The sequence below is a fragment of the Pan troglodytes genome, chromosome 22, assembly GCF_028858775.2.
Source record: "Pan troglodytes isolate AG18354 chromosome 22, NHGRI_mPanTro3-v2.0_pri, whole genome shotgun sequence".
NCBI classification, from domain to species: Eukaryota; Metazoa; Chordata; class Mammalia; order Primates; family Hominidae; genus Pan; species Pan troglodytes.
In genome coordinates, this window is record NC_072420.2 from 42,032,193 (window position 1) to 42,093,710 (window position 61,518).

The 61,518-nt window shown below is 48.4% G+C and overlaps 1 protein-coding gene across 15 annotated transcripts; it reads left to right on the forward strand.

Moving 5' to 3' along the window:
- The first annotated feature begins 4,028 nt into the window (after positions 1 to 4,028).
- Positions 4,029 to 51,250, forward strand: MX2 (MX dynamin like GTPase 2). Of its 15 annotated transcripts, none has more exons than XM_063803438.1 (15): positions 4,128 to 4,228; positions 5,427 to 5,547; positions 18,975 to 19,294; positions 19,928 to 20,120; positions 22,254 to 22,388; positions 24,634 to 24,788; positions 32,791 to 32,929; positions 37,829 to 38,027; positions 39,857 to 39,935; positions 41,140 to 41,262; positions 41,439 to 41,580; positions 44,263 to 44,421; positions 45,568 to 45,644; positions 49,055 to 49,309; positions 50,302 to 51,250. In XM_063803438.1, exons 3-15 carry the CDS (start codon positions 19,046 to 19,048, stop codon positions 50,542 to 50,544), a joined length of 2,148 nt encoding a protein of 715 aa, XP_063659508.1. In that variant the 5' UTR covers positions 4,128 to 4,228; positions 5,427 to 5,547; positions 18,975 to 19,045; the 3' UTR covers positions 50,545 to 51,250. The 15 variants fall into 15 exon arrangements, with proteins under 15 accessions (XP_001171751.4, XP_063659501.1, XP_063659508.1 ...); XM_063803433.1 differs by having other exon boundaries at positions 4,177 to 4,228; positions 19,880 to 20,120; XM_063803439.1 differs by lacking the exons at positions 4,128 to 4,228; positions 5,427 to 5,547 and adding exons at positions 15,082 to 15,151; positions 16,112 to 16,280.
- The last annotated feature ends 10,268 nt before the right edge of the window (positions 51,251 to 61,518 follow it).

The following is a 61,518-nucleotide window of genomic DNA, read 5'->3' on the forward strand; positions in this document are numbered from 1 at the left end:
CAGGAGGGCAACTGAACACCTCACTCTCTAGAAGATGCAGCAGTAGATCCAAGAGTCCAGGATGTTGCATACGTGCTGGAACGGTGGGTCAGATGACACATGTGATTCGGGGCTAAGAAAATAGAGTCACTGGGGCCAGCAGTCACTGCCAAGTGTCCATTCTCACCTCTTTCCCGGGCCTGGACTCAGAAGAGCTAGGAGACTTTGGTGCCGGGTTAATATTCCTTCTCTGAGCCTCTATATCTCATCTGTAAGATAAAAGAGTTGGGATAGATGAATGGTTGCCAGGCATTTTTGTTGGCAGGACTCTTTTTAAAACATTGTGCTACATGGCACCACAAATTCCAGCATTCTCACAGTAACACACTGCCCCAATTCTCAGTGGCTTACAACAGCATTGATTTCTTGTTTGTGTTAATGTGGCCACAGGCCAGCCACGGCTGAGCCCTAGGTGTGAAAAGCCAGGCTGAAGGGGTGTCCCCTGTCAGGCATGAAAGCCAGAGAGGGAACAGAAATCCAGCCTCCAAGCCCCACCAAGCTCCTGGCCTGATGTGTCAGCCCCAGCTGCTCACATCCCATGGCTCCAAACATGGGAGGCACCAGGTCAGCGAGGCCAGAGGATGTCAACCCCTCCCTCAGGGGCCCCAGCAAACCATGGACTGCATGGCTGTGGGCTGCATGAAAGCCCTTGTCCAAAGAAGGGGGTGACCACTGTGAGTGGAGATACAATGACCTGATGACTGCTGAGAGCCAAGCAGTGCTCTGGCCCAGGGAGGAGCATCACCCAGCCTGCAAGCCCTGCCCTGGGCAGAGGCCCCTCAGGGAGCCTGGTTGTCTGCAAGGAAGGCTGCAAACCACTGGATGGGGTCATGGCTCAGATCCCAGTAGGGGCTGAACTGTATCCCCCAAAATTCATCTGCTGAAGTCCTAACCCCCAGAATGCAACCTTATTTGAAAACAGGTTAACTGCAGATGCGGTCAGTAAGGATCAAGAGGTCCTAGAGTAGGGTGGGCCCCCACCCATCAGGACTGGTGTCCCTATAAAAAGGAGAAATTTGGAAACACCCACCCAGAGACTGGGATGATGCATCTGTGTGCCAAGCAACACCCCAAATCACCAGCAAACCATGGGAAGCTGGAGAGAGGCCTGGAACAGGGTCTGCCCTAGAGACTTCCGAGGGAGCACAGCCCTCCTGACACCTCGATGTGGTACTTCTGGCCTCCAGAGCTGTGAGACCAGAGACCACTGCTGTTTAAGCTACTCAGGTGTGGTTCTTTGTGATGGCAACCCCACAAAACTAATATAGGCCCTTGCAAGTGCTAAGTTCTTAGGTAGGCATAGACGTTTTTGTGTATCAAAAAAGGAGGGCAGTACATTTTTATTCTGGCTGAAATTGCTATATTTTTGTAGCTTCGTTGATCTTAGTTCACTGTCATGGAATAGGCCGCAGGGGAGCTTCTGGCCAGGCATCGCCCGGGGATCCGGCTTTGGGCTGTGAAGTTCTTGTGATGACGGCCCCTCCTACCCAGTGATGGCCCCTTGGCCCTCTGCTGCCCCTGCAGCTCACTGCTGCGTCCGCACCCGGGGCACAGGACTGTGAATTGCCATTCATTTCCACATCCTGTTGATGTTTCCCTACAATGTGGTCTTCAGTGTGGAGATTGTCATTCCATCTCTGAAGGCATTGGGCACTGCCAGCCCCCAGCCCAGTCCCCCACCGGTGGGCACCATGCAAGGGGGCTTGCCACATCAGAGTCACATTTCCTGCCCAATGTGGACCCTGCTGGTTACCCCTCACACCCGCCCCGTGACAGGGTCATGATGATTTAACCTAGTGGGGTTGGTGAGGCACAGAGAGGCTAAGGACCAAACAGCCAGTCTGGGTGCAGTGGCTCACAACCAAATTCCCAGCACTTTGGGAAGCCAAGGTGGGCAGATCACTTGAGGTCAGGAGTTCATGACCATCCTGGCCAACATGGTAAAACCCCATCCCTACTAAAAATACAAAACAAATTAGCTGGGCATGGTGGCACATGCCTATAATCCCAGCTACTTGGGAGGCTAAGGTGGGAGGATTGCTTGAACCCAGGAGGCCGAGGTTGCAGTAAGCAGAAATCTCACCACTGTACTCCAGCCTGGGCAACAGAGCGAGACTCCATCTCAAGCAAACAAAAAGGAAACAAAGAGCCAGGTCACACGGACAATGACAGGGTGGAGTTCCACTCCAAGGTGCACCCGCTGCTCCTGTGCTCTGCTGGGAGGGACACACCCCAGGTAAGAACCCTGCTTGTCTACAGCACTTCACCATTGCCTTTGTCCTGTTAATTCAGGAAAGCATTTGCTTGATCTTTCCTTCTGTGACTGGAGAGGCCATGGGAGAGTGGATGCACGCTGGCTCTGGATGGCTCCAGGTGCTGCAGGTGCTTCCAGGTGGCCAGGAACTTCATCAGCACACAGAGGCGCTGGCGCTTTCCATAGAGTCAGTGTGCCAGGGCAGGAGGCGGGCACTGGGGCTTCTGGACTTCGCCTCTTTACCAAGCTGCACACTGATGTGGAGCTGAGAGAAGAGCTCCGCCCGGCGGCTGTGACCGAGGCCTGAACAGCAGCATCTTTTCTGGCCCCGGCCCCCGTGCTTGGATGCTGCGTGGGACATTCATTCCCCCTCAGGGCTTAGTGCTCAGAATGCAAGAACCCTGTCCTTGAAGTTTGCATGCGCAGGCACCTCTGGTCCTTCCGAGGGCTGCTGGTGAGGGGCGTGCAGGAGGGGGATGCTGCCTTGACAGAGGGTGGAGGGTCCCCTGAGCTGGCCCGAGCTGCTCGTGTCCCTCTGTCCGGCTTCTCTGAGGCCTTTCTTTGTGCCTTCCTTGAAGCAGTAGGCCGGCCCAGGCCCTGTTGCGAAAGACATTCCTAGTGAAACCAAATGTCATATCACGCTGCCAAGTCTGAGATTCACATTCCTCCCCTCACTCCTCAGCCTCTGTCCCCCCGGGCTCTCGGGAAGAGAAGTGGTTCAGGGATAGGTGATCCTGACGATGATCTCCTGGTGTTAACATTTCTAATGCCAAGGTTTTGAAAAACATGTTAAGTTTCTAAATATCTTCCGTAAAGTTAAGCCTGCACTCAAGGGAAGTCACTACAATGACTTAGCAAAGAGGAGCTCAGGATTTTTTTTAAACATATTGTGTTGATGTTTGTTTGGGAGAGGATCACGGGTGGATAGGAGAGCTGAGAGCCTGCTTCCTCCCTCCCAGCCGTCACTGCCAGTCCTTGAGAGGCTTGGTCCCCTCCCCGGTATCTGGAGGGCTCCTCCTGGAGGTTCCCAGACCTCTTGACTCTGGTGGTGGGAATGCCTGGCCCTCCTTGACTTTGGTCACAGAGCAGGAAGCCTTAAGGAGCATGCGGTTGTGCACCTTCACTATTGCAGGTGAAAAGTAACTGAGGACCAGAAAGATGACATGCAGCTGGCTCAGGGCTGAGTTCCGGAGCCTGGGGTTTGTCCTGGGGCCTCCTTATCTCCAATGGGAAGAAAACTGTCTTGGTTTTGAGGCGGGGACCTCAGGCACGGGTGCTTGGAGAAAGCTGTTGACCCTCCTTCTTTGGGTTTTCCACACCTAATGAGGGGAGAGGTGACATTTGTCAGGTGCGGCTCAGGCATGAAGCTAAGCAGGACAGCTCAGAGCGTCCAGATCATGTACCTGAGAGCATGTCCTCGGCTGTAACAGCAGTGCATCTGTGAGGCCCGATACACGAACCACACGTGGCTATTCATTCAAATTACATGGAGTTCGAAGTCCAGTTCCTTGGGCGCAGTAGTCACATTTCAGAGCCACGCAGGTGGTACTGGATGGCACTGTCAGGGCAGAACCTTCCAGTGACTGAGCCACTCTGAGCTGCCCCCATGCCAGCCTCCCCTGGAATCTGTTAGCAATGCTGATCCTCAGGCCCAGCCCAGACCTGACAGATCAGACTCTGGCGGGGGTGGGGGGACAGCCGCCCCGTCTCCACAGCTCTCCCGGGATTCGGATGCAGCTGGAGTTTGGGGACCACTCTGTGAGTCATCTGGAGAGCACGCTGATAACTCAGTTTCATTTCTGTGGCCAGATCAAGTAGTTTCATTTCTCTCCCTGTTTGTTGATGACGGAGCAGGGGAGGGAGTGGTTCACATGCCACATAAAAGTGAAGTGGAGGAAAGGGAAGAGATGATTTCTCCGTCCTGAACGTGCAGCGGTAAGAGCGGGGCCGGTGCAGGGAGGGCTGCGTTGTGTCTGATGCACAGCAGATACGTGTTTAAAAAATATTTCCTGAGTGACGTGACATCTGCTTGGTGAATGTGGCTTGTGCTGGGAGGCAGGAGCCATAAAGATAAGATTCTGGTGTGAGGAGCAGAAAGGGCCCATGTTGCCACCAGCCCACAGTAGCCTTGTGCACAGACAAAGAGGCTCTGGAGGGGAAGTGGCTGGCCCTGGGGACAGGGTGGCCTCCATCCTGATCTGGCCAAAAGTCGGGTGGACACAAAGGGGTGGTTTTTAGGACAGCTTTGCTCAGCGTCCTACAAAGTCTGGGGGTTGAGTAAGGAGCTTTGTGCCCCAAAAGCCGTCTCGGAGGGTTTCAAGTGTTCCTTCTTTTGTGGTATTTGTGATGCTCTGACGTAACCTTGGTGACGGTGATATGCTGGGAAATTGGCTCTCATGGGGCGGGGCAGGGCAGAGGGTGGTGCCTGATTTCTAGCTTTTGCCGATTCTCTTCCGTTCTCATGGTGTGAATGCTCCCACCATGGCCAGTTCCCAGCCAGTAGGGGCCAACTCCAGCACTCTGGACCACTGCACCCTGGATCACCTGCACTCTGGGGGCTGAAGTCCATTTTATAATTGATATAGAACGGAAAGGAGACATGGTGGTATTGATGACGCCGTTTTTTTTCTTTTTTTCTTTTCTTTTTTTGAGAGAAGTTCTCGTTCTGTTCCCCAGGCTGGAGTGCAGTGGCGTGATCATGGCTCACTGCAGTCTCAAGCTCAAGGGATCCTCCCACCTCAGCCTCCCAAGTAGCTGGGACTACAGGTGTGCACCACCACACCTGGTTAATTTTATTTCTTTTTGTAGAGACAGGGGCTCTCTATGTTGCCCAGGCTGGTCTCAAACTCACTGGCTCAAGAAGTCCTTACGCCTCAACCTCCCAAAGCACTGGGATTACAGGCGTAAGCCACCCCATTCGGCTTTGATGACACCTTTTGAACACTGTTCTTTCTCATTTTGTGTTTAGAATGTTGTCTCTAGCTGTTTAAAAAGATCAGGATTCCAAGCTATCTTTCCTCGCACCCTCTCCTCCGTTTACTCTGCTCTACTTCCCACCCCCGCCCCAACCCCTGAAGCACTTTTGATTCCCTTCGGATGTACAATTTTTTTTTCTTTTTCTTTTTTGAGACAGGGTCTTCCTGCTCTGTTTCCCAGGCTGGAGTGCAATGGTACCATCATAGCTCACTGCAGCCTTAAACTTCCGGGCTCAAGTGATCCTCCTGCCTCGGCCTCCCAACGCATTGGGATTACAGGTGTGAGTCCCTGCGTCTGGCCAGGATGTATGTGAGCTTTATTTAGGTTTAGCCCCTGCCCTAGAATGCAAGCTCCCCCAGGGATCTTTGTCTGCCTGACTCGATATGTATCTCAAGGACTTAGTGCTCAATATATATCTTTGAGTGGGTGAAAAACAAGCGGTCTTAAAAAGAAAGGAGGTGAGCCCGGGGAGATAAGGTCGCATTCAGTGCCAGTGCTTGGTCAGCCATGACCCTGCACCATGCGAGTGACATTGGGACTGGAGCAAAGGGACACAGCAGAGTGGCCCCCGGTGCCCAGGACCCAGCAGAGCTCTCGGACTGGTTGCAAGCCAGCAATAGTGGCTATGCCCGTGTGGGAGACGCAGCTTGCCTTAGACTTCAGCGGGAACCACCATGTCCGGCACAGCCATTTCCATCCTTCCCAGGGGTGTTTACGTGATCCTGGCAGTCTCAGTCAAACTTCCAAACTCAGCAGGGAATGTGTGTGCTTGTCCTCCAATCTCAACACCCTGGGGTTCAGTTTCAGGTGCAGGTCAGAGACAGCAGTGGAGACCCGATTCCCAGCCCTGGGCTGGGGCCCCCACAAGGCCTCCAGCATCTCCCCATGGCCCAGTTTCCTCATCTGCAGGACAGGCTCTCTTGAGAATTTGGGGGGATCATAGACCCAAAAGCATTCTGGAGCCAGAGGCTTCTGCCTTCGTCGGGGGCATCAGGGAGTGTCAGTCATGAATTCACCACGACTTCTGACCACCTCTGCCTGGATTCCCTCACCTCAGCGCTGCCTAAGCTGGGTAACCACCAGCTTCCTGGGCCTTCACCCCCCAGGGCCTTCCTCTCCAGTGATGCACCTGGAAAGAGGGATTTCTCTTTGCAAAGGTCTCTGGAATTGCCAAGTTATGGCTTTAAGCATATGTAGGGAAACTCCCTCCCCTTTGCACTTTTGGAGTTTTTTTCCAGCCCTCAATAGAAATCAATACAGTGACCAGGCTGCCCTTTTCACCACACTCCCAGGCTCCTGAGGACCCTGGTGGAAGATGGACTAAGCACATCCTGGGCGTTGGGGACAGGCACCGGCTCCTCAAGCGTGGACAGGGACAGGGATGGGGTGGGGCAGCGCTGCAGGAAGTGGGGCCGTGGGCTGATTTTCTTGCTGTACTACTTTCAGTCACTACGTACCTGTTATGGGTTGAACTAGGCCCCCTGTATTAGTCAGAGTTCTCTAGAGGGACAGAACTAATGGAATATAAATAAATAAATATATACATATATATGGAAGTTTACTAAGTATGAATTTACAGGATCACAAGGTCCACAATAAGCAATCTGCAGCCTGAGGAGCAAGGGGAGCCAGTGTGAGTCCCAAAAACTGAAGAACTTGGAGTCCAATGTTCGAGGGCAGGAAGCATCCAGCACAGCAGAAAGATGTAGGCTGGGAGGCTAAACCAGTCTCTCTTTTCACATTTTTCGGCCTGCTTTATATTCTAGCTTTGCTGACAGCTGATTAGATGGTGCCCACCTAGATTGAAGGTGGATCTGCCTTTCCAAGCCACTGACTCAAATGATAATCTCCTTTGGCAACACCTCACAGACACACCCAGGATCAGTACTTTGCATCCTTCAACCCAATCAAGTTGACACTCAGTATTAACCATCACACCCCTCAAATGTATATGTTCAAATCCTAACCTCAGAACCTCTGAATGTGACCTTAGTTGGAAATAGGGTCTTTGCAGATGTAATTAAAGATGAGGTTGTTTTCCAGTAGGGTGGGCCCTAATCCAATATGACTGGTATCCTTATAAAAAAGGAAAATTTGTTTGTTTGTTTGTTTGTTTAACTTCTATTTTAGGTTCAGGGGTCCATGTGCAGGTTTGTTACATGGGTAAATTGTGTCATGGGAGTTTAGTGTACACATTATTTCATCACTCAGGTAATAAGCGTAGTAGCCAATGGAGAGTTTTTTGCTCCTCTCCTTCCTCCCACCCTCTACCCTTGAGTAGGCCCAGGCGTCTCTTGTTCTCTTCTTTGTGACCGTGTGTGTTTAATGTTTAGCTCCCACTAATAATTGAGAACATGTGGTATTTGGTTTTCTGTTACTAGATTAGTTTGCTTAGGATCATGGCCTCCAGTTCCATCCATGTTCCTGCAAAGGACATGATCTCATTCTTTTTGATGGTTGCATAGTATTCCATAGTGTATATGTACCACGTTTTTTTATCCAGTCTACCATTGATGGCCATTTAAGTTGATTCCATGTCTTTGCTATTGTAACGGTGCTGCCATGAACATTCGTCTGCATGTGTCTTTACGGTAGAATGATTTCTATTCCTTTGGGTACATACGCAGTAATGGGATTGCTGGGTCGAATGGTAATTCTGTTTAAGTTCTTTGAGGAGTCACCAGACTGCTTTCCACATGGCTGAACTAATTTACACTCCCACCAGCAGTGCAGAAGTGTTCCCCAAAAGGGGACATTTGGACACAGACACGCAGAAGCCCACTCCTGCCTCCTCACTCAGCCTGGATTTGTCTCAGTCGCCCCCGCTCGCCTCTCACACGTGTGCACCCTCACACTGCTTCAGCATCTGCCGGTCCTCCGGCCTTTGCTCTTAGAGCAGAGATTCTCAACCTTTCTCCATTTGGGCTTCCCTGAGTGGTTCCGTAGTTCATTTATGGTGCCCGCCACCCAAAATAAGTTCCTGGCAGTTCTATTTACTAATTAGGTAGGTCCAAACAACTCAGTAATAGTAGGCTGGGTGGTGTCCAACAGCTGCCTTTGTGTATCACTGGGAAATCTTAAAGATCCCACAGTGGCCTGTGAGTTTGCTGAAATACCCCAGGTGCACAGTTTGGGGAACATAGTCTTATAGATTTGATGAATTCCCTTTTTGCACCTGTATATCACTCACGGGGCTGATCTATGACTGGTGTGCTAGTCCATTTGTGTCACGATAGAGGTAAACCTGAGACTGAGTAACTTACAAAGAAAAGAGGTTTAGCCGGGCACAGTGGCTCACGCCTGTAATCCTAACACTTTGGGAGGCCGAGTCGGGTGGATCACCTGAGGTCAGGAGTTGGAGACCAGCCTGACCAACATGGAGAAACCTCATCTCTACTAAAAATACAAAATTAGCTGGGCGTGGTGGTGCATGCTTGTAATCCCAGCTACTGGGGCAGGCAGAGGTCCTTCTCAGATGCTTTGGGTCCTGCCATTGAAAGGGAAGAAGAGAAGTCCCTTCCCTGGGAGAGCCTCAGTGATCCCTGCACAAGACCAGCCGTCTTCCTCAGCCCCGTATTGTTCAGCCCTGGCACCCTGTGTTGTGCGTGGAGTCCCTTGTTTTTCTCTATCTTATCAGGAACCAGTTCTAGGTTCCTAACCTGGTCTGACCCTGGCACCCTGTCCTGTTACACAAGAAACCCTGATGCTGATATATATATGTCCCAACATTGCCCTTCCAGAGCCTCTCCAGCTGTGACTCACTGTTGACATGGCAACCCCCACCCCCTGGACTCCTCGCTCAACCCACAAAGACTATCTCTTGCGTACCCTGCTCTGAGGTGTTTTCAAAAGCGCCACCATAAAACTGTAACACAAGAATGAAACCCAACAAGAATCAGGGGACAGGAACCAAGGAACACGACATCACGTGAGAACTAAGGGCCGCTCTGATTGACCATAGCATTTGGCTCTCAGCCTCCCACGGCCAAGGCTAAGGGAGGATAGGACATTGTCTCTCTCACTCTTGAACAAGAGGGAGCTCCTGGATTCACCGGGAGAGTGAATTTGACTAGCTTGGACTTCTGCAAGGTAATTTGTTGTGACTGCCTATTAAGGAGACTAATCTTAACATAATTTCTTCATATTAAGGAGATTAAATAAATCCATGGATATGTTCTTGAGTGAATTTTTTTTTTTTTTAAAGCAGAGACCTTTTCCACGGGATCACATTTTCTTTTGACACTCCTGGGAGGCAGGCAGGACCACGTTAAGTGGCTGTTTTTCAGTGAATGATTCTACGGGGAAACCTGAATAAGATGGTAATGTTATAGGAAAGTGTCTGATGCAGAACCCGGCAATGGCTAAAACTGGAAGATGCAAAGCAGCCTGCTAGTGTGGGAGCTGCAATAAACCAAATCCCTTTTTTTTCTCAGTCAGAAGGAGGGACTTTCCAAGCTTGATCCTCTAAGAAAAAAGGATCCCCTCCTATTTTCTTACCGATTTTCAATTTATCCAGAATGCATGCTTCTTAGTCTTCAGACTCCTGGCCTGGTCACCCCTTGAAAATATTTGGCAGCCCCCTGGTTTAACAGCAGCCTCGAAGTTGACAGCAACTCCAAATCCTGCGGCTCAGCAGTACAGAGCCAGCTGGCCTCACCTCTCCTCTGGGTCCACTGCATCTTATCAAGGCCTTGCTGTCCTTCCTTGGATCCGTCACCCCCGACCTGGCCCTCAGTAGCTCCCTCCTGGATTCTGACCTCACCTTGTTCCTCATCTTTGTCTTAACTCTTAACTTGGCTGTCTGCTGCACCCTGACAGCCGCCTCGTCTTCTCTTTTCTCCTCTTCTCTCACCAGCTGTCTTCTTGGTTTTTCAGTTCCTCTCTCTCAAGACTTGCACTTTCTCTTCAAGTCAAGGTCCACGGCTCCCATGCTCTGCATTTATACTGGGCTGCGGAAGCTCCCACGTGGGGACCAAGCCCTGGAGAGGAACCCACAGTACAGTGGCTCCTGAAAGCAGAGGCCTGCACCCCTAAGCCTCTTAAGCCCCCCACTTTCATTCTCTCCTACCTGTGTGCATAGCCCAAGTCCCACCTGTCCATGTGTCACCCGGCTCTTCCGTGTTGTCTCCGTGAGCCTGCAGGGGCACCCAGCCAGCCGACAGGCTCCCGAGACAGTCCACTCACACAGACACACTGTAGCCATTTCTGAAGATTGTGTAGGGGAGACAGATGGTTCACCAGGCACACACCAGACAACCCGAAACCTACATTCCTTACTCAACAGGCCCGTGTCAGAAAATCCTCCCTAAACTGCAATGGGGAGGGGGACTGAGGGACTTCTCATCCCCTACATGTCACCCCACGGCTCACTCCTGCCTCCGACCTTCATACATGTTCACCCCTTTATTTTGCAGAGCAATCTGTGTCCAGCTCCTGTCCTCTCAAACTTAATAATCAGCTCATGATATGGTTAGCAAGACCTGCCCTTCATGAAAATGAGGGTGAGGGTGAGGGTGGCGACAGTTTTAAATATGTTTTAAAAGGAACATGAAATGAAGAATATTGGGCTTCACAAAAGGAACCCTCCTTTCCCTTGTTCTTTCTTCCCATGGAGATGAAGAAGTTGAGGCTGAGTTATCACCTCCCATCAGCACTCGGTTTTGTTCCTGGACCCCTGACTTCGTCACCAAGGGCAGCTGGCTCCAGCTCTCAGCCTTTGAAGAATATTGTGGCTAGGGGTTCAGAGTCCCAGGCTCCCTCCCAGACAGATGGGTGGAGTGAGGCCACCTGAGATCTCACTTGCTAGGGTGGGTGCCACCAGGCCCACCGAGCTGCTGGGTCCTGGCCAAGCCCTCCTGTACCCCCTGAGAAAGTCTCCATAGGGCTAGGAGCTGTTTGTGCCAACTTTAGATGGACTCATCTCTCAGTGATCCCATAAAATTGCTGCCTAGCCCTTCTGGTTTCAAGGATTTCACATCAGAAAACGTTTTACGAACCCAGGGCTAGTTCTGAAAACAGGAAGTGCTTTCAGCCCCCATGGGAGGAGGGGGGTGCAGGAGGCCTGTGGACCTGGACCTCTGGGAGCCAGGCTGGAGAACAGGAGCTGAAGGCTGAGCGGCGGCGGGGCCATTCACACAACCATGGTCTTTCCTCCCAGTGAGTAGGGACCCCAGGTGGGGCTGCTGAGCCCAGGAGCCGCTGGCTCTGCTGGAAGATCCGCCCCTCTGAGGCTGCGCGGGGAGGATGCAAGACTGGGCAAGAGCTCATTAGGACACGCTGAGACAGAGGGTCCGAGTGAAGATTCCACTGCAGAGAGGGCAGTCCAGGTCATCACAGGGTGACATCTGGGGATGAGGCTGGCCGGGGCATGGGGCAGGTTTTTGAGCCCAGCAGTGTAAGCAGTCTCTGTCCCAAGGGAGGAAAGCCGCTGAGAGCTGCTGGGCCAGCAGGTGGGAGTGCTGGGCTGGCCTCAGGGTTTCTGGAAGGGGTATTCCCGAGAAGTGAGGTGCTGCTCTGGGACTCTGGTGCCCCTGGGGCCTTCCTGCAGGGCGCTCTCAGCAGCCACCTTCTGTAGAAGCCAGGGCCACCCTGCATGGGGGATGATGCCGCATCCAGCACAGAGCCTTGCAATCAGTCACTCTCCTCCCTCCACAATAGCAGGGACCTCCCTGCCCGCCGCACCCCTGCCCCCCGCCCCCGCCCCCGCTCCCGCCCCGCCGTGGCTGTGCAGCAAGCAGGGGACAGTCCCATCAGCAAAGTCGGGGAACTTCCAGGAAGCCCGCGTCCCCCTCAGCCTGCCTTTAGCCAGAAAAGATTCCAAGCTCTGCTCTCTAATTTGGAAAGCCAGTGTTTGCATGTGGAGATTGTTTTGCTAGACTCGACGAGGGTAGCAAAGCAACAGGAAGTGTTCCCCAGAGCTCCGCCCACGACTTGCGTGGCCCAGAGCTGGATGGTCGTCCGTCCCACCATGGCGGGTGGATAAAGGTTCTTTTCCTGGGCTGTGTCATTCCACCCAGAGCAAGGGATAAGCCTGTGATAGCCGTAAGTAAGTCAGGAACCACCACCACGGTTAAAGACCTTCAAGTTAATTGTTGGAACCTGCGGCTCTAACACTTCCAGCAAAGCTACTTCTGCGAAAGGGGTGAAGAGCAGAGGAAATGGGACAGGAGAGGAGCTGAATCCTGCGATTGTATCGCTAGGAGCCCCCGAAGTACGATAACGGTCCTCAGGCCAGCATGGGGGTGCATTGGCACCATGTAAGGAAAGGGGCCCTCCCATGGCACCGTTGGAGTGGGGCGGTGTGGGGTTGTTCGGAGAGAAGTGGGGTTGTTCGGAGAGAAAAGTTTCCCACGAGCTCTGTTTCAGCAAACGGCGATGACCACTTCTGTGGCAACTTAACAGTCTTGCCTTCCTGCACGTGGACATTTTTCTTCATGCATATTTCTCTTGCAAATGGTTCTATCGTTTGTATAATTGTATTTCGTGAGTGGAGAAGAGTTGGAAGCAAAAATCTGTTCATGAGAAATGTAAGTATGTGGTAACACTGCCTTTAGTGAAATTGAGAGCAGATCTAAAGGGATGTGAAAAGCATCAGGGTGGCCATATAGGAGGCAGGGTCATTTCCCCCAGACCCCGGCCATGCGGGTTGTGTTTTATGGTAGGAGTGATTATGGCAGCCTATGTGTGTCTGGGCATAAGAATACTTATTCTATGGATCTTAAGGTAATTATGTGTTGGAATTATGTGTTGGAAAATGTATGGCGTGGAATTCAGTAGGGGAATGCTCACGATTTGTGTGGTTCCTGGAGTTGGAAATGGGTGGCAGATCCAGCAAGAGGCAAGATTTCCAAATGGACTGCTGAGTCATTCTTAGGGTGGGTTAGGAGAAAACGTGTTTTGGTCTGAAGGAGGGAGGAAGAAGACAAAAACAAGTAAATTAGAAAACGTGGTTGCAGGATTGAAATCTGATCCTGAAAAAGAGAGAATAGCCATGAGTATAATGTTTAAAAATACACACAAAGAAATCCACTGTGGTGGGGAGTCATAAGAAGTTCAATCATTATCTGGTCTCGTCATCTCGAGTGAAGCTGTCCACTCCCAAAGCCGACTGCTTGGTCCATAGCTCTTAGTTTTTGCATCTGGAGGCTTTTGTGGTTAGTCTTGGTTTGAGGTCATTTGAGCTGATCCATTGGTCTGGGTTTGTTGCCTGTTTCTACTGACTCTTGAGTACTTGGGTCAACACCTTGGATCTTGACTGCCCTGGCATTTGCTAGGAGGACCTGAAATGGCTCCTTCCAAAGAGGTCTGAAAAGTTTTTGCCTTGAGGTCTCTTCCAGCGGACCCACACCAGGCTGGAGGTCCGAAAAGTCTGACCGGCATTTCCTCTGGCTGGCATTTCCTTTGGGCACGAGACTTGGTGTGTGAGGCTAATCCTTGACAATGCTTAACTGCGTACATGAAATGGAGCAGAGCCAGGCCTTGCTGGAGTTACTCCTGGTCATGTACAGCATCCGGTTATGATCTCATGGGGTGCTGGACTAAGTGAGCACTCAGAGACGGTCACGCCAATAGCCTATTATATCCTCGACCTAGGAGTTAAGGAGTAATCTTCGCTTACTCCTTAAGCAGCTCCTTAAGGAGCTGAGGCAGATAAATTGGGTGTGGCAAGGGGGGTGTCTGCCAGGCCCAGGAGCCCCGGCTGTCACCAATGCATGATGTGACTTTGGGTGGGCCACATCTTCTGCTTACAGATAGAGGCCAAGACCGCATGGCCAGTAAAGCTGGTGGCAAAACTCAAAGCCCAGAGAGATGGAGGGTTTTTTATAGTTAGGGAATTGCAGCTTCAGTGTGTGATTGATTTTGTATTTTGCGAACACTGAGGGTGATTCAGACAGTGAAGTGTCTGTGTTAGAAGAAGGACCCTCCAGGACAGTAAGTCTATAATCTTTTGATAGGAAGATAGGTATTGTCCATGCTGAGAATAGAAAGTCTAGCAAGAGGTACACTTGCAATCATGAACCCATGGCTCTGAATCCTGTCTCACCTTTACAGTCTTGCCTGGGTTATATTGGTTGCAGATGAGATATGACTCTACCACTTCCTGGGCCAATTCCAGAAAATTTCCTGACCAATATGCATTGCATGTAAAACTTAATTTACCTTTTCCATGATGCAAACAATTATGGAGTAATTTAGCTAGGAAGGCTCATGGCACTCACGGGCAGGTGTTCTGAGATGACCAGATTCCATCTTTATTAAGAAACTATTTTTGAGATTGCCAATATTACTTGTCAGAAGTTTGCATCGATTATTATGAGTCAATTATAAATGGATCCAATTTTCTTTCTGAAAGTTTGGTGGATAGATGTCAGTTACTATTTTAGAACTCTTAATAGAGTATTTAAAGCTATTTTTTTAACATGAAGTCAGTAAGGACATCGCCCTTGACTTCTGGCATGGCTTCTCAACTAAAAGCTTCTACTTTAGTATCTCATACCTCCTTTGGATATTGGGTAGCTTCTAATAAGTTACTGATCCCTTACTCATTTTTGATGTGGACAATCACAGATATCATAAATCCTCTGTGCTTCCGTAGCATCCCCAAATCATAAGCAGCTCCAAATGCCCATCTTATCTATTCTTGGTATAAATGTTTACTGTTTTATCTCTTAAAATAATGTGACTTGAAGTCAGGACTACAGCTTAGCCACTGGGAAATAGCTCACATGAAGAGATAGAACATTTTGATGGGTGCATGACAGTTTCCTACGCAGGAAATGCTTTCGCCATTTTTATTGTTTTTTCCTCCACAGCCTTTAGTAAGCTCCTACTGTATGCCAGGTACTTTGGGCTGCAGGTACAGATGTGAAAAGAAAAAAACAGGTAAAAATCCCTGCCCCCCTGGGGCCTTATTGCAGCTGGGGAGACAGGAAACAGGCAGAATCCATCAGGAAAGATATCGTGCAGATGGTGGGAATGCAGCTTTTGACTGTTGCCTCCCCCATCAGATCCTTAGCACCAAAAAAGGTGGCAGTGTCTCCCGGCTGGGTGTCCAGAGCCTGGCACACAGCAGGCACTCAATGAATGTTTACAGAGTGGATGAAGACTCACATTGACTCAGGAACTGCGGCTCAGAGAGAGCAAGGAACCCAACCAGGGGAGCCATGGAGCTGAGGCAGATAAATTGGGTGTGGCAAGGGGGGTGTCTGCCAGGCCCAGGAGCCCCGGCTGTCACCAATGCATGATGTGACTTTGGGTGAGCCACACCCTCTCTGTGCCTTGTTGGGAGTAGGCACTGGAGAGCAGGGGTGGGAGTGGTCATTAGGATGAGGTTGTCCTGGAAGCCCAGGCCTGCCAGGGCCCTCCAGGCTCCAGGCAGTCTCCAGCCCGAGGCCCTTTGGAGTTGTGTGGCTCCCCCTCCAGCTGCTCTGGCCACAGATCTTCCTGCTCTCCCCAACTCCCCTCTGCCCTTCAGCCCCACAGCCAGCCATTAGCTGACTTGTTGACCATGACTTCAAAGCATCCAGAATCCAGTCGGCTCTCACCACCCCCTTTGCCATTGTTTCCAAAAGGGTGTTGCCCCTGGGTTTGTCTTTTGGAGCCCCCCAGGAGAAGGGAGGACTTCAAAGACAGAAAGAGAGCTAGGCACCAAACCTCAAGCAGGCCTTGCTTTCCCAGACTCTCAAACTTAAAAAAAAAAAAAAAAAAAAAGCCAGACAGAGACAGGCAGGTGTCCTCCCAGCCGGGCCTCCATGGCTGTACTGCAGCCCCCTCCTAAACAGCAGGCGGGAACCAGCCCTGGGACAGGCTCCACACACTCACTGAGCACCGCCTCCTGCACAGCGCAGTCCCTGCTCTCAGCCTGAGCAGGCGCAGCAGCCCTGCCCTCCCAAGAAAGGGGATGGTGAGAAGCCCAGTGTCCCCTCCACAGAGACCAGCGCCACACATGACAGCCACACGTGACAGTGTTGGTACCAGCACTCGGTCTTTGAGCCACAAGTGCTTATAAGATGTAAGTAATAGTACGGAACCCTCCCACATCCTCAGGAGGAACGGTCAGCCCCATTTTCTAGATGTGAAAACTGACACCCAAAGAGATTTCAGCACATGCTCCGGGTCCCCGGGTCCCATGCACAGCCCTTGTGCTGGACGGCCCCAACCCTACTTTCTAATTCTTTATCCTAAACCCGGATTGTGGGCCTTATCTTAGGGAGATGGTGCTGCCACCTGCCTGTGGAGGACACTCTGCCTTGGTCTAGTCCCGCCCTGCCCCTCGCCGAGTGGAGCCTCCGTAGAGGCTTGTGCATGGCTTTGGGATCCCGGGCGGCAGGAGTAGGGTCTGGGCTAGTGAGCAGGGACGGGGAAGGCCCCGACAGCAGACCCCATGAGGATGACTGGGCTCCATCCTACGTGGACCTTCTAACGAGCCACATGGAAGCATGTCCATCTGAGAGGTGGGAGAAGGAGGAAGTTGTCCCCAGTTGTCCCACCTCAGGATGGGAGGTTGCCCCAGGGGCTAGCTTCCCACTCCTCCAGGCTGCCGTGCTGAAAGCCGGCAGGTGTCGCAGGTAGCAGATGTGGCAGGTTGCTCGAGGGAGAAACTCTGGATGCATGAGAATCAGTTGTACAGAGCCTGTGGCCTGGCCCAACTGTCCCAAAGCCCCAGCACTCTGGCTGTGTGTAAACCTTACCTCTTCTTCATGCCCTTCCTGGTCCATGGCTGTGTCCTTTATTGTACCTGGTCTCCTTATCTTCAAGGGTGCCCATCACACCACTCTCCAGCTCAGAACCCTCCAAAGGCCTCCCTCACACCCACACACAATGCAAGACCTCTGCCCACATCTTGCAAGCCTTTTTCCTCCCTCTTTTACACCAGTCACACTGACCATCTTCCTATTCCCTGAGCTCATTCCGACCTCAGGACCTTTGCACATGCATTTCCTCTGTGGGAGAGGCTGGTCCCCACTTCCTCCAAGCCTTGCTCCTCTGCCCATTCCCAGGCACACCCTCCAGTGGGCACCCAAGTTACCCTCGCCCCAGAATCTCAAGCCCACCACCTGTCTTTCTCCAGACACTCCCTTGTCACCTGGAGCCTGGTTGGTTGGTATATTTGTTTTGGCATTTCCCTGCTAGGATGGTGTGCCAGGAGTGAGGGCTTGGTCTGACTTGATCACCACAATAACCACGTGGTGGAAAGTGCCTGGCACATTCAGAGTCGTACCCTTGTATGAGTCTGCTGAGGCTGCCATGGCAAAAGACCACAGACTGGGTGGCTTAGACAACACACATTGGTTCTCTCACAGCCCTGGAGGCTGGAAGTCCCAGATCAAGGTGTCGGCAGAGCTGGTTCCTTCTGGAGGCCCCAGGGGGAATCTGTGCTCTCGCCCCAGCTCCTGGTGGCTGTGGCAGAGGCCTTGGCATTCCCTGGCCTGGGCTGCAGCACTGCAGTCTCTGCCTCTGTCTTCACAGGCCCTTCTCCCTGTGTGTCTCCATGTCCCAAATCTCCCTCTGCCTGTCTCTGATAAGGACACCTGTGATGAGATTTAGGGCCCATCTAAATCCAGGATGATCTCATCTCAAAATCTTCACCTTAATTATATCTGCAAAGAGTCTTTTTCCAAAAAAAAAAGTCATGTTCCCAGGTTCCAGGTGAACATAAATTTTGGGGGGACTGTGGGGACACCATTCAGCCTCCTAGATCCACCTTACTACTAGAGGAAAGGGGGATACAGTGTGATCCAGAGTGTGGGGGGCTCCTGCCTGGACCACAGGCCCAGCTCTGAGTCCTGGCTTAGGCGTCATTGGCCCTCCCGGATGTCAGTTTCTTGACCCTGAAAATCCAGATAAGGGCCAAATGCATAGGCTTGTTGTGAAGCTTAAATGTATGTCTCAGCATGGTGCTGCCCTCATCTGAGTGCAGGCCACAGCCTGAGAACTGGGGCCCAACACCTGCTTCTCCGACACTCCCCTGGTGCCTGGCCAAGCCCAGGTGTGAGGCCAGGTCTGGCTTCCAGCAGGCCCAGGAGGTGCTGCCTGTCATCTCTGCACACCTAATGGTTCTCCTGCCTGGTGCTGAGCCACAGAGACCTGATACCATAGATGACACAGACCATCAGAAGTGACAAAGGAGACTGGGTGTGGTGGCTCACGACTATATTCCCAGCACTTTGGGATGCTGAGGCGGACGGATTGCTTGAGCTCAGGAGTTTGAGACCAGCCTGAGCAACATGGCAAAAACCCATCTCTATAAAAAATACACACACAAAAAAAACTAGCTGGGCATGGTGGTGCATGCCTCTAGTCCCAACTACTCGGTAAGCTGAGGCAGGGGGACTGCTTGAGTCCAGGGAGGTTGAGGCTGCAGTGAGTCCTGATTGCACCACTACACTCCTCCACTGGGTGACAGAGTAAGACCCTGTCTCAACAACAACAACAACTACAAGTAGCAAAGGAACATTGAGACTCTACTGGGAATGTGGGGTCCACTGCCCCCGTTCCCCAAGCCCCGGCCGGTAGAAATCCACTTGTGCTCTGTGGCTGCCAAGAGCCCCTCCTGCAGACAGGGGCCCTGCACTGGACCCCTGGTCTCTGCATCTGTGTGTAGGGGGTAGGTTGTAGGGTGGGGTGAGGAGGGGTTGGCAAAAGTGCCACCTCAGGGAGGACTTCTGGTGACCTGTGGGCCGCTCTCCCTCTTGTGTCTTTGCAGAGCTTGTCAGAAAGATTGGAGGTGCCAAGTAGCAGAGAAAGCATCCCCCAGCTCTGACAGGGAGACAGCACATGTCTAAGGCCCACAAGCCTTGGCCCTACCGGAGGAGAAGTCAATTTTCTTCTCGAAAATACCTGAAAAAAGAAATGAATTCCTTCCAGCAACAGCCACCGCCATTCGGCACAGTGCCACCACAAATGATGTTTCCTCCAAACTGGCAGGGGGCAGAGAAGGACGCTGCTTTCCTCGCCAAGGACTTCAACTTTCTCACTTTGAACAATCAGCCACCACCAGGAAACAGGAGCCAACCAAGGGCAAAGGTAAGCCCGGTGCAGGGATGTTCAGAAAGGGTGCATTCTGGCTGCCGGTGCAGAGGGCTGTCATGTAAGCCCACCACAATAATAGAACCAGCCAGTCTGCTCCTCCGGCACAGCTGATGTCTCCAGCTCTCCTGGTCACGCCCAACAAGTACCAGGAATGTACACAGACTCTCCTGCAGCAACGGGCTGCTGCGACGTGGGTCTGGGGCTTCTGTGTGCGGGGGTCCCCTTCCTGGAGCTTTTCTTTCAGCCTCCCCTGCAGCCATCACATTGCCAGCCCACCCACTTGCCACCCTCCCCAGCTCTGCAGCCCCCCGACCCAGAGCCTCTCCTCCCTCTGGCTGGAGTCTCTGCCTCTTGGAACTTCTTCCTGGCTCAGTGCTCCCAGCCCCTCCCCGGGAGGCACACCCTGCCCACCTGCAGCCAAATCCTCCCAGCATCTGCCCCTGTGAGGCCTCAATAGGAACAGAACAGAAGGGCCCCTGAAAGCAGCAGCACCCCTCCATCCACCTTCTCAACTCCTGTCTGCAACCCAACCTAACATCATAGCCGCACAAACTCTGCCACACATCTCCATGACACCAGGGACCCTATCAGGGGTCAAGGCAGTGGCATCTGTTCTGCCTTCTCCAGGGGCCCGAGAACAACCTGTACAGCCAGTACGAGCTGAAGGTGCGCCCCTGCATCGACCTCATCGACTCCCTGCGGGCTCTGGGTGTGGAGCAGGACCTGGCCCTGCCAGCCATCGCCGTCATCGGGGACCAGAGCTCGGGCAAGAGCTCTGTGCTGGAGGCACTGTCAGGAGTCGCGCTTCCCAGAGGCAGCGGTAAGTTCAACGGACCACCTTCCCTCCACAGCAAGCAGCGCCACCTGTAAGCCACAAAGCTTCCCCAGGCACCAAGAGGTTTTAGAGACAGGCTGCTGGGTGAGAGAGCTGGGAAAGACAGGACGCTGGGAGGGAGGCCGCTGAGAGAGACAGGCCACTGGGAGAGACAGGCCGCTGGGAGACAGGCCTCTGGGAGACAGGCTGCTGGGAGAGACACGTTGCTGGGAGAGACAGGTCACTGGGAGAGACAGACCATTGGGAGAGACAGGCTGCTGGGAGAGATAGACTGCTGGGAGAGACAGACCACTGGGAGAGAGGCCACTGGGAGACAGACCATTGGGAGAGACAGGCTGCTGGGAGGGACAGGCCGTTGGGAGACAGGCCGCTGGGAGAGACAGATCACTGGGAGAGACAGGAAACTGGGAGAGACAGGCTGCTGGGAGAGACAGGCCGCTGGGAGGGCCCTAGGAGGGCAGCTTCTCAGGCCTGGTGGCAGGGGGCTGGATTCCCTATACATGTTTAAATAGCTTTCACTGCCCGTGTGTCAGTCAGGTGCAGGGACCTTGCCACCTCTTCCTAGTGGTCTTTGTAAGAATGTAGAAGCATTTCTTTGATAAGTTGATAAGTTTTAGGTGACAGGCGAAGCCTTCTTAAAGAATTGTCTCAATGTTTTGAAAACCTCTTATTTAGGATCATGATATGAGACACCTTTTCCTTGAACAAAAACTTTTAAAAGTCTGTTTAGAGTGAAGAAGCTGTTGTACATTTATAATTTAATAAAATAATTATAAAGGAAAATGATAAAGGCGGTACCCTCAGAGTGGGTACTGGAGAGCGTTTAGAAAGGAGTTTTTAGGTAAGCAGGGCATAGGGAAGCCAGCAAGAAGGGGGTGGGACAGGAAGGGGAGCAGCTTCCAGAACCCTAGAAGGAGCAGCATGCAGGGGCCCTGGCAGGTGCAGCGGCAGCAGAGAGCGCCCAGCTCCTTCTCCTCCCTGGCTCCCCTCTCCTGCCACTGCTGCTTACTTCTCAACCCAACCAGAATGCTGGGGTGGCCGGGAGGCATCTGATGGTTTCTCCAAGGTTGCCCAGAGCAAGGTGGGGCTGCTGGAGGGCTGTCCGGACCCTGCACAGCCCCCTGCAGCAACCGCAAAGCCACGGTGAGCCTGGGAGAGTGCCCCTCCCCTGGCCTCCCTGCTGCCACCTGCAGCCTGGTCCTTTACCCAGCGTGTCCCGTAAGATGGCCATCAGCCTGGGCACAAGGCAGGAGAGAGTAAGGGTGTGGGATGGCCAGTCCTTCTCCGTGCTCTGGGTTCAGCATTTGGGGCAGTGAGACTACGGGGTGGAGAGTCTGAATGCCAGAGGGCAGGCACAGGACCCTGGGTGAGTCCCATAGTTGGAAGACGGGACAATACCTCCCTATAGGGCACGGGACAAAGGTCGCGGGTTCATAGGGCTTCACGGCAGGAGCGTGAGGGCCCCCACCCCAAGGAACTCAGCACCGCTCCCACCTTTCCTGGGTTCAGTAGCATCGGAGGATCCTGCCTCAAAGGGCACTATCAGGATTCCCCTTGCTCCTCCTTCGGGATGTCTGGCTTCTCCTCCAGGCTTTCACCACCTTCTTCCCACTCCTTGAGAGGGGTTCCATGGCCCCTGGATGGGTCTCACTGCTCCACATTCCTGCCATCCCCCACCCCCCACACTAACCAGGGCTGCCCACCGGGACAATTACAGGGCCTGGGGCAGACACCCGACATACTGACTCCAGCCGCAGGAAGACGGGGAGCCTGGACATGTACCGGAGCCCCAGCATCTGCCTCCATCACTTCCAGGGCAGTGTGGTGGGGGCTGTGGCTGTGGTGAGGACTGTGGCTAACCCCACTTGCTCATGTCCATCGGAGCTCAGGGTGCTTACTCCGGCAGCGAACACTTCCCAAGGACAGCAGCACCTCCCAGGGCCCTGTGCCCCTTTGCATCTGCTCAATCCAGACCCCCTCACCTACTACCAGGCCCCAGGGAGAGCCAGAAAGTGCAGACGAGGCCTTTGGGGACAGCAGGGCAGGTTCTGGGAGCGAAGGGCCCAGTGCCACTTCTTTAAAAGGAAACTGAGGATGTTTGGGGAACCTCTCGCTCAGGAATCGTAACCAGGTGTCCGCTGGTGCTGAAACTGAAAAAGCAGCCCTGTGAGGCATGGGCCGGAAGGATCAGCTACCGGAACACCGAGCTAGAGCTGCAGGACCCTGGCCAGGTGGAGAAAGAGATACACAAAGGTGGGCCCACGTCATTCTGAGTTCAGATCTGGCAGCCGCTCCTCTCACTTCCTCGGCTCCTTCTCCTCTTCCTCAAATCACCCCCACAGTGACCACTCAGCTCCTAGCCCCATGTGCTCCCGCATGGGGCTGAACCCATTGCTGTCACCTCCACCATCCCTCCAGGTCCTTGTCCAGGTCCCCTCTCATCGAGCCATCCCATGCTGAGGACCCTCTGGTGGCTTCCCTTAGCAGCCTGCAGCCCACGTGGCTGGCCTTGCCTGTCCTCTCCCCCTCCCCCCCACCCCAGGCTTTTTCTACTCCACAGGGTACTGGCCCTCTCTTCCTTCCAGGTTTCTCCCCTTCACCTGCCCAATCCCTACTCGATCTTTGGATCTCAGGTCACCTGCGCCCCCTTTGGAAATGCTGCTGCAGGACCCCTGGTCCCACCCCAGCTGTCACAACCATGGCTTGTCTTCCTGAAGTTCAGCTCTAACCCTGGCCAGCCACCCTGTGGCCACCTTTCCTCCCAGCACCCCCTCCAAATGCAGACCCCGCTCACCCAGCTGTGGAACAAGTTTCCCAATGCTTGTTCTTGGCCATGGCTGATCAGAAAAGGCTCAGTTGCTCCTGGAGTCCACACCCTTCTCCCCTGAGGGGCCCTGGTGGTTACGTCCCTTGGAGTGCACAGCCCTGCCTGCCCCAGGCACTGGAGCCTCTCAACCTCCCTAAAGGCTTCTCCCCTATCCTGCCTGCACAGCCTGTCCTGGACTCAGCCAGGATAGATGGAAAAACAATCCTGAATGTACTAAGACTCCCTGCAGGGAGGAACTAAGTCCAAGGAAGGCCTTTTGCATTACTGGATAGCAAACTCAGTGTCTGAGCGGGGGCCCTTTAGACGACCCTGTGGGCTCAGCCCTTTCCCACAGAACCTCTGTCTGCCTGGATCAAATGGCTTTCTGGAGGAATCCCTTCCCAAATAGAGAGGTCTTCACCCCAATTTCAGTGTTCACCCCTCTAAAACAGAAGCTGCTGGATACCCTCAATTAGCAAGTTTCCTAACTTTAAATTGCAAAAGGTCTGCACCCCGGCTGTGCCCACCACAGCTACTGTGGTGCTCCCAGGACATCTTGCAATGTTCGTTGACATCTGTCTGGAGTCTCGCCAGCTGTGAGCTCTGTGGGGCAGGGCCAGGACAGCTGTCTCTAGCAGACCAACAGCGCACCATATGTGCAGGCTTGGTCAAAGTTTTGGGTAAGAATGAATAGTGAGGGCCAGGCGCGGTGGCTCAAGCCTGTAATCCCAGCACTTTGGGAGGCCGAGGCAGGCAGATCACGAGGTCAGGAGATCAAGACCATCCTGGCTAATATGGTGAAACCCCATCTCTACTAAAAATACAAAAAATTAGCCGGGTGCAGTGGCGGGCACCTGTAGTCCCAGCTACTTAGGAGGCTGAGGCAGGAGAATGGCATGAACCTGAAAGGCAGAGCTTTCAGTGAGCCGAGATCGTGCCACTGCACTCCAGCCTGGGCGACAGAGCGAGACTCTGTCTCAAAAAAAAAAAGAATGAATAGCGAGCAAACCCAAGACAAGACATCTTTAGAATAGCATCTTGGAACCCCCTCCACTGCTGGTGGGAATATAAGTTGGTGCAACGACTTTGGAAAACCATCTGGCAATCTTCACTAAAGCAGTTGGCAGGAGGCCATACTTCCTTACCTTATGGACTTCTCCATAGCTACTTAGTGTCCCTGTGACATGGCAGCCAGCTTCCCCTAGGGCTAGTCATGCAAAAGGAATCAAGGAGGAAGCCATGATGCATTTAGGAACTAGTCACACACCATCACCTCCACTGCATGTATTCATTAGAAACAAGCCCCTATGTCCAGCCAATAGACTGGGCGCTCTTGGAGGGAGGAATGTTGAAGGATTTGTGGACATATTTTAAAACCACCACAGCACTCACTGGAAAATGCTAAAAAGCAGGAAGAAAGAGAACAGAACCCATCCGCAGTCCCATAGCTAACATACCAGAATCTTTTCTTCTCGTCTTTTGGAAAGTGTAGGTCTGTGCACCTACATATTAAACAGCCATCTTGGTGGCTTCTGAGATCCCTCTGCAGGCTTCTCTGAAATGTTTTCTAAACACCAGGGACCTACTGAAGCTCTCATACCCTGGAAAGAAGCAGTCATTACCTTCAGGAACTGCTTCCTCACAGGGATCATTAATGAGGGCTCTGGGTTTCTCCCCTCCTGGCCTCCATAGCCCAGAACGTCATGGCCGGGAATGGCCGGGGCATCAGCCATGAGCTCATCAGCCTGGAGATCACCTCCCCTGACGTTCCAGACCTGACCATCATTGACCTTCCCGGCATCACCAGGGTGGCTGTGGACAACCAGCCCCGAGACATCGGACTGCAGGTGAGCCCTTCTGGAATTTGGGATTGGGCTCTGCTGAAGTGGGGGAAGGGTCAGAGGTCCCCAGGGTCCTGGTGTACCTCCTGGAGCCTTTACACTGAGGGATGAGGATGGAGTCTCAGGTAAGACCCGCCCAGGTGGGGGCCTCATGCCCAGGTTCTGACTTGGGCTTGACAAGTCACAGAAAAAAGAGAGTTGGACTCCAGGGGACTGGCAGGTATTTGGGACAGTGTACGCCCTGCCCAGTCATTCAGGACTGTGAACCCGGTGTGATCAGTTGTGCTGATAGTCAAAAGTGGGCAGAAATTTGGATTTTTACATGAAATCTGTCCATTTTGGCAATATTTTAAAAAATGAATGTTACATAAGTCAGAACACGGACTGTGGTCCTGATCTGGGCAGGAGAGGCACAGGGGTGAGGGAGGGCGACCGGGCAATAAGGACACACATCAGCCAACAGCAGGGCTGTGGCTTCTCTGCCAACAACCTACCCATCTAAACATGAGGCCAGGCACGGTGGCGCATGCCTGTAATCCCAACGCTTTGGGAGGCCAAGGCAGGAGGATCACTTGAGGCCAGAAGTTCTAGACCAGCATGGGTAACATAGTGAGACCCTGTCTCTGCAAAATATAAACAAAATTAGCCGGGTGCGGTGGTACACGCCTGGGGTTCCAGCTACTTGGGAGGCTGAGGTGCTAGGACCACCTGAGCCCAGGAGGTCAAGGCTGCAGTGAGCCATGGTTGTGCCACTGCACTCCAGCCTGAGTGACAGAGAGAGACTCTGTCTCAAAAATAAATAAATAAATAAACCTGAGGTTGCCTGAAAACATAGTCCTCGCTCAGGTGCCTGAATCAAATGTGGTCCAGGAAAACTTGTGCACACCTTGTTTGGGTTAGGCCAGTCCCCGGACCAGCCCTGTCATGCTTTGGCAAGCCAGCTCATGTGGAAATGAAGGAGACAGAGTCGATGCCAGGGCAGGGGAAGGCTGGGGAGATGAGGCCCTCCTTTGCTAGAACTGAGGCCACTTTCCTGGCTCGTTTTGTGGGAGACAGTGGCAGTGTTGACAACCCAACCACAACCAAATTAAGGGGTGGCAGCCCTAAGAGCCTCCTGGGTGGGGTCTTCACTAGCTCTGCTGTTTGGGGCAAAATCTTGGTTAGTGATCTTCTTCAACATCCAAATCGCCATTCTCTGTCTCTCTAAGAGCGGGGAAATTAGCTCGTATCACTTGCTGAGTTAAGTGATGAATTCCATATTTCTTAGCCCTCCTAGGAGGGTGGCTGATTCATCCATCAAGTTATGGGATTTCCTAGAGACTGCAAAAGATCCTTGGGTGGTGATATGGTTTGGCTCTGTGTCCCCACCCAAATCTCATCTCAAATTGTAATCCACACATGTCAAGGGAGGGACCAGGTGGGAGGTGATAGGATCATGGGGGCATTTTCCCCCATGCCGTTCTTGTGATTGAGGGAGTTCTTATGAGAGCTGGTGGCTTTAAAGTGTGGCACTTTCTTGTTCTCGCACACATTCCCTCCTGCCGCCTTGTGAAGAAGGTGCCTGCTCCCCCTTGGCCCTCCCCCATGATTGTAAGTTTCCTGAGGCCTCCTAGCCATGCTTCCTGTTAAGCCCGTGGAACTGCGAGTCAGTTAAACCTCTTTCCTTTATAATTACCCAGTCTCAGGTAGTGTTCTTTATAGCTGTGTGAGAACGGACTAATACAGGTGGGATCAGAACACGCAGCTTCCTCCTGCCCCTCCATCCTCTCCTCTACGGAGGATACACATGATTTGGTCTGAGACAGTTTGATCTCAAACAATTTCATCAAAAGCAAGTTGGTTGAGATGGCAAAATTTTTCCGTTGTAAATATTGGGGGAAAAATGTGTGCGGTCTCTCTAAGCTTTTCATTTATGTTTCAGATTTCTAAAGGGCTTTGTTTCTCTACATTCTTTTACTTCTAATTATCAGCTCATAATTACAGCCACGTGCGCTATGGGACTGGTTAATCCCTAACAGTGAGTTATGATGCACGTTGTACAGTGTGCTCAGTTACCAAGCCTTGACCTGGTGACCAAAAAGAATTCTATCTGAAAGGGTGGCAGTATATGAAAACACTGCCAAGTGAACAAGTGTTTTATAAAAATTAATTAGGTCCCAGCTACTTGGGAGGCTGAGGCTTGAACCTGGGAGGAAGAGGTTGCAGTGAGCCAAGATTGTGCCACTGGACTCCAGCCTGGGCCACAGAGTGAGATTCTGTCTCAAAAAAAAAAAAAAAAAAAAAAAAATTAAAAAAACTAATTAGGAATAAAATGCCCTACCTTAAGTTTCTTTCGTTTCTTTAATTCTTGCTTAAATCATTACAAAGGGATTTTGTTATTGAAATTGTCAAGATAGAACAGGAAGAATAAATGTTATTTTATGCCCCATCCCTGTTAACATGGAGTATATAAACCTGCAAGTGGCCTTCTGTGAGTGTGAGTGTGAGTGTGTGTCTCCTTCCCTGTCTCACTGTCTTATCATCCATGTGTTTACTGGAGTAGCACTTCTAATTTCTTTCAAGAATTTTTCCTTTGTATTCAACACTTAGCTAACGGGTTGGCACAAGAAGCTTAGCTTTTGGCCTTTACATGCCTTTCTCACTAAACTCAATCATTTCTAGCTTTTAATTTAAAGTAAGAAACATGCAACTTTTCCTTTTAGTTGAAGGAAGGCCACTGATGGCTTGGCTGTGTCCCCACCCAAATCTCATCTTGAATTGTAGCTCCCATAATCCCCACGTGTCATGGGAGGGACCTGGTGGGAGGTAATTGAATCATGTGGGCAGGTCTTTCCCGTGCTGTTCTCTTACTAGTGAATATGTCTCATGAGATCTAATGGTTTTATGAAGGGCAGTTCCCCTGCACACGCTCTCTTGACTGCTGCTATGTAAGACGTGGCTTTGCTCCTCCCTTCCATCATGCTTCTGAGGCCTCCCCAGCCATGTGGAACTGTGAGTCCGTTAGACCTCTTTTTCTGTACAAATTTTGCTGTCTCTAGTATGTCTTTATGAGCAGTGTGAGAACAGACTAATGCAGCCACTCTATTTAGAGGCCACTATAGAGCTATTAATTGGCCTAATTTTAATATTGTGGTGCCTCAGGGAATAGAAAGAGGGAGAGAGGCTGGGGAGCCGTCATAACACAGGCAACATTTATTAAGTTATCTATCTTATATGGGCCTGCTCCATAGCACCCCAAAACAATTATAATAAAAACATCCAAAATTGATAATCACACATCACCATAACAGATAGAATAATAATGAAAAAGTTGGAAATAGCACAAAAATTACCAGACACAGAGGCAGAAAGTGAATATATGCTGTTGCGAAAAGTGGCACCAATAGGCTTGGTCAACTCAGAGCTGCCACAAACCTTTGATTTGTTAAAAAAAAAAAAAAGAAATAAAAATAAAGATAAGGGCTGGGCACAGTGGCTCACACCTGTAATCCCAGCACTTTGAGAGGCCAAGGCGGGTAGATCACCTGAGGTCAGGAGTTTGTGCCTGTAATCCCAGGAGGCTGAGGCAGGAGAATCACTCGAACCCGGGAGGCAGAGCTTGCAGTGAGCTGAGATCGCGCCACTGCACTACAGCCTGGGTGACAGAGTAATACTCCATCTCAAAAAAAAAAAAAAAAAATCTGCAAAGCACAATAAAGCGAAGCACAATAAAAGGAGGTTTGCCCGTGCACACTCTCTCCACATCTGAGCCTTCTCAGGGATAAGTGCTGCCTTCAAGAGAGAAAAAAATTTATGTTTTCTTAGAGCAAACTGCATGAGAGAACAGGGTCACAGGAGTTTAGAGGAGCAATGAAAACGGTCATTGTGGCTGTGAGAGGCTGGGAGTGTGAAGGAGTAGGGAGTAAGAACTGTTATGGCAGAGGGAGAATTCAGATCAAGACCAGTCTGGGAATCCATCCCCAAACATCTCCTTCTCCATCACCTTCCCACCCTCCTTGGCCCCCTGTAGTCTGTCCTAGACCTCTCTCCTGCAGATCGGGGCCTCCAGGTCCCACAGGCTCCCTGGAGCCCCAGGGCCCTGCCCTACCCAACCTGGCTGAGGCCTCCAGGTGGCCTGTCTGAGCACCAGGAAGCCATTGCTGGGAATTCCTCGATTCTTTGACATTGTCCTCCACGTTCCTGGGCTTGTGAAGGAACATCCTCCTCCACGTTCCTGGAACTTCAGCCCTTGCTTGGCTCAGGAGCCTGAACTCCCCAGGATGTCCAGGAGTGTCCGAAGGAGAGAATACAGTCACAGGTTCTTAGTTTCTGTTTCTGGTTGGGCCAGTAAAGCCCCTTCCTCATCCCACTTTTCCACTTACTACTAAAGACAGAAACCAAAAACCATGGCTTCAGGCTGCTAAAAACCTAAAACAAAACAGAACAACAACAACAACAAAATAAGGCAGGTTGGACAAGCTTAGTCATAGAGTCAAAGCTTCCTACACATAATCGTGTGCCTTTCTGGAGTCCCACCACGCTTTCCCTTCGTATTTTTGTGTCTCTTCTCAGATTCTTCATTGTCTTTGATTTCCAGAGGCACTGCCAAGGTCAGACTGCTGGTCATGTGTACCCTGTGTTCCTCCCCTCCCCATCTTCCTGAGAAGTCATGGGAATCTTAGCTCCTCCAGCAAGAACACATGTGTCTTTCATTTGAAAGATTCATGCCTCTCCTCCATGTGAAAGCCGATTAATGCTCATAAGGAAGGGGGTGGGCTCTATTCTTGGCTGATTTGTCTCCCCAGACTGTCCCTGTGAAAGGTCTTTCTGTATTCACGGCCTCATTGTATGGCTCCACTTTCCCAGCAACAAGTGCTTGGCAGTGTTCACCCACCAAATGTGTTAGTTTTCAAATGCAGTTGATCACTTTCTCCTTCTTGAAAGTTTTCTTCGCTGGCATCTGGGCACATTGACCCTGGTTCTTTCTCTCCCTCCTGTTGGTCTCTCCTTAAGTGAATTCTTCCTCACTTCGCTGACCTCCAAATGTTGCAATGCCCTAGAGATCCATTCTTCCCATTGAAAACTCTCCCTGCTATGTCCCTGGACTACAGTCCAGTCTCATGACTGTAAATACCACTTCAGCGATTCCTAAATCATTATTTCAAGCCCAGCTCTGTCCCCTGAAATCCAGGCTCCTATCTCCAGCTGCTGATTCACCAGTGCCCTTTGAGCATCTAATCAGTACACAAACTCAGTGGGTCCAAGCAACACCCGATCTTCCCCCCAGTATCTGCTGGCCCCATGGACATCCCCATCTCAGACAGTGGCACCTCCACCCTCCCAGTGGCTCAGGCCATGACCACTGGGGTCAGCCCTCCCTTTTCTCCTCCTCTCACACGACACATCCAGTCCACCTACAAAGCCTGCTGGCTCTGCTTCAAATAACACACCCAGGCCCACGTCTCCTCCCACTTCCACCAGCACCCTCACCTAAGCTGCTGCTGTCGTGAACCTGGGTTACCGCCTCTGCTGGCCTCCTGCTGGGTTTCTCTGCCTCTGCCCTTCCCGGCAGCACCCATCCCAAGAATGTTTCCCACACAGCTCTTGTGTTTTAAGGCACAAGTCAGATGCTATCATCCTTAAAGTTCCCCAGCTGCTCCCATGTCAATCAGTGTAAAATTCCAAGGTCCCATGTGATCCAATCCCCCTACTTCATGGACCACATTTCCTGTCACTGCGCCTTGGCCCCTCGCTCCACCCTACCACATCCGGGTTCTGCGGCCCTTGGTCCCTCCGGCCCACTTTTGCCTGGACTCTTGCGTGTGCACGCACGCTTCCCACTGCCCAGTGCTCTGCCCGCATGGCTCTCCGCAGAGGGCATCCTTCATTCCTCGCGGGTTTCTGCTGCAGGGCTGCCCTACCTGGGCTGCCTTGCCTGACACACTGTTCCCTGTGCCTGGCCCTTTCGATTCCACTTGCCCTCCCTGATATGTCTCCATTGTGTTTATTGCCTGTCTTCCCTCCTGGGCTGTAAGGCTCTGGGGGCGTATGCTCAATGCCGAGTCTCTGAACCCCAGGATGGGCCCCACACCTGGTGGGCACTGCTAATGTTTGCTGCATGCACATAACGTGCTCTTTATGGTCACCCCCTGTCCAGGCAAACTGTTCTGGGGAGCATTTTCACTCTCTGATATCCTACATGAATGCACATGAGTGAGTGTGCATTAAATACGGTGATTCCCAGCCCAAAGCTTTTGTACCCCCAGGGGACACTGGCAATGTCGGGACATCTTTTTGCTTGTCATAACTCAGGTAAGGGGTAGGGTTTGCTAGTGGTTTGGATGCTACTGGTATCCAGTGGGTAAAGGCCACAGAGTCTGCTGGACAGCTTACAATGCCTAGGATGGCCCCCATGGCAGAGTCATCCTTCTGAATTGTCAACAGTGCTGGAAGGAGAGCTGGAGAACCCTGGACTGTGTGGTCTGTTTGCCTGCAGACATCAGCAGGACAGCCCCATGGGTGTAGCAAAGGGAATAAGCACACAAGCAAGAAGAGAGTTTTCAACTATAGGACGATCAACGTTAAAACTTGTTCAGAAGTATAACATCTATTATTCAATGATTAGTAAAGCAGAAAATAAAGTCAAAAAAAAAAAAAAAAAAACTTGTTCAGAAAGGTTGCTTAAGGCCAGGTGCTGTGGCTCATGCCTGTAATCCCAGCACTTTGGGAGGCCGAGGTGAGCAGATTACTTGAGGCCAGGAGTTCAAGACCAACCTGGGCAAGGTAGCAAGACCCTGTCTCTACAAAAATTAAAAATTAAAAAATTAACCAGGCATGGTGGTGCATGCCTGTAGTCCCAGCTACTCGGGAGGCTGAAGTGGGAAAAACACTTGAGTCCAGGAGTTTAAGATTGGGGTGAGCCGTGATTGTACCACTGCACTCCAGCCTGGGCAGCAGAGCAAGACCGTGTCTCAGTAAGTACATACATACATACAGACAGACATACATACATATATACATACATACATACATACATAAAAATTAAGATTGCTTATAACTTTAGCCAGTTAAGTTTTCTCCTGGCCGAGGCTTCATTGGGCCTGTTTGTATTTGATGATTTTATTTGACTCCAGTGCTCAATTTCTTCTGTGTTGTCAGCTCGGGCTAATGGGACACAGAATGGCTCATTTTTGGCTGTGCAGTTTTCTGTCTTCTGTGCACAACTTAAAATAATTATATGGGGCATTGTCTGAGCACAACTATATGTAAATTGTGCCAAAATATAAGGAACTATGTCCCAAGGTGCCAGCTTTTTCCTTGTCTGTTTGTATTGTTGTTGAGAAAAATAATATTAAAAGTTGGCATTTTAAGGCATATGTTGCCTACATCTCCATTTTGCCTACACATTCTAATAAATTTTATTAGATTTCTCTTATTTGATTGAACTAGACCCCTTCCAAGAACAAATCGCAGGTAAAAAGTCACTAATATTAGAAATAAACACGTGGAGATATTCTCCATGGGAAGCATCTGAGGTCCCTGCCTCTGGGGAACTGTGTGGGGAGCAGGCATTGCTCGCTGAGCACCTGCTGCCTGGGCTCCGTGCTGGACTCTGCATGGGGACACCAGGACAGAGAAGATGTCACCGCTGGCCGCAAAGGCATCTCTGGGCTTCTGAGTCAGATACAACATACACACAAGTCACTCCAATAGAAGGCAGGATCTCCAAGGCATCTCGGGCGAGATCTAGAGGGGAGGGAGGGGTTGTACTTGGTTGCAGGAATCAGGGGGTCTTCAGGAAAGAAGACACGCCAGCCGTGGGCTTTGAAGGACAAGTGGGAGGTCATCAGAGACCAGGGCAGGGCCGCCGGGGCAGGCGTTCCCAGGATGGGGCTCGGCCCAGCAAAGCCCAGAGTCACGCTGTGGGACAATGTTGCCTTTGCGCCATCATGCCTGCCTGCCTGGCCGTGCTGCTGGGTGACCAGAAGTGAGACGTGTGCTCTTTCTTTGTGCGATTCTTTGGCATCAGATCAAGGCTCTCATCAAGAGGTACATCCAGAGGCAGCAGACGATCAACTTGGTGGTGGTTCCCTGTAACGTGGACATTGCCACCACGGAGGCGCTGAGCATGGCCCATGAGGTGGACCCGGAAGGGGACAGGACCATCGGTAAGAGGAAAGAACCAAGTGGCCGGGTGCGGTGGCTCAAGCCTGTAATCCCAGCACTTTGGGAGGCCAAGACGGGCGGATCACGAGGTCAGGAGATTGAGACCATCCTGGCTAATCCGGTGAAACCTCGTCTCCACTAAAAATACAAAAAAATTAGTCGGGCGTGATGGCTGGTGCCTGTAGTCCCAGCTACTCGGGAGGCTGAGGCAGGAGAATGGCGTGAACCCAGGAGGCGGAGCTTGCAGTGAGCCGAGATCATGCCACTGCACTCCAGCCTGGGCGACAGAGCAGGACTCCATCTCAAAAAAAAAAAAAAAAAAGAACCAAGCTTCTAGGGCATCCAGGGCATGGGAAGGGAGGGAGGGATGCCGCACGTCTTTGGATGATCCTGGAACGTATCATATGCCAGTGTGTCCTGCACTGAATACAAGTGCTATTGTGCTTGTTCCTTAGGAATGGCTTATTGAGGACTGAAATAGGTAATATCATCTGCCCAGTAGATGGACCTGAGCATGTCAACAAAGTTAACACTGAAGAAAAGAAAGGAATGAAAAAAAGTTTTCTAAAAAAAAAAGGATCTATTTGAATATTAACATCTCCAAGGAAACTTAGTACTGCTTTTTAATAGTCAGTTTTCTGGTCCTCTCATCGCCATAAACTCAGATAATCAACAGTTATCAATAAATATTAGCTTTTTTTCTTTTTTTGAGACAGAGTTTCGCTCTATCCCCCAGGCTGAAGTGCAGTGGCATGATCTAGGCTCACTGTAACCTCTGCCTCCTGGATTCAATTCTCCTGCCTCAGCCTCCCAAGTAGCTGAGACTACATGCTCATGCCATCACGCCTGGCTAATTTTTGTATTTTCAGTAGAGACGGGGTTTCACTGTGTTGGCCAGGCAGGGGTCAAACTCCCAATCTCAGGTGATCCACCCGCCTCAGCCTCCCAGAGTGCTGGGATTACAGGTGTGAACCACAGCTCCCAGCCAGCTATTATTATTATAAATTCAGTCAATCAATAGTCATGGGATATACACGTTCTGCTCTTAGTATAGCCCAAAACAATATTGTAAAATAAATGCACATTTTCTTTTTCTTTTTTTTTTTAACTTGGTATATTTTATTTTATTGTTAACTTTTGTTTTAGGTTCAGGGGTACATGTGCAGGATGTGCAGGTTTGTTACATAGGTAAACTTGTATCATGGGGGTTTGTTGTACAGATGATTTCATCACCCAGGTATCAAGCCTAGTACCTATTATTTATTTTTTCTCATCCTCTCCCTCCTCCACCTTCTGACAGACCCTAGTGTCTGTTGTTCCCCTCTACGTGTTCATGTGTTCTCATCCTTTAGCTCCCGCTTATAAGTGAGAACATGTGGCATTTGGTTTTCTGTTCCTGGGTTAGTTTACTAAGGATAATGGCCTCCAGATCCATCCCACAGAAATGCAAATTTTCTATGCATTCTAGGTCAAGTATAGAAATAGAGAAAAGTGTGCTAGGCTTAAAAGAGAAACAGACCCATGTCCATAGCAGCATTATCCACAATAGCCCAAAGGTGGGAGCAGCCCAAGCATTTACAGATGGTTGGATGGATAAATAAAACGTGGCATATACGTAAAACAATATTATTTAGCCTCAAAAAGGAGGGAAATTCTGAAGCACACAACAACATGAGTGAACTTCAAGGACATTATGCTAAGTGAAATTCCAGTAAGAAAAGGACTAACACTGGGTGATTCTACCTTATTTGAGGTCCCTAGGGTAGTCGGACTCATACAGACAAAGTAGAATGGTGGTTGCCCAAGACTGGAGGGTGGGGAAGTGGGAAATTGTTGTTCAATGGGTGAAGAGCTTTAGTTTGGGAAGATGAAAAAGTTCTGGAGATGGACGGTGGTGATGGTTACACAACAATGTAAATGTACTTAATTACAGCGAACTATAAACTGGCTAAAATAGGAAAATTCACTTTACGTACACTTTATTACCATTTTTGTAAAGAAATTTTTTTTAAAACAAGGTAGCTAAAGACAGAGAAGAGGGGAGCATCCTATTTTTATGAGTTGAATTATTCCCTTGCAGACTTGAGTTACGTGTATTTTACAATTCTTTTAAAAAGGAAATTGAGGCCGGGCATGTTGGCTCATGCCTGCAATCCCAGCACTTTGGGGGGCCAAGGTGGGTGGATCACCTGAGGTCAGGAGTTCGAGACCACCCTGGCCAACACGGTGAAACCCCGTCTCTACTAAAAATACAAAAAATTAGCCGGGCGTGGTGGCACAGGCCTGTAATCCCAGCTATTTGGGAGGCTGAGGCACGAGAATCACTTGAACCTGAGACGAAGTTTGCAGTGAGCCAAGATTGCACCACTGCACTCCAGCCTGGTGACAGAGTGAGATTCTGTCTCAAAAAAGCAAAAAAAAAAAAAAAAAAAGAAAGAAAGAAAGAAAGAAAGAAAGAAAAGAAAAAAAAAGAAAATTGAATGACTACACAATACTTCCAAAGGATGAGAATAGAGCAAATTTGATTATAACAGTGGCTTAGAGAATATCAAGTTTCAAAAAGAACAATGGGTCGATATTTTCAGGCCCTCACTAAGCTGGTTCCCCACCTGTCCATTGCTAAATGGACGTTGTCTACTCCCTTGGCTTCAGCTGAGCTCCTGTGCCCTCATAAGACAGAGACTGCTCCTGTCGAGGTCACCCACACCCTCTGCACTGAGGAGCACATGGTCACGTCTCTGTCCTTGCCTCTCCTTTCTCAGCAGCAGTCACCCCAGTTGCCCACTCCCTGCTTCCTGAACCTCCCTCCTTCCTGAACCTCCCTCCTTCCTTCACCATTCTCTCTCTCGGGTCGCTTCCGTCACTGGCCAGCTGGAAGTCACATTCTTAGACTCCTTGTCTCCATGCCTCTTCAATTCTCAGGCCTCTAAGTATGGAAAACTTGGTTCTGGGCTCTCCTTCTATCAATGCATCATCACATTAAGTGATCTTATCCGGCTGTGGTTTGTAATCCCATCTACATGCCAGTGACTCCCAAATCTGTATCTCTAACCTTGACCTTGCTTAACTGGACAACTCCATTTGGCTGTCTGGCCAATGTCTCCAGTTAAACGTGACCAAAACAGAACTTTTGGTTTCGTACTCCATCCTGATTCTCCTCCTCTCCAAGGCTTCCCCACCTCATTCACAGAACCCATCCACCCACCCAGTTCTAAAGCCAAATCAAAGAGTCCCACTTGAGTCCTCCCTCCCCTTGCCTCCAAGTCTAATGCATCTGAAGTCCTGGTGACTCTGCCTCCAAAACGGGTGCCAAATCCATCCACTGCTCTCCATCCCCACTGTCACTGCCTAGACCAAGCCACCATGGTCTCCTGCCTGGACTGCTCAAACATTCTCCTGCTGTTTGAGCACTCACCTTGCCCATGGCAGTGCCCTCTCCACTGGCCTCCAGACATGTCAATCGGGTCACGCCCCTCTCTGTTTACATTCTCTCCTGCTGCCATCTCACATGCATATAAACCCCGGACTCCTTTATCTAGAAAGCAGAGCCCCAGGTGACCTGGCCCTGCCTGCCTCTCTGATCTCAGTTCCTACCGCTCTCTGCCTTGCTCATGACCCTCCAATATGGCTCTGCCATCCCTGCTCCCTCTCAACCAGGGTCTGGAGTGCTCCTTCTCCATCCCCACTAGGCTGACTCCTCCCTTCATTCAGATGTCAGTCCAAATGTTGCCTTCTGAGAGAGGCCCTCCCTGTCCACCCAACTTGAGACTACATCACGCACCTCTGCCCACAGTCATTTGCCAGCACGTCACTTTATGTTAACTCTCTGCATAGCCCTTATCAATATCCATTCTTCTTTATTTCTTGTATATTACTAGATTAATTTATCTGGAAAGAGAGGTTCAAGAATAGTAGACCAGATAGCCAGACTTACCCACAAATTAAAACGAAGGACAAAATAGCGCAAGATAAGGCCAGGCACGGTGGCTCATGCCTGTAATCCCAACACTTTGGGAGGCTGAGGTGGGTGGATCATGAGGTCAGGAGTTTGAGACCAGCCTGGCCAACATGGTGAAACCTCATCTCTACTAAAAATACAAAAATTAGCTGGGCGTGGTAGCACACGCCTGTAGTCCCCGCTACTCAGGAGGCTGAGGCAGGAGAATCGCTTGAACCGGGGAGGCGGAGGTTGAAGTGAGCCACTGCACTCCAGCCTGGGCAACAGAGTGAGACTCCATCTCAAAAAAGAAAGAGAGAGAGAGAGAGAAAGGAAGGGAGGAAGGAAAGAAGGAAGGAAGGAAGGAAGCAAGGAAGGAAGGAAAGAAGGAAGAAAGAAAAGTGCTTTTCAACGTACACAAACAAGAAATGCAGTGGCAATTTGACACTCAAGCAACGTAAACAAGAAAGAGCACTTGGAATTCAAAGTTTTCAATCCAGTGCAAGCAGGAAGGAGTGGGGACAGAGGAGGGGGAGAGGAAAGTGGGAAGGAGGAGATCAGAGGAAGTGCCCACAAGAGGGAGCAGAGTGAGTCTGTTCAGGAGACACTAGAGAGGGACTCCCCTCAGTAGGGAACAAGGCATTCTTGGAAACACGGTGCATGGAGCCAGTCCATTCTAACCATGCATGCTGCCTTAGTGCTGGGCACCCAGTAGGCATCCAAGAAATATTTGTTAAGTCAACTATCCAGGACACTGAATGAACTGAGTGAGAGGGTGAGATAGCGAGCCAATAGAAATGCAAAGAAGAGGGGCAATGAGGGAATGAGGATGGAATGAGGCACTGGAGGATCAAGACTGCAGAAGACCTTGTTGGCCAAAAAAGGAGCCCATAGTCCAGTAGGAGTCAAACCTGTTTGAGGGGATCACTGACCTTTCCATTTCCCCTCTTTAACCATCTCACAGGTATCCTGACCAAACCAGATCTAATGGACAGGGGCACTGAGAAAAGCGTCATGAATGTGGTGCGGAACCTCACGTACCCCCTCAAGAAGGGCTACATGATCGTGAAGTGCCGGGGCCAGCAGGAGATCACAAACAGGCTGAGCTTGGCAGAGGCAACCAAGAAAGAAATTACATTCTTTCAAACACATCCATATTTCAGGTGAGACTCTTCAGGAAAGCCCTGGAATTAGACTCCATGAAAGCCAGCCCATCTGCAAGAGTTGGCCCAGATCATGACCAAAGTGTATGCACAAATTACACAAGGTAGTATAACCTAGCCTCACCTGATTTTTGTGCTAGATTTCTTGGCTTATTTAGACAAATTATTGTTTCTTAGATTCTAATGATGGTGCTGATTAAAAACTGGAATGTGTCATGACATAAAGCGTAGAACTCTTTGGTTTCCCAAAATGTTTTCACTTCCTTTCTGATTTGAGTCTTTATATTAAGAGATACATAAGGCAGGTGAAGTTTCTCCCATTTCCATGGATAAGAATAATGAGGTCAAACAAATAGTGAGTGTGAACAGGACTGAACACAGAGCACCTAACTTCCAGAAACCCGTGTGTACCACCGTAAACGGCACACAGGAAAACCTGCTCGATGGAACTCTCCGTGTTTTTAGAGCCTCCAGTGCCCACAGTCATTTGCCAGCATATCACTTGTTTTTATTAAATAGAAATTTAATAATAACTGGCTTTATTAAATAGAAATTATCCTATAGAGACTCTGTAGTTTGTAGGACGCTGGGATTGTTCCCATTGAATGGAGCACTTTTCCCCTTCGTTCTGGAACTTGTTGTTCCTGAATGATCCAGGAGCACAGAGGTCACTCCTGCTTGAAGGAGAGCTAATGGGAAAACAGTGAATTTGGGCCGAGTAGGTCTACGGCTTGCTAACTATGTGATCTTACAATATGGGCCACCTTCTCTGAATTTTGGCTTTCCCATCTTCTCCAGGGGATCCTCCTACTGCCTCACAAGATTGTGGTTAGGATTACATAACACGACATACACAAAGGTCTTGAGCGCCAACAGCCAGCACTCAGTAAACACCACCCGGTTCCTTCTTTCTTCCTCTCTGCTCCTGCTCTGAGTGGATGAAACATACTGTTTTCAATAGCACTGGAGGACATGAGGAGAAGAAAACTCTCCTCCTTGAGCTGGGAGAAGATTTCAAAATAATCAGGCCCATGGTTCTCCATGCTGAGTGAGCAGCAGACTCTCTGGAGAGTTCCTTAAAATTGCGCTAGCTCTGTCCTGCTCTGCCCTGAGGCCTGGGGAGGTGCCCAAGACTTCCTGCTTCTAACAGGTTCCTCCTGGTTGAGGCTGATGTTGCCAGTCCAGGGACCTCCCTTTGCAAACCGCTTCTCAAGGTCTTTGGGAAATCTGAAATCCTTGCATGCCTGCTTGCTGGGAGCCGGCCCTTGCAGTAAGAGGCACTGGCAGTGCTGGGGAATAATCCTGTGTGCTTCATCCTAAATTCCTGCTGTTGGCAAACATGCTGCAGCCACGCTGCCTGCTGTGTGGCTGCAGCGAGCAAATGCAGCAAGCTGCTTAACCTTTCTGTGTCTCAGCCTTTCTTGCTCTAAAGTGGGTTGTTAAATGACTAAATGTGTTAATATTTATAAAGCCCTTAGATTGGTGCCTGGCACTTAGTAAGCACCGTATATACTTTTGTGATGAGAAATAAAATACTAATCTGGGCAACTCACTTAATCTCCATGAGGCTGGGTTTGTTTTCCTGTAGCTAAGATGACCTACCTCATGAGTTTGTGGGGATGATAGAAAGGGAGGAGGGAAGGAAGCCTCCTGGCCCACGGTTGCCTGGGTGCAGGCTGGTGGCAAGTGTCTTTCTCATGCACCACTTGGCTTTTCTGATGGCACGTGTTGCCCCGGGGAGCTGGGCTCACCTACCACGCACAAAGTCCGGTACTAGCAAGATGGTACACAAGTCCTTCCTGAATGCATGAATGTCTGTCTCATTTCAGAGTTCTCCTGGAGGAGGGGTCAGCCACGGTTCCCCGACTGGCAGAAAGACTTACCACTGAACTCATCGTGCACATCCAAGTGAGCCACGTGGGCTGGGTGACAAGTCATCAATACAGCATGCCCAAGTCACTCTCTTGGTCTGGAGTTGGCTAAGATGCCCCACTGATCTGTCCAAACAAGCAAACAAGTACCCTCTGAACATTGTCTCACTCACTGTCACAGGCTCACTGGAAGAACTTCCAAATTGGGGAAGCAACAAGTACATAGTATTACAACAAATGTTTGAATTGGTCAACAGGGGGGACAAAAAGAGAAGGAAACAGTTTAGCAATATAAAAAGGAGTGACCACTGAGAGAGCAAGTTTTCTTTTTTCAATATGTTGTTAATACTTCCTGGTATAAAAAATTTTTCTTGCCAGGCATGGTGGCTCATGCCTGTAATCCCAGCACTTTGGGAGGCTAAAGCCAGTGGATCACCTGAGGTCAAGAGTTCGAGACCAGCCTGACCAACATGGAGAAACTCCATCTCTACTAAAAATACAAAATTAGCTGGCCATGGTGGCACATGCCTGTAATCCCAGTTACTGGGGAGGCTGAGGCAGGAGAATCGCTTGAACTCGGAAGGTGGAGGTTGTGGTGAGCCAAGATCATGCCATTGCACTCCAGCCTGGGCAACAACAGCAAAATTCCATCTAAAAAAAAAAAATTTCTTCTAGCCTCAAACTTCTAAGAAATAATTGGCTTGTAAGAAATAAGTCCATTTTTATGGATTCTCAAAAGCAGACAACTACAGACAAGGGCCTCATGACATCATCTATTATAGAAAAACTTTGGTTTGGCGGTTATTGAGAAATCGAATATTTTTAGTGCTTGCCTAAACCTTCACAAACGAGGCCAAGCAACATGGGAAGATTTAAGTGTACCCTTAGAGCAAAGATGATTCCAGATCCTAGGACTTGGCCCATGCTAAATTGTATATCAGACAAAAGCCATGACTTACTTGAGCCAGGAAGCACATACTCAAAGAAAATTTGGTTAGAAGGAGCCAGTGGTTCTCCAACTTTAAGGCACACAAGAATTACCTGGAAAGTTTGTTACAATTAGATTCCACCAGTCAAGGTGGCCTACACATGTAATCCCAGCACTTTGGGAGGCTGGGGCAGGTGGGTCAAAAATTCCAGATCTTCCTGAATGCTTTAAAGGGCTCCTACTCATATACCAAAGAAATCAGTTGGCCAATCTCTTAAGCCGCAGTTTGATTGTTTGCAATTGTTTTGTTTAGAAATCGCTCCCGTTGTTAGAAGAACAAATAAGGGAGAGCCACCAGAAGGCGACCGAGGAGCTGCGGCGTTGCGGGGCTGACATCCCCAGCCAGGAGGCCGACAAGATGTTCTTTCTAATTGAGGTGAGGATTTCCGCAGGACTCCACGTGACACTGCATCCTTCCCTGGTGGCCCCGCAGCTGCCCTTCCCCTTCTTCACCCATGAGATGAGGTGGGCGGGTGGACATCTCCTTGCAACGCCGGTCCCAGTTCTTTCATATGATTTCCGCAAAGACTATTGACTTTATATCATTTTCAGAAAATCAAGATGTTTAATCAGGACATCGAAAAGTTAGTAGAAGGAGAAGAAGTTGTAAGGGAGAATGAGACCCGTTTATACAACAAAATCAGAGAGGATTTTAAAAACTGGGTAGGCATACTTGCAACTAATACCCAAAAAGGTAAGTTCTGGGCAGGGCTCCCTGCAAAACAGGGTGGTATTTACCCAGACCAGAGGCTACGTCCAGCACATGATAAGTGTGCCAAGAGTGGAACACGCCCATCCAAGACCGTGGAACCCTTGGTAATCAGCAACTGTCTCTCAACGAACAAAACCCAGAAATATGGGGCATTGACCTCAGAAACTCAACACAGGGCAATTCCACTGCCTCTGATGTCCTCGTGTCTTGATTTTGTTTTGTTTTGTTGAGACAGGGTCTCCCTCTGTTGCCTAGGCTGGAGTGTAGTGGCGCAATCATGACTCACTGCAGCCTCAACCTCCCAGGCTCAAGTGATCCTCCCACCTCAGCCTCCTGAGTAGTTGGGACCACAGGCATGAACCACCATACCCAGATAATTTTTGTACTTTTTTGTAGAGATAGGTTTTCACCACCATTGCTCAGGCTGCTCTTGAACTCCTAGGCTCAAGCAATCCACCTGCCTCAGCCTCCCAAAGTGCTGGGATTATAGATGTAAGCCACTGTGCCTGGCCTTGCTTCTTGGTTTTGAGGCTAAATGGCATTCCATGCCCACCTGAGGAATTCGCAGAGCAGCCCAGGGTACCTCAGGGCCGCTATCCTGAGTGCCTGGAGGGAAGCCTGTGCCTAAAGCAGGGGTCCAGATGACTCTGGGGGCCAGCCCCACATGAAGGCTCTCCAGCCACTGTTGAATTGAGTGCACAGCTGCCAGCTGGCCATGGTGCCTGTTGTGGACACACCAGGCACGGAGCCTTCATTAGTAGCAGCTAAACATCAGCTTGGTAGAAAAAGTGACCTGGGATACTTATTTATTTTGGTGGCATTGAGACAGAGCTCAGCATGGGTGCCAGGGGACCAGGGGAGGGGGGAATCCACATGAAATCGTTTACCATCTCCCCCTCTGGAAGGTCTGGGGTGTGATGATCTGGTTTTAGCAATAAGTAAAGACTAGATGAAGTAGCAGTTTTTTAACTGCTAAAATGTGCCCAGGTCACCCAAACAATTCCACTCATCCCAATCCCCCTTCTCTTTGCCCCTAATTCAAGATCAGAGAGATTCTTGGTTTGACAAGAGCCTGCTGGCTTCACCTGGCAAAGTTCTGATTCCCATGTGCTCCAGCCCAGGTTCCAGTAGGGCGTGTGTGTGTGTATGTGTGTGTCCATTTTCACACAGCTATAAAAAACTACCTGAGACTGGGTAATTTATAAAGAAAGGAGGTTTAATGGACTCACAGTTCCACATGGCTAGGGAGGCCTCAGAAAACTTACAATCATAGCAGAAAGCAAAGGAGAAGCAAGCACCTTCTTTCCAAGGTGGCAGGAGAAAGAGCAAGGAAGAGCTGCCAAACACTTTATTTATTTATTTATTTTGAGACGGAGTTTCACTCTTGTTGCCCAGGCTGGAGTGCAGTGGTGTGATCTCGGCTCACTGCAACCTCAGCCTCCCAGGTTCAAGCAATTCTCCTGCCTCAGTCTTCCAAGTAGCTGGGATTACAGTTGTGTGCCACCACACCCAGCTGATTTTTGTACTTTTAGTAGAGATGGGGTTTTGCCACGTTGACCAGGCTGGTCTCGAACTCCTGACCTCAGGTGATCTGCCCTCCTCCGCCTCCCAAAATGCTGGGATTACAGGCATGAGCCACTGCTCCCAGCCCCTAAACACTTTTAAACTATCAGATCCTGTGAGAACTCACTTACCATCATGAGAGCAGCATGAGAAAAACCACCCCCATGACCTAATCACCTCCCACCAGGTTGCTCTCTTGACACATGGGGATTACAATTTGAGATGAGATTTGGATGGGGACACAGAGCCAAACACAATTTGAGATGAGATTTGGTTGGGGACACAGAGCCAAACACAATTTGAGATGAGATTTGGTTGGGGACACAGAGCCAAACACAATTTGAGATGAGATTTGGTTGGGGACACAGAGCCAAACCATCTCATTGTGTGTGTGCTGTTGTGTTTTTGTTCTGGCACTTGGAGAAAACAGCACTGTTTACCTCCGTGGAAAGATCCCTCCAACTGTAAACTGTGGCTGTATGCTTGGGAGGTAAGGGGTACAAGATTAAGTTTCCATATTCATTTAACTGATCAGATTTTTGTGTTTAGTTTTGTTTTTGTTTTTCAGAGACAGGCTCTTGCTGTCAGCCAGGCTGGAGCACAGTGGTGTGATCACTCCCAGATAGCTGGGACTAAAGGCACATACCACCATGCCTGGCTCATCTTTTTTTATTATTTTTATAGAGACAGGATCTTGTTATGTTGCCCAGGCTGGTCTCGGACTCCTGGCCTCAAGTGATCCTCCCACCTTGACCTCCCAAAGTGATGATATTACAGGTGTGAGCCACCACACCTAGTTTCTAAACAGGTTTTTTTTTTTTTTTTTTTTTCCTACCAGTTAGAAACAATAGCTTCTCTCTTGGGGTGATGACTTTCAATTGAAACACATTTTCATAGAATAAGATTTTTTTCCCCCAAAAGTCAGTATTTCTTAAACTCCTGTTATTAGACCATGAATATTTTTCTCATTGTGAACAAAACTCCACTTTGCAACATTGCCTCTGCGTACAGTGGGGAGCAAGACTTTAAAAAACTGTTGCTAGCTTTACGACATCTGCAGAATTATCAGAATTCACCATGGAGGTCTGTTTGATGTTGCAGTTAAAAATATTATCCACGAAGAAGTTGAAAAATATGAAAAGCAGTATCGAGGCAAGGAGCTTCTGGGATTTGTCAACTACAAGACATTTGAGATCATCGTGCATCAGTACATCCAGCAGCTGGTGGAGCCCGCCCTTAGCATGCTCCAGAAAGCCATGGGTGAGGACTTTCAAGCAGGACTCCCAAACCATCACTCTCATACCTTCCATAGACCCCAGTGCCTTGGAGGGAGAGATTGGAATGGAGTTACCAAACACAGCCTGCAGACACGCTCACTGGTGTGCTAGATTGCTACTCTGTGTGGTCTGTGAGCCAGCAGCACTGGCAAGGCCTGGGAGCTGGTCAGAGCTACAGATTCTGCCCTTCTGCCTGAGAACTCGTACTGAGGTTTCCAGGAGATGGGGAAGCACACTGAGTGCCATAGGCGCTTTCCATCACTGTCCTTCAAACACGTGGAGGAGGCGGGGAAGATGGTTTCTCTTGTCTTTGGGGGGCAGGCAGAGGGTGCACACGTACTTCATCTGTATCATACACAGCCCCCAACACAGCCGCGTAAGGCAGCGGTCCCCAGTCTTTATGGCACCAGAGACTGCTTTCATGGAAGACAATTTTTCCACAGACCAGTGAGGGGTAAGAAGGATGGCTCTGGGATGAGTCAACTGCATTGCATTTATTGTGCCCTTTATTTCTATTATTATTACATTGTAATATATAATGAAATAATTACACAGCTCACCATAATGTAGAATCCTCATTATGGTGAGAGCCCTCAGCTTGTCTTCCTGTAACTAGACTGTCCCACTGGGGGTGATGGGAGACAGTGACAGATCGTCAGGCATTAGATTCTCATAAGGAACACGCAACCTAGATCCCTCGCATGTGCAGTTCACAACAGGGTTTGTGCTCCTGTGAGAATCTAGTGCCACCGCAGATCTGAAAAGAGGTGGGGCTCAGGCAGCAGTGCTCACTAGCTCACTGCACACCTCCTGCCGGACACGGACTGGAACTGGTCCAGCCTGGGAGTTGGGGACCCCTGATGTAAGGAATAGTCAAAGGCTAACATGCACACAGGCACGGGAAATGGACAGGACCTGCCCAGGCTGCATGAGGGCTGGATTATATGTCCCTGGAATGATGTCCCACCCTCTCCTATCGCGGTTTGCAGGTCTAGGGAACTCAGTCTCCTGGAATGGGTCAGTGTATCATCAGTCATCCTCCCTGTGTCTTTAACCAGTTTTATTTCTGCTTGCATTTTACTGATGTTTTCTTCTTCTTCTTCTCTTTTTTTTTTTTTTTTTTGGTCAGAAATTATCCAGCAAGCTTTCATTAACGTGGCCAAAAAACATTTTGGCGAATTTTTCAACCTTAACCAAACTGTTCAGGTAAGCACCCAGAGTTCACTTGCTAGTCACCTGGACCACTGGCTGTTTAACCTTGAGAGAAGTTGGATATTCACTGTCATTTGGAACCATGAGGCCAGGGATGTAATGGCAGGCTGGCGAGGCTGGCAGGGCTGGCGGGGCTGGTGGAGCTGGTGACTCCAGGAGCACCTGCCTGCCTGGCTTCTGCTCAGGAGGCGGCTTCACTCCCCAGGAGAAATGAAATGCGGCCCGTGCCCTGCCATCTGTTCTGCACGACCTTACGCAGGACGTGGGGCTCCACCGAGGACTGGCTGGTAGGCTGAATCTTTTTCAAGCATAAAGCACGGCATTGTTTACTAGTCCTACTCCCAAATTTGTATGTTTGACTCAAAGATGTTGCCGTAGCTCTGTGGGTTTCTACTTAGCAACTCTTCCCCCGAGTTACCTTCAGCAAAGGCAAGAGAGGGCATGTGGCACTTGGGCTGTAGATAAAATTCCTCTTCTGCCCAGGCCTGGGCTGCTGGATTGAAATCTCATTCCATAGTGCAGGCAAGCAAGAAGGACAATTTCTGTGATTTTTCCGTCATATAAATTAATTTCTTCTTTCACCCTTTTTGCCTGTTGGTGAAAATTAAATCCCAGTTCTGACTCCCGCCCACTGTCTCAGGGGCTGTGTCTGAGTCCCGGGTGCCTGCTCATGGGGTGGGTGACCTGCCTGGTCCCCAGTCACCAAGATGTCCATTGTCCTTCCCGGGCCTTGGTCCCCTTGGTCCCTGAGCTCCTGCCCAGCCCCGCCGGGACACAGGAAGCACTCGGCTGCAGGCCCAACTGCTCTGGGCCATGGGAACTCTGGCATCCACCAAGGGCCTTCACCTCTTTTGTGCTGCCCTTGGATAGACACAGCCTTGCAGCAGCTCCCGGCTCCTCACCAGGGACTGCGGGGCTCTCCAAGGCCATGGCCTGCACACTGCCCTCAGCCACAACAGAGCCTGGGGGGCTCGCTGCCTCCCGTGTCACAAATCTTGAGGAGTGCGGCACAGGCCACTTCTGCTCCCAGAGGGTCTACTGTCCTTTGTTGTGTAGACCGAAAGTGACTGAGGCAGATCTGCCTCAATCCGAGATTTATTTTGCCCAGGTCGAGGATGTACCTGGGAAAAAGAAATACAAGTTCCAGTGCTATCTGTGACCTGTGCTTTTCCTAAGAGGGTTTAGGGGAACTTCAGTATTTAAAAAGGAAAGAGCAAGCAGGTGGGGAAGAAAGAAGGAAGGAGGGTAGGCACCTGAGGCAATGAGGCAATGAGGCAGAGGTCACCCTCGTGTAAGGCTCTGACCAGCACTCAGTGAATCTATGTGTTAAATGTGAAAAGAAAGGCGTGGAGAGAAAGTCAATCATGCATTCATCTCGCGCTCAGTAAATCTACATTTTACATCAGATAAAGTGCTCATGTGAAATCACAGCTTCTGTTTGGGAACAAAAGAAAGGCAGTTAACTTTCCCTTTAGTATAGTAAGTTTGGGGTCCCAAGAATCTATTTTTCTTTCACAGTTGTCACATATACTCAAAAAAAAAAAAAAGAAAAAGAAAAAAAAAAGAGAAAGAACAAACAAACCAGCACCTGTGAAACTTCACCTCTGAAACTCACTCTGTCACTCTCAAGCCACTGCTTCTGCCTTCAGTTTTAAAAAGTCTATTTGAAGCTCAAAAGCCTAGGCCAGGTGTGGTAGCTCACGCCTGTAATCCTAGCACTTTGGGAGGCCGAGGCGGGCAGATCCCTTAACGTCAGGAGTTCGAGACCAGCCTGGCCAACCCGGTGAAACCCTTGTCTCTACTAAAAATACAAAAATTAGCCAGAAATCACTTGAACCTGGGAGGCGGAGGTTGCAGTTAGTCGAGATTGTGCCACTGCACTGCAGCCTGGGCAACAAAGAGAGACTCCATCTCAAAAAGAAAAAAAAAAAGAAAAAGAAACTCAAAGTCAGGACATGACAGTCTTAGTTCAAGCTTCTATCACAAAGTCCCACAGGCTGGATGTGTCTTATTAACAATAAAAATTTGTTTCTCATGGTTCTGGAGGCTGGGAGCCTGAGATCAGTGTGTGGGCATGGTCAGGTGGCAGTGAGGGCTCTCTTTCAGGTTGCGGATGGCCACCACCTTCTTGTGTATCCTCACACGGTGGAAAGAGTGCTCTCTGGGGTTCCTTTATAAGGGCCTCAGTCACATTCGTGAGGCTCTACCCTCATGACTAATTGCCTCCCACTTCCCAATACCATTACCTTCCTACTTTGGTTTCAACATGTAAATTGGGGGGCGGGGGACACAAATGTTCAGTCCGTGGCAGTGACCCTGTGACCCCCCTTCTCTGCTACATCACCTCTTTCTTTCCTTTTTTTTTTTTTTTTTTTTTTTTTTTGAGATGGAGTCTCACTCTGTCGCCCAGGCTGGAGTGCAATGGTGCCATCTCGGCTCACCGCAACATCTGCCTCCTAGGTTCAAGTGATTCTCCTGCCTCAGCCTCCCAAGTAGCTGGGATTACAAGCACCTGCCACCACACCTGGCTAATTTGTGTATTTTTAGTGAGATGGGGGTTTCGTCATGTTGGCCAAGCTGGTCTCGAACTCCTGACCTCAGGTGACCCACCTGCCTCACCTCCCAAAGTGCTGGGATTACAGGAATGAGCCATCGCGCCCAGCCTTTTTGAGATGGAGTTTCACTCTTGTCGTCCAGACTGGAGTGCAATGGCATGATAGCTCACTGCAACCTCTGCCTCCCAGGTTCAAGCCATTCTCCTGCCTCAGCCTCCCAAGTAGCTGGGATTACAGGCGTGTGCCACCACGCCCAGCTAATTTTGTATTTTTAGTAGAGATGAGGTTTCACAATGTTGGCCGGGTTGGTCTCGAGCTCCTGAGCTCAAGTGATCCACCCTCCTTGGCCTCCCAAAGTGCTGGGATTATAGGCATGAGCCACCATGCCCAGCCAACCTCTTTGTTCCTTGACTGCATGGGTGATGTAGGAGTCCTGGGATTCCTGGGAAACAGGTATATCACACTATTATCCCAGTGTTCGTCAGCACTGGAACCATTCTAGCAGAAGTAGCACCCCAGGAATGACTGACACCGTCCCAACAGTATGGACTAAGCCTGTTCCTGATGAAGGAGCAGAAAGCTGGTGGTGTAGGAGGGACTGGGGATGGCCAGAGAGGAAGAAAGGGCAGGAGAGAAGGTATGTCGCAAGTGGGGAGTGAGGAAACCGGGTTCATAAGGACAGAAAGGGCGAAGTGGGACTTTCTAAAAATCATCATTTCAAGTCTCAGGACTTCTTTGACTATGGATTCGTTTTATTTCTGAGTTCAACATAATAGTACTTCCAAATTTGTTTAAGCCAACAGGAAAGAAGAAAAAGAAGTAATGTGTTTGTCTTTTTTATCTAACCAGAGCAAGATTGAAGACATAAAAGTGAAACACACAGCAAAGGCAGAAAACATGATCCAACTTCAGTTCAGAATGGAGCAGATGGTTTTTTGTCAAGATCAGATTTACAGTGTTGTTCTGAAGAAAGTCCGAGAAGAGATTTTTAACCCTCTGGGGATGCCTTCACAGAATATGAAGTTGAACTCTCATTTTCCCAATAATGAGTCTTCAGTTTCCTCCTTTACTGAAATAGGCATCCACCTGAATGCCTACTTCTTGGTGAGTTCCCGGCGGGGCAGGAGCCGTGCTCTCTGGCATTTGCAGAGCTGAGTAGGGGCTATGCTAACCTAGAGAGGCTTTGCTGAGGGAAGGAGGGAGGGACCACTACAATGTATTAAGCCCTTCTGTACTATGATAAACTACTTATATATTTTCTCATTTATAATTTTACATGAACCCTATGAAGGCATTTTTAATTAATTTGCCCACAATCAATTTTTAAAGTGGCAGAGCGTGTACTCAAAATGAATTCTGACCCCAAAATTCCTTATATTTCTTATGCGGTCCATGAATTACAAAATTACTATGATCAGAATACAGCAAAATACAACAAACGTCAACGATAGTGACTATAAACTAGCTTTCCTTGGTGTTCAGAAGGCACTAACATGCCACACTTGCCAGCCCCACAAGATAGGAATGAAATTTCCTTTCCCTAGATTTTGTGACCCAGTGAACTTTTTGGCCTCTGACTGTCTATCCAATATGCAAGTATCACTGTTCCCAGGAAGAAAAACTAGCTTTTCAACTGCAAAGACACTCACCTCCCGAAGCCCTTTCTCAATCAGAATAGAGTGGTTTCCCAGCCATGGGCACCTGGCTGCCAGGCATACTGGCTGTGCCTATGAAGAAGGAATGAGGGGAGGATTCGAAACGGCCCTGGTGCATACCCAGAAGGGAGCCAGGGGAGTCCTGGGCTGGGGGAGTTTCTCCAGCAGGGAGGAGCTGTGGGGATGCCCAGAGGTGATATGGGCTTGCTAGCCTACCAGGGGGCTTCTTAGTGCTAGAGGGGATGCCTGGAAGTAAAGAGGGGTCAGCGCAAATAGAACCTTCATGGGGCTTGATGCTGACCACTGGAGAGGAGGTGGGCGAGACCACCAGGGCTTCGCCAGGCAACCATGTGCACATCCAGGAACTCCATGCCTTCTCTCTGCAACCACAGGCCTTGGGCTGAGACCACTCCAGCAAACCCTTCTTTCTCCCTCTTCCAGGAAACCAGCAAACGTCTCGCCAACCAGATCCCATTTATAATTCAGTATTTTATGCTCCGAGAGAATGGTGACTCCTTGCAGAAAGCCATGATGCAGATACTACAGGAAAAAAATCGCTATTCCTGGCTGCTTCAAGAGCAGAGTGAGACCGCTACCAAGAGAAGAATCCTTAAGGAGAGAATTTACCGGCTCACTCAGGCACGACACGCACTCTGTCAATTCTCCAGCAAAGAGATCCATTGAAGGGCGGCGATGCCTGTGGTTGTTTTCTTGTGCGTACTCATTCATTCTAAGGGGAGTCGGTGCAGGATGCCGCTTCTGCTTTGGGGCCAAACTCTTCTGTCACTATCAGTGTCCATCTCTACTGTACTCCCTCAGCATCAGAGCATGCATCAGGGGTCCACACAGGCTCAGCTCTCTCCACCACCCAGCTCTTCCCTGACCTTCACGAAGGGATGGCTCTCCAGTCCTTGGGTCCTGTAGCACACAGTTACAGTGTCCTAAGATACTGCTATCATTCTTCGCTAATTTGTATTTGTATTCCCTTCCCCCTACAAGATTATGAGACCCCAGAGGGGGAAGGTCTGGGTCAAATTCTTCTTTTGTATGTCCAGTCTCTTGCACAGCACCTGCAGCATTGTAACTGCTTAATAAATGACATCTCACTGAACGAATGAGTGCTGTGTAAGTGATGGAGATACCTGAGGCTATTGCTCAAGCCCAGGCCTTGGACATTTAGTGACTGTTAGCTGGTCCCTTTCAGATCCAGTGGCCATGCCCCCTGCTTCCCATGGTTCACTGTCATTGTGTTTCCCAGCCTCTCCACTCCCCCGCCAGAAAGGAGCCTGAGTGATTCTCTTTTCTTCTTGTTTCCCTGATTATGATGAGCTTCCATTGCTCTGTTAAGTCTTGAAGAGGAATTTAATAAAGCAAAGAAACTTTGTAAAAATGTAGCCAGGTTCAGTGACTCATACCTGTAATCCCAGTGACTCTGGAGACTGAAGCAGAAGGATCACTTGAGCCCAGGAGTTCAAGACCAGACTGGGCAACACAGGGAGACCCTGTCTCTAAAAAAATTTGTTTGTAAGTAGCCAGACATGGTGGTGCACACCTGTAGTCCCAGCCACTCAGGTGGCTGGAGCAGGAGGATCCCTTGAGCCCAGGATTTTGAGGCTGCAGTGAGCCATGACTGCACCATGCACTACAGCCTGGGTGACAGAGTGAGAGTGAGACTCTGTCTCTGAATACACACACACACACACACACACACACACAGAGAGAGAGAGAACTTCACACCAGTGATCATCATTATGGGTAATTTTCTTTTCTTCTTCATGTTTTCCTGTATGTTTCAAATGATGAACATATAGATTCCTTAATAAAAAGACAATAGAATAAATATCATTGCTGATTTGTTTTAAAACCCAAGTTTGAGATGGAAAGAGTGCCTCAAAAACATTCAGCTTTGTTCAGGGGTACAGACGAGAAAGATCACATGAATTTCTTTCTTCATTTGCTGTAAAAGATGTTGGAAAAGAAAGTTCAAGTCAAAAATCACAGCTTGACCAGCATCCCCAAGAGCTCTCTTGCAGAGGTCTCTTTGATTTGTGTTCAAATGCTAGTGTATTAGTCTGCTATAGCTGCCATAACAAATATCACATGCTGGGTGGCTTAAGCTACAGAAATTTATTTCCTCCCACCTCCAGAGGCTGGAAGTGTCTGAGATCAAAGTGTTGCTAGTTTGGTTTCTCCTGAGGTTTCTCTCCTTGGCTTGCAGACTGCCACCTTCTCACCAGGCCTATGCTTGGCCTCTCTCTTTTCTCTTACAAGGATCCCAGTCCTCTTGAATCAGGTCCCCACCCTTAGGGCTTCATTTAAGCTTGATCACCTCTTTAAAGACCCTACCTCCAAATGCAGTCACATTGGGAGTTAAGGCATCAGCATATGAATTTGAGGGTGGGGGCATAATTTGTTCCATTACAGCAAGTAAGAAAATAGACATGTGCATTCTGAACACAAAACTCGAGCAATGACCAAAAACTTGGAAAAAGGTATCTCTAATTCAAAAGGCAGCAGATCTGGCCTGAAGCAAACCAGATGATCATGGAAAGGCTGACATTGATCGATTGCTTGCAATCCTCCAAACGTGGAATTTGGGAATATGTTCCAGTTATCTATTGCTGTGTAACAATCACCCCAAAACTTAATGGCTTAAAACAGCAGATGTATTCTTTCTCTGGATTCTGTGGGAAGTCTGTGTTGTTCCTCTGTGTGTCTCACCTGGGCTAACCCATGCATCACAGTCACACAGAAGCTAGACAAGGCTGGGAGGTCCAAGGGAGCCTCACTCTTCAAACTGCATTTCCATAAGGAACACTTGGGTTTCATTAGCACTGATTTCCAAAAGTAAGAATGTCAACCTAAAAGGAAGAAGCTGGCTATTTTTTTTTTTTTTCAGAGGGAAAATGGTGGGTAAGAGGCAGGACTAATGTGCAGTTTCCACTTGGATGGACAGAACAGCATGTGGAGACTCACATTGTGAGCTTTTTCTCCAAGAACCACCACAGGAACATACCAGGAAAACCAAAAGAATTCACAGACCCTTTGAACAAAGTGGCTTGTCACTGCAAACACTGTGAGACAGCCGAAAAACTGTGAGCACCCGAAATGTAAGAGGGGAAAGCATCTCCAAACACACATCCTCACTGGGGAACCCAAAAATCCAGATCATAGGGGAAGGATTTAACAGTATCTAGAGCTGAAATAAATTTAGAGAGCCGAGTGAAATATAAAAGTAGTAGAAGCAGTGGGAAGAGCCCTGCAGGCACTCCTGGTCCCCAGGGAAACCCAGGGAAGCCATTTCTGACTTTAATCTCACAGGGGTCCCTGGGGAGGGCAGCCAGTGGAAGTGGGGAAGGGCCACAGGGAGGAGACTTCCAGCTGAACTTTGTAATAATGCTGACTGATCGGGAATTTTCCAGGACAGCATCCAGGGCAGGGAGAAGGGGAAATGGGAAGTGCAGGTAGGAGCACAGAAGCCATGACCGGGGGCGGGGGGGGGGGGGGGGGCATGGCCTGAAAGCCCTGCTTGCTTTCTCAACAGGGAGGCTTGTAACCTGCGGCAAGATCTCAGTCCTGTGCACTACAGGCATGGATATAAAATCGGCTCTGTTGGATGTTGGGGGAGCATGGTGGGAGTGAGACTGGCCTTCTTGGCTGCGTGGAAGCTGGATGAGACCTGTCACTGCCAGCTTTCCCTCACCTTCCTGGTGTCCTGTATGACACAGCAGACGCAGACATAATCCCCCTGGGAATGTATCTCCATAAGCCTGAGAAGCACACCCCATCACTCACAGCAGCCATAACAAGCTCTGCCCAAGGAGAATCTGAGCTCAGACATGCCTAACCCTGCCCCACCTGATGGTCTTTCTCTACCTGCCCTGGTATTCAAAGACAAAAGACATAATCTCGTGGGAGCTCTACGGCCCCACCCATCACTTAAGAAACAGAAATACCCAGGCAACCTTAGGGCAAGCTTGTATCCTCCCTATACTGTGGCAGCTATTGCCCTCTTTGTAGCGCCACCTCTTGGCTGGAGGCCAACCCACTCAAGCCATTACAGCAACTCATAACAGAACAACCCTGCCCCAAGAGAAAAAGAAAACAACAGCTAATTCCACTGCCTGTAATATCCTGGCTAGCCAGAGGTCCCGAATCTGTCCACGTGACAACTTCACTGCTAGCATAACCAGCATTTGAGAAAACCAGCACACTAAACAAAATTACAAGCAAGGACACTCACAGAGCCCACTTCACTCCCCTGCTACCTCCACCAGGGCAGGTGCTGGTATCTGTGGCTGAGAGACCTAAAGACGTATCACATCACAGGGCTTTTTTCAGACACTCTCAGTACCAGCTCAGAGCCTGGTAGCTCCACTGGGTGGCTAGACCTTGAAGAGCAGTAACAATCACTGCTGTCCAGCTCTCAGGAAGTCCCATTCCTAGGAGAAGGGGGAGAGTGCCACATCAAAGGATCACCCTGTGGGACAAAAGAATCTAAACAGCAGCCCTTGAGTCCCAGATCTTTCCTCTGACATAGTCTGCCCAAATGAGAAGGAACCAGAAAAACAATTCTGGTAATATGACAAAACAAGGTTCTTTAACACCCTCAAAAGATCACACCAGCTTACCAGCAATGGATCCAAACCAAGAATAAATCTCTGAATTCCTAGAAAAAGAATTTAGAAGGTTGATTATTAAGCTACTCAAGGAGGCACGAGAAAGGTAAATACTAACTAAAAGAAATTTACAAAATAATACAGAATATGAATGAAAAAATCTCCAGAGAACTAGATAGCATAAATAAAAAACAATCACAACTTCTGAAAATTGAAGACACACGTAAAGAGAAATGGAAAACACACTGGAAAAAGTTTCAACAATTGATTGAAACAAGCAGAAGAAAGAACTTCAGAGCTCAAACACAAGGCTTTCAAATTAACCCAATCTGACAAAGACAAAGAAAAAAATAATTGTAATGAACAAAGCCTCAGAGAAGTTTGGGATTATGTTAAACAACCAAACTTAAGAATAATTGGTGTTCCTGAGTAAGAAGAAAAATATAAAAGTTTGAAAAACTTATTTGAGGAAATAATTGAGAAACAATTACCTGATGTTGCTAAAGATCTAGACATCCAACTACAGGAAGCTCTAAGAACACCTGGGAAATTCATTGCAAATAGATCATCACCTGGGCACATAGTCGCCAGGTTATCTAAAGTTAAGACAATGGAAAGAATCTTAAGAGGCATAAGGCAAAAGCATTAGGGTGAAAGAAAAACCTATCACATTAACAGCAGATTTCTCAGCAGACACACTACAAGCTAGAAAGGAATGGGGTCCTATCTTTAGCCTCCTTAAACAAAATAATTATCAGCCAAGAATTTTGTATCCAGCAAAACTAAGCTTCATAAATGAAGGAGAAATAGTCTTTTTCAGACAGACAAATGCTGAGAGAATTCACCATTACCAAGCCGGCACTACAAGAACTACTAAAAGGAATTCTAAATCTCGAAACAAAACATGGAAATACACCAAAATAGAACCTCCTTAAATTATAAATCTCACATGGCCTATAAAACAGCAACACAATGGAAAAAAAAAAAAAAAAACAACGTATTCAGACAACTAGCATAATAAATAGAATAGTACCTCACATCTCAACACTAATGTGGAATGTAAACGGCCTAAATGCTTCATTTAAAAGATACAGAATTGCAGAATGGATAAGAATTCACCAACCAAGTATCTACTGTCTTCAAGAGAAACACCAAATGCATAAAAACGCACAAAACTTAAGGTAAAGGGGTGGAAAAAGATATTCCATGCAAATAGACACCAAAAGCAAGCAGGAGTAGCTATTCTTATATCAGACAAAACAGATTTTAAAGCAACAACAGTTTAAAAAAAAAAAGACAAAAGAGGGACATTATATAATGATAAAAGGACTAGTCCAACAGGAAAATATCACAATCCTAAATACATATGCACTTAACACTGGAGCTCCCAAATTTATAAAACAATTACGACTAGACCTAAGAAACAAGATAGACAGCAACACAATAATAGTGGGGGATTTCAATACTTCACTGACAGCACTAGACAGGTCGTCAAGACAGAAAGTCAACAAAGAAACAATGGACTTAAACTATACCCTAGAACAAATGGACTTAACAAATATGTACCGAATATTCTAACCAACAATATACATTATATTCATCAGCACATGCAACATTCTCCAAGGTAGACCATATGATAGTCACAAAACAAGTCTCAATAAATTTAAGAAAATTGGAATTATATCATGCGCTCTCTCAGACCACAGTGGAATAAAATTGGAAATCAACTCCAAAAGGAACTCTCAAAACCATGCAAACACATGGAAATTAAATAATCTGCTCCTGAATGATTGTTGGGTCAAGCATGAAATCAAGATGGTAATTAAAAAATTCTTTGAACTGAATGATAATAATAGTGACACAACCTGTCAAAACCTCTGGGATACAGCAAAAGTGGTGCTAAGATGAAAGTCCATAGCATTAAATACCTACATCAAAAATAGACAAGCACAAATGGACAATCTTAAGTCACACCTTAAGGAACTAGAGAAACAAGAACAAAACAAACCCAAACCCAGAAGAAGAAAAGAAATAAAGATCAGAGCAGAACTAAATGAAATTGAAACAAAAAAAATACAAAAGATAAATGAAACAAAAAGCTTGTTCTTTGAAAAGATAAACAATGTTGATAGACCATTAGCAAGATTAACCAAGAAAAGAAGAGAGAGTATCCAAATAAGCTCAATCAGAAATGAAATAGGAGATAATACAACCAATAGCACAGAAATACAAAAGATCATTCAAGGATACTACGAACACTTTTATCCACACAAACTAGAAAATTTAGAGGAGACGGATAAATTACTGGAAATATACAACCCTCCTAGATTAAACCAGGAAGAAATAGAAACTCTGAACAGACTAATAACAAGGAGCAAGATTGAAATCTTGGCAATTTAAAAACTTGAAACTATTCTAAAAGATAGAGAAAGAGGGAATCCTCCCTAAATCATTCTATGAAGCCAGTATCACCCTAATACCAAAACCAGGAAAGGACATAACAAAAAAAGAAAACTATAGACCAATATCTCTGATGAAATACGTAAAAATCCTCAACAAAATACTAGGTAACCAAATCCAACAGCATATCGAAAAGAATCCACCATGGTCAAGTGGGTTTTATACCATGGATCCAGGGATGTTTTAACATATGCAAGTCAATAAATGTGATACACCACATAAACAGAATTAAAAACAAAAATCACATAAGCATCTCAATAGATGCAGAAAAAACATTTGACAAAATCCAGCATCGCTTTATGATTAAAACCCTCAGCAAAATCAGCATAGAAAGGACATACCTTAAGGTAATAAAAGCTATCCATGACAAACCCACAGCCAACATTATACTGAACGTGGAAAAGTTGAAAGCATTCCCCCTGAGAACTGGAGCAAGATAAGGATGCCCACTTTCACCACTTGTATCTATTCAACATCGTACTGGGAATCCTAGCCAGAGCAATCAGACAAGAGAAAGAAATAAAAGGCATCCACATCAGTAAAGAGTAAGTCAAATTGTCACTGTTCACCAATGATATGATTATATACCTAGAAAACCTTAAAATACTTGTCCAAAAAGCTCTTAGATCTGATAAATGAATTCAGTAAAGTTTCAGGATACAAAATCAATGTACACAAATCAATAGCACTTCTATACACCAACAGTGACCAAGCTGAGAGCTGAGAGTGAAATCAAGAACTCAACCCCTTTCAAAATAGCTGCAAAAAAAAAATGAACAAACAAACTTAGGAATATACTTAACCAAGGAAGTGAAAGACCTCTATAAGGAAAACTACAAAATCCTGCTGAAAGAAATCATAGATGTCACAAACAAATGGAAACATATCCCATGCACATGGATGGATAGAATCAATATTGTGAATATGACCACAATGCCAAAAGCAATCTACAAATTCAGTGCAATTCCCATGAAAATACAACCATCATTCTTCACAGAACTAGGAAAAACATTCTTAACATTCATATGGAACCAAAAAAGGAGCCCGCATAGCCAAAGCAAGACTAAGCAAAAAGAATAAACCTGGAGGCATCATATTACCCAACTTCAAACTATACTACAAGGCTATAGTCCCCAAAACAGCATGATACTGATATAAAAATAGGCACATAGACCAATGGAACAGAATACGTAACCCAGAAATAAAGCCAAATACTTATAGCTGACTGAACTTTGACAAAGCAAACAAAAGCATAAAGTGGGGAAAGGACACCCTATTCAACACATGGTGCTGGGATAATTGGCAAGCTACATGTAGAAGAATGAAACTGGATCCTCATATCTTGCCTTATACAAAAGTCAACTCAAGATGGATCAAAGACTTAAATCTAGGACCTAAAACCATAAAAATTCTAGAAGATAACATTGGAAAAACCCTTGTAGACATTGGCTTAGGCAAAGAGTTCATGACCAAGAACCCAAAAGCAAATGCAACAAAAATGAAGACAAATGGATTGGACTTAATTAAGCTGAAAAGCTTCTACACAGCAAAAGAAATAATTATCAGAGTAAATAGACAACATACAGAGTGGGAGAAAATTTTGCAAACTATGCAGCCAACGAAGGACTAATATCCAGAATCTACAAGGAACTCAAACAAATCAGAAGAAGAAAACAAATACTCCCTCACAAAGTGGGCTAAGGATGTGAATAGACAATTCTCAAAAGAAGATATACAAATGGCCAACATATAAAAAAAAATCAACATCACTAATTATTAGGAAAATGCAAATCAAAACCACAATGGGATACCACCTTACTCCTGCAAGAAGGGCCACAATCAAGAAATCAAAAAATAATAGATGTTGGCATTAATGTGGTGAAAGGGATCACTTTTACACTGCTGGCAGGAATGTAAACTAGTACAACCAATGGAAAACAGTAGAGTTTCCTTAAATAACTGAAAGTAGATCTACCATTTGATCCAACAATCCCACTAGTGGGTATTTAGCCAGTGGAAAATAAGTCATTATATGAAAAAGACACTTGCACACACATGTTTATAGCAGCACAATTCCCCAAGTGCCCACCAATCAACGAGTGGACAAAATGTTATATATATATATATATGTGTGTGTATATATATGTATATATATATAATGTGATATATCTATATATATAATGTGATATATATGTATATATATAATGTGATATATATGTGTATATATATGTGATATATATGTATATATATAATGTGATATATATGTATATATATAATGTGATATATATGTATATATAATGTGATATATATGTGTGTGTATATATATAATGTGATATATATATGTGAATACTACTACTACTACTACTAATACTAATACTAATACTCAGCCATAAAAAGGAATGAAATAATGGCATTCACAGCAACCTGGATGGAGTTGGAGACCATTATTCTAAGTGAAGTAACTTGGGAATAAAAACCAAACATTGTATATTCTCACTCATAAGTGAGATTATACAAGCTATGAGGATGCAAAGTCATAAGAATGATACAATAAACATTGGGAACTCAGGGGGAAGGGTGAGGGAGGGGTGAGGGATAAAAGACTAGACATCGGGTACAGTATACACTGCTTGGGTGATGGGTGCACCAAAATCCCAGAAATCACGATTAAAGAACTTGTCAATGTAACCAAACACCACCTGTTCCTCAAAAACTATTGAAATAAAAAATAAATACATAAAAGAAGTTGAGGTTAAATTAATCTAAGTAAGGAGTGCATTTGGGCCAAGCTTGAGGATTGCAACGTTGGAGCACAGATTTAAGTTGCCCTGAATCTACACTCTGATAAGTGGCATTTATAAGTGGATTTTTAAAGGGAAAAGGGGGAGACAGGGAGAGGGCTGATACAAAGCTGTTTGTCAGGAATTCTCATTGGTTTACAGAAATAACATTGATAAGTGCTTATTAGTCCATTTTCATGCTGCTGATAAAGACATACCTGAGACTGGGCAATTTACAAAAGAGAGAGGTTTATTGGACCTATAGTTCCACATGGCTGAGGAGGCCTCACAATCATGGTGGAAGGCAAGGAGGAGCAAGTCACATCTTACATGGATGACAGCAGGAAAAAAGAGAGAGCTTGTGCAGAGAAACTCCCTTTTTAAAACCATCAGATCTTGTGAGACCCATTCAGGATCATGAGAACAGCACAGGAAAGACCCACCCCCAAGATTCAATCATCTCCCACCGGGTCTCTCCCACAACATGAGTGAATTATGGGAGCTACAGGATGAGATTTGGGTGAGGACACAGAGCCAAATCATATCAGAGTGATTGACTATACATTGTTAAGCTACAGGGTGTGGATCACAGCGTCCAGTGTGGCATTATTAGGTTAATCCATAGCTATTAATACCTGTGGCAATAGTAAGAGGTTTCAAGAGATGAACACACAGCTGAAAGTGGGGAGTAGGGAGTGGTTGCTGTCTTATTTTAATGTCTCTCTGGGCCTGATAATTTTAAAAGCCTTGCATTCTTCGGATACAAGTTCTTTTCTTTTTTTCAAGAACAACAGAGAAAGGCTGCCTGGCTACCTTTACCTGCAGCACCTCTGATAGTGGCTGCTTGGCAGCTGGTTAGGTAAACCCAATTTCTACTGGATAAACTTCATGGACATTCACCCATGTTAGTACTGGGGAATGCTCTGAAATAGCAAACTTGTCCATACAGCTCCCTTGCTGCTCAGAGGGTCTGGAGAGGAACAGCAGAGGCCCAGCCCCAAATACTTCTTGCACCGGCTTCTATTATGAGAGGTGATGGCACCTTTAGGCACTTATATTTCAGGTAGAAGGAGCAGGAATAAAGAAGAGAGGGCCACAATCTGAAATATCAGTTCTGGATCTCCCTGGGGGCAAGACACTGGCCCTTAGCTGAGCTATTCTGTCATCACTGTGAGCCCTCATGCTCGACCTCACCGGAGCACCCCTCGATCATGTGCTGAATGCCTAGCACGCACCTGGCACTGTGGGGTACAGAAATCTAGAGCACAGAGCTGAGTTTTCAGGGCTTAGCTGTCCTCACATCTGTGACACAAACAAGGATCAAGGAAAGTTTTGTTTTTGTTATTTTTATAAGTTGGGGCCTTACTCTGTAGCCCAAGCTAGAGTGCAGTGGTGCAAACACAGCTCATGCACCCTCGAACTCCTGGGCTCAAGTCATCCTCCCGTCTTGGCCTCCAGAGTAGCTGGAAGCCCAGCTCAAGGAAAGCATTAACATGGTCTACTTTTCACCATAACTCCTGTGTATCGGGAAATGGAAAATGAGCTTTTGAAGTGGCCTATTCGCTTCCTCCATGAGTACTTCCTGAACACTTTCCTCTTGGCTGCTGCTCCCAAGACCCCCTCAAAGTCTCTCTCCTGGACTTCCAGCTTCTGGAATGAGCCCCAAGAGTGGCACTTAGCTCCAGCTCCTAGTAGCTCACTCCTTCCTTGCTCACCTGTGCCCCCCACCTGTCTCCTTAGGGGCAGTGGCTTTGTCTTACTCATTTGCATATCACCAACGTCCAGCATAGAAGCCAGCA

Excerpts from the sequence above, each read along its gene's own strand:
- MX2 (XM_063803431.1), top strand. The coding sequence starts at position 19,046 with ATGTCTAAGGCCCACAAGCCTTGGCCCTACCGGAGGAGAAGTCAATTT. Across the intron at positions 22,389-24,633 it reads GGAGAAAGAGATACACAAAG|CCCAGAACGTCATGGCCGGG; the intron begins GTGGGCCCACGT and ends TGGCCTCCATAG. Across the intron at positions 39,936-41,139 it reads AACTCATCGTGCACATCCAA|AAATCGCTCCCGTTGTTAGA; the intron begins GTGAGCCACGTG and ends TGTTTTGTTTAG.